This window comes from Lycorma delicatula, chromosome 2, assembly GCF_047948215.1.
Source record: "Lycorma delicatula isolate Av1 chromosome 2, ASM4794821v1, whole genome shotgun sequence".
NCBI lineage: Eukaryota > Metazoa > Arthropoda > Insecta > Hemiptera > Fulgoridae > Lycorma > Lycorma delicatula.
In genome coordinates, this window is record NC_134456.1 from 34313781 (window position 1) to 34385869 (window position 72089).

Here is a 72089-nt window from a genome sequence, read left to right on the forward strand (position 1 = left end):
TTGTAAGAGAGAATGCAAATTATAATTTTCTTATTTAGTTTTTTATTTGTTATAGAAAATATAAGTAGTCCTCCGTTATCTTTTATCAAAATCTGTCAAACATTGTCCCATAATCTATACTACATATATTGCTGCATGTATAAAAGACTGCATTAACGAACATTATAATCAAAACTAATGTTCATTCATGCCTAAGTTTAAGATAATCCCACCAAGCATTTGGTCCAATTATGACTATTACGTTACACATAAAATTTCGTTTTCCTGTTTAGCCCCTGGGAATTACCGTCAGGTACTACTTCAGAAGATGATTGAGGATGATTTGTAAGAATGTAAGTAAAGTGTAATCTTCTACAGTCTCAGGTCTCAGGTTACACTCGTACTGGGCGGCAATTGTATACGTAATTTTATGCACAATACTTTTTTCTTTTTTCTGTTTAGCCTCCGGAACCACCGTAAGGTATTACTTCAGGGAATGAATGATATGTATGAATATAAATGAAATGTAATCCTCTACAATCTCAGGTAGACCATTCCTTAAATATATGGATAACTGAAATCCAACCACCAAAGAACACCGGTATCTACGATCTAGTATTCAAATCCGTATAAAAGTAACTGCCTTCATAAGGACTCGAACCTTAGAACCTTCAACTTCAAAAATAAGCTTATTTTGCGATGAGGAGTTTAACCATTAGACTAACCCGGAAGGTTATGTGCACAATACTTTCTTTTTCTGTTTAGCCTCCGGAACAACCGTAAGGTATTACTTTAGAGGATATGTATGAGTGTAAATGAAGTGCAGTCTTGTATAGTGTCAGATCGACCATTTCTGAGATGTATGGTTAATTGAAACCCAACCAATAAAGAACACCAGTATCCACGATCTAGTATTCAAATCCGTATAAAAGTAACTAATTGCTTTTACTAAGATTTGAACATTAGAGCTCTCGACTTCGAAATAAGCTGATTTTTCGATGGCAAGTTCACTACTAGACCAATCCGATGGGTTATGTGCACAATACTGTAAACCGCAGAATTTCATTGAACCATTTACAGGGCTCCATATTCAAAACAAAAATAGAACGATTATGGAACAGCCAAAAATAAAATGCGCCGTAGATCAACCTTAGCGGAGAATTTCTGAATTGCTATAATGCGAATTCTCAAGGCGGAAAAAAGTGAAAACGAATGATTGTCAATGTTTCAAGCAATTCTGGAAGATATTGCCGTTTTTTTTATCTACGCAATAAATATTTGTGTTCATATTATTCACTATTTAAAATATGAATAATATGAAATTGTATCATAATAGTAATATCAATATGAGTAATATCGGTTTCAGTTTTCATTAATTTGTAATTAATCATTTTAATTTGCAAATATTTTTGCACATTTATTTATTTGCATATTTTTAATTATTATTCTTAATGTAAAGTAACAATCTAAGGGTTTTTTAATATTTTCGCTGAAATTCCGATCTCTGTGGTGGAGTGGTAGCGTCTCGGAGATCCCGGGTTTGAATCCCGGTCAAGCATGACACTTTTCATACGCTACAAAATTCCATTTCCATATCCCACGCACAAGCTTCAAACTTATCTGGCGATATTATCAAGCAAAAAAAAACTAGTGATATTTTCTGTCAGAAATACAAAAAAAATAAATGGAGGGGAGGTTAACGAAGGACAATGATAAAATAAGTGCACCATATTTTTATTTATTTATTTTTAAAAAACAATTTTCAAATGAAATAGTTGTTTTTTTTTTAAAATGGTGGATGTAATATCATTAATCTGAAATTTCCGAGGAATATTGAAGCAAAAATGAATATATTTTTGAAATTGTTTTTGGGCCTTTTTCACGATTGTAAAATTGAATTAGAGTAGCATTTAATCAAAAGAGAACTATTTTTCTTTAGTCTTTTTTAATAGGTTAACAAATTTTAATAGTAACATAATATTAAATACGTTAATCGAAATCAGAATGGAGATAAAAAAAAGAATACTGTAGATAGTTTAGGACTAGGTTCATCATGAACCGATGTTCAACCTCATTGGCAAGAAAGCAGTTAATAAAATATGTACATTTTTAAATACACTATATGAAACATACTGATTTATTTTTTTATCATAATATATACAATAAATAAATAGTAAACAAATACTGCACTATAAAGCAACACAATGATGAGAATATCATGTCAAAAACAAACAAAAATAAGAAATTATGATTATTTTAAGAGTAAGTAGACTTAAAATTACGATTATTTAAAATATATAATGCTAATAAACTAATAAAAATATATAAATGGTAACACTGTAAAAAAAAAAGAAAAAAATTCAGTTATTTTTTAAATAATTACGAAAAACTATATATTTATTTATGAGATTACATTTCAAAACTATATTATCCCGCTAAAAGTTGAGTCCGTTAGAATAATACATTAAGTATGTGATGCTGCCTGGTGGCAAGCCAATTAACTAAACCGAGGAGAACATGTCGTTGACGTGTAAAACCAGTTTAGTGGAATGGGACCTGCTACCAACCTAGCCATATTATAATATCATCCGATCTTGCACTGGCCAGTAAAACCAGTCGTGTTTTATAGAGCTTGGTACTCCCCGGATTATAAATGGAGCTAAAGTAAACCACAAACCTGCTCGAGCAGAAATCTGTCACAATATTTATTTATTCCCCAAACAAAATCGCTTTTCTTTCTTATTATTTTTTTTTTATAAAATTTTTATTATTCATAGAGGTTTTAAACGAAAACTGTGTTAAAGAACTAACAATCTATATTTTATCTTATATATTTAAAAAAAAAAAAGAAGATAAATTACGGCATTTCGCAGATATTCATGATTCAGATTAATGTTTTAAATTCCTGAAATAGAATTACTTTTCTCTTTTTTAAAGAAGTTCTTTATTTCATACTGTCCTTCATTCGCAGATAACTTCAATTATTTGTATAATGGAGGATTAAGAAGCTGAATTTATCAGCAAAATATCCAAGATATGAAATTTTAAAGAATTTAAAATAAACTGCAACTGTAAAAATTCTCATGGTTATTTAAATTCCCGTTTGTTTTATTGTTATTTTTAATAAAATTACATTTTACTTGAATGAATATTTTTAGTTTTTTTTTTGTACGTGCACTTGTAGTGTTCTACCATTTTCGACATAATTATTAATTATCAAAAATTTCAAAATTTTATTATTTTGTAGAGCAAGCACAACAAATCTGTCGCGTCATCAAATAATAAGAAACATTTTTAAGGAAATTTTATATTATAATATCTTAGCGCTATGGTAAATTTTATGATACAGTCCTATCTTATGAAACCAATAACAGCGTAATTTTTCTGTAGCTTTCTCTGAAAGTGATTATGCTCACTATAATAAAACTAATTACCTTCACTCTTATCAGTATGTTGGCATGCAACAGCACATTTAGCTCGGTGAAGAAGATAAACCATTTCACAGTTCATTTTTCAAATAAGTCTGAAGTGGATACTCAGTTATTCTTGGGTATTGTTTAGCCATATTTCTTCACGGCAGGTTGCCTAAAACTATCGGTTATGGCAGCTAACAGATTACATAGAAGGTAAATATTTCAAAAATGCAACTAGAAGACTCTACACAAATTTTTCAATCCGTTAAAACGGTTTAATGTTATATTAGTAAACTAAAAAAGTTTATTTATAATTATTAAATAAGCTGACATGTATTAATAATAAATTTACATTTGCATAAAGAGTAACCTTTTTAGTTCTGAAGATATCATCTTCAGATTAACCGGCAATTAAATTTTATGTAAGTTACGCTAAGGATGAATAACAGCCCTTAATTATTATTCATAATCGATATGGTTAACGCCTGTTTAACACGACAGTAAAACCCTTGACGCCATTGCCAGCTACTGACCACAACATGGAAAATATATATATATACAATAAAACTGTACTGTTTTATACGAACGCCCCTTACGGCGATGGTGAGTGGTTTCGTCGTTTACGTACGTAATAAATTATACGGCTCTATACACCACCGACTAACAGTGCTTTATCGTTTATTTTCTGTGATTTACAACGTACATAAAATTGTGAACTCCTGATTAAACAGATTATTGACCTGAGGAATTCTTAATCACAATTAAATGTGATGAATCAAAATGATTAATACATCGTATAAAAAAATCAGCTACGGTTAATTCTATTCATTTAAATTGCAATCTATAAAAACAACAACCACATATGATTAAATAAAATAACCAATTAGTATTATCGTTGTCGTACTCACATATAACAAAAAAATTAATATTACAATAAACCAGTTTTTTTATATTTCAAATCAACTAAATTAAAACTTATTATCTATTACTGAAAAATATAGTTATCATTTAAATATCTCGCCTCCAAGGAAGTGATAATGTCTGTTTTCTTTCCAAAGATTGTGTGTTCGAATCCCGGCAAGACTAACCTTTTCAAGAGTTATGAAATTTATTTCTTATCATCATCATTTAAAAAAAAAAAAACCAGTAATGTAACTGGGTGCCACCTATAGATATGAAAAATATATATATATTACGAAAAAAAGTTTCAAAAATATTTTTTCACATTTCAGTTTATTCTTCCTTATATACTCTTACTCTAAGAAGCAATCGTGATTCAGTGGTTTATTAGAGAAAACACTTCAATTATTGTAACGAAATTTACAATGTAGATACGTAATTATATATGGGATAACGGATGTTGCGTGTAATACCGGATGAGAGAGAGAGAGACGCGTAGAATAAAACTTTAATAACTAACTACAAAAATTATTGAAGAAAAAAATCAATTGCACTGTTTTAGAATAAAATATACATTAAGTTGAAGTAAAAACAACAGTTGAATAATAATAATACCTTTTGCATGAGTACTCTTTAAATTAAAAATGAACAAACAAATATCTGTTGGAATGGATATTTTAAATATTTTACTGCTTAAGTTACACACACGCGCGCGCGTGTATGTATATATATATATATATATATATATATATATATATATATATATATTTATAGAAAAAAACAAAAATCATGTACAAAGAATAATTGTAAAATAATTAATAATTGAGAAATGTTCAAAAGATGCAGAAAGCTATAAAATTATTCTTAAACAAAACTATTATATTATTATTTAGTTATGACAATAAATTTATTGACTATCAATGACTTTATAAACGAAGTATTACACCGTTACGGAAACGTGATTGCGTACTCACGTGTCGGTTGAAGACTCTATCCATGTATTGTGCGTATTCATAAATACTTAATAAATAATTCATAAATAATTTTATAAAATGCAATTAATCTCCAAAAATAATAATTCCCAAATAAATACAAATTAAGCACTGCAATAAATAGACACAAGCTACTGAATTAATGTAAGTTACATCAGTTAACAACAACAGAATAACAGTAAAATAATAGTAATCAATTTATAAAAATCTCTTTTTTTTTCTTATATGAAATTTGATAATTGAACCTTTCATTGTCAAAGATAGATCTAAACATATTACATCACAATTAGTTCCCTTGGAATTTTTAAGTCAGTGATCAATCATACGGCACATACTACCAGAAACTGGTTCAGTGCCTGAACCAGTTTCTGGTAGAAAACTTGGCAGAATATTATATCGGTATCCTGACATTATATTATATAGTATTCCCATATAAGTATGTGGGGAGTAATGTCGTATCCCTCACTCAACTCGTAGTATCCATACATAGGATATAATAATCTGGGAAAAGTGTCCGTTAGGGAGCCTGAACCGGTTCTCGAATAACATGCCATTATCACGGCATTATAATTATGCCATTTATCATGGCATTTTATCACAACATTCTGTATATAATACATGGACGAGATATGCACCCACTTTTAAAGGCTCTTCTTCAGATGGATTTACATGTCTAGTTTCAGGGACTTTTTCTGGATAGGGCTGTCCCTTTTTTATCTGTTACCCTTACTTTTCATCCCTTCTTCCTAAGGATATATCGTTTTTTTTTTTCAATAAACACCCAGTGGATCCATGCTATTTTCATCTAAACCTGTGGATAACGAGCTGCTTATAGCCGAAGCTGTCTCCACTAGCCACAGCCAAGTAAGAGGTATCTTTACTTCTTATCCAGTGGCTGGCCCAATGTGGGATTGAAGTGCATATGTTAAAACTGATCATCTAATCTTTCCTAATGCATACATACATTAAAAAACATTAAGGATGTTTCCCATTAAAGTTAATCTATTTCTTTTTTTTATAGTTTTACTGACGATAGGTTCTTTGAATCTAAATATTATATTAATATCTAGAAATAATCGAAATATTAATAAGTAAAATAATCGAAATAAAATAATATATATAATTCTGTTTAATACTAATAAAAAAAAAACTAAATTTCATTTCGTATTCGACAAACGGGAAGATATCATCAAAAATAAGACAGATATTTTTTTGAACGTTATTATTTTATTATAATGTTTAATAAAAGATTTAACTGTAGAAACAAGCAAAGCAAACAAGTAAAGCTTTAGCTGCTAGCTACGAAGCGCACGCGCCATCCGACCCTGAGAATCAGCCTTGAAGCTAAGAGACCACGTGATACAAGTTACTTCTCCCCCCTTCAATCATCACAGTCGCACAACCTCCACAGCAAGGCTGAACGCGCGCGGGCGAGCGCGCCTGACGGTGAGTCGGCTCGTCTATTTGAAACTCACCGTAGTACTACAACTAACGAAGTCATTCATAGTATAGTAAAATTACAGTACAGTCGATTTCCACAGGGTAGCACTGGGCGTTAACATCATAAAATTCATATGAAAGACCCGTTAGAGCCCGAATACGAACATTAAATTGTGAGATTATTTAAAAATTCATGAAACTTTAGTAAAAATTTTAATAAATTTATACCTCCTTTATATCATTGTCAAGTCGGAATTTACTATTTTTAACAAAACGTAAATAAAAGGTACAGGGAATAACAAAAATAAAATTACTTAAATGCATTCTACAATAGATAAAAGAAAGATAACAACTTTATCCGGAATCACGTGTTAATATTTAAATTATTATACTATGAATGTAAATAGTATTACTTAGACCGTAGTAAATGGTTCTGAATGAAATATATACCATCGAGCGCTCAATGAAAGTCGCGAGACTACAATGGAATAAAGGTCGAAGAATGTACGTCGTGGCACTCAACATCGTGTACAATAATTAGGAAGTCCGACCAAATTCGTTACTTCTTTCTGACATTATCATTAATTATTTTAACATCACTCCCCGATTTTTCTTCGTTTATAATTTATTTTTAAGGGATAGAATCCCTCAAGTATAACTGATAGCATATTTTTTTATATTATTTATTTATGTAATAAACCAAAGTGGAAAAACTATTTAAAAAAAAGATTTTTTTATTTTACGCTAAAATAAAAAAAAGAATAATGAAAATATTTTATATTTTCATTATTTGCCTATTTAAAAAGTAGTGCACGTTATTTCTTTATCAATATTTACACCTTTTCCAAACTACACTAAACTTACACAACATAATTTGCTTATTACATTGCAAATATATTTTATTAAATAAATTTTCTTATTTAAAAATGTAATAATCATATTTTTCCAATTAAAGATTTATGAAAACAACGGGTTTTGCCAACTAAAATAGTAAATATGAGACATCTATCCAATAAAGACCACTAAATTCGTTTTATGTAATAGAATCTGTTTTAGATCTAACAAAATACTGATTTGATATACCTAGGAAACAATTCTCTGCAATAATGAGAGAATTAGATTTTCTTAACTCTATTTACATCTAAATAAACTGAGGTCATGGAGATATATCCTGCTGATATTGAAACTACTAATTTCCATTAACACATAATAGGTGATTGTACGCTCGTTGTTTATTTTATGGCCGTTTATATAATGAATTTGACGAGAGTAATTTTAGTTCCGAAACGTGAGAGTACCGTATGGATTCCGCATGGTTGTAATCAATTCATAATGTTTGACGAAAAATATTTCATGACATCACTCTTTTTACATGAAGATAGAACTAAGAATAAATGAAATTTAGATTGGTGGGTCATATATTAATATATCCAAATTTAATTAATTTTAATAACAGAGAAGTGTCTAGATAGTAAAACCTATGAAGGAAGTCAAAGATTGGAATTTAACAAATAGATAGCTGAGGACATAGGATGCAGTCATTGATTGTTGACGTAAAAAGAACAGCGTAGAAAAGGAAGGAATGGAGAATAATATTTAACCAGTAAAAATGATTGATAACTTAAAAATTACAGCTAATAAGTTTCTCTAAATTAAGATTTTTTTTACTTCCTTATTGAAATATATAAAAATGTGATAGATTAATAATTAAATTAGCAGTTCCTCAAATCTGAAAAGTAAAAAAACTTTATGAAACTAAGTTACATGATAATATTGTAATTTGTCAGTGAAAATTAAATTATATAAATTTATATAACCTTCACGATATTTTTACCTTAAAAGTAAAAAAGTATGAAAAATATAATCTTCCCCTCCCAAAAAAATAAAACAACTATTTTTGTTCTCACGAGGAAACTAGAATTAAATTATGATAATTTTATGTAAGTGTGATTTTCTTACATATAGACATATAACTTACGTAAAAAAAATTCGCACACTACCTTAATATCTTACGTAACATAGTTATTATATTTTAATTACGATACATTTTCCTTACTTTACAAAAGAAAACTTATATAACGAATATTCTGTTGTACAAGACTTTTTAAAAATATAATTACTTACCCTAGTATATTAAAACGTTTCTCTATATTTTAATGAAATTTCTACGTATAGATCTTTTTTGTAAGCAGCTATTCATTTCATTAGTAAAATTACAAATCTAAAATTATTTGTAAAAGAAGAGTAAGAGTAAGAAGAGTTGTAAAATTATTTGTAAGAAGAGTTGTTGAATAAAGAAAAAAATTCGACTTGAAGGTTAAATAATAAACATCGTCATTTATTATCTGCACCATGATAGCTGCAGTAACTCAACTTTGAATTCAACTAAACGCACAGTTACGGTTTAATTATAATCTGAATGACCATATTAATAATGTTATTATACCGTTAAGGTTCAGTTAGCGGTATAGCTTCAGGTCTATTCGCTTTAGAACAGTAATTAAGTTACAGCTTATTCTGACATAGAATAATGTCATAAAATGTTAAAATGTAACTTTTTTTGTAAATTGTTAGACTCACCTTCAAGTAGAACAAACGAAATAAACCGAAGTAGAAGGTTAGAAGAGAAGATTCTTGCAATATTTAGTTCTGAAATTTTCTCTCTGCACTTTGGCGTAAAGTTTTGAGTAAGAAAATTATTACTTCAGGAACAAAAAACTAGATAATGAATAATATTTCAATAATTATATTAGAAATAAATGAACATGGTTTGCTTATTAGTAACATAACATAACTTGATATAACATAACTTGAGTCATGAGTCACTCTTGAAAACGAAATATCCATTCTCAAGAATAACAAGCATCACATGATGGCTTGTAAGAAAAATTAGGAGTCACTCTTTCTTCATAAAATCGAATATATTATAGTACATCAACAAACGAAGCCTACCGAAATGCAGGTGTTATTCAGCTCTATAAGAAACACTTTCACTCTACACGGTTTAACTATGTGGAGACATCATTAATGTTAGAAAAAGCGATGCTGATTTGTATTTATTGTACTTCAGGTGTTTTACATACACCACAGCTCTAATAAAGATATATAACTTAGGATAATATAACTTTCTTATTTTAAAGAAAATGTAAAATAAGAAAATGTTCCCGTACCCTATACAAATATAGTTGTGGATGTAGTAGATATTTTGGACATTTATACTTAAGAAACACAGGATCATCGAAAAACGTTGCAGCAATTTTAAAAAAAATCATGTCTCAGAAATTAGAGATAATCAAACGAGTATTTTTTTTTTTTTTTAATTCAGTAACTCAAAGTTTTTTTACATATCATATTTTTTTATGTAGAATGCTTCAATGTGAGCTCCTTGGTCGCTCTGCAAATATCCAGCTGATAATTGACTTCTGCTCAGGTCCACTGGATCATCGCAGGCGTAATTGTGGCAATACTAGTGGACCGTAGTCTTAAATGTTGTTCATCCCTGATTTTTTCACTGTAGACAATGTTTTTAACGTATCCCCATAGAAAGAAGTCTAGGGGTGTCAAATCTGGGCATCTCGGAGGCCAAAGCACAGGATCAGCCCTACCAATCTAACGGTTAGGGAATCTTTCGTTGAGAGCGCGTCGAACAACTAGGCTAAAGGCTAAGGTCGTGGGGGCCCACCACCTTATTGAAGCATTACAGCAACGTTAGTTTCTTGATCAATTGCGCCAACTTGCTGGAAAACGCATAGTTGTAGCATATTTAAATTAAAATTCCCTGTGTTAGCAGGCTCATGAAAAAAATAATGGGCCAATCACACGATCGGACATCACAAACCGCATCACACGTTTATTTTTGGGGAATCTCTGACATACCCAGTAATTAATTTCATTGGGTTGCTGAGATTCCCATATCCTACAATTGTGCCAAAACATTGAAGACAACAGATCACCGCTGTTATTGCCACAGTTATGCCTGAGATAAACCAGTGGACCTGAGCAGAAGTTTATTATCGGCTAGATGTTTTCAGAGTGACCTACGGAGCTCATACTGAAACATTCTAAGATAAAAAAATTTGATGTGAACATCATATGACTTCCTTGCACGCCTATTAAATTACATATGCACATTTTTTTAAAATGAAAAGTATATAAAATTTTATTTCATTAATAACTTCTGATAATTTTTCTTTTTTTATTGTTATTATTGAATTATTATTTATTGTAAACATTTTTTTAGAATCACAGGTAAATAATTATTAATAAATCAATATATTTAAATTAAAAAAAAAAGTTAAAAAAGGAGATGAAGTGTGATTCGAACCGATGTGCCTTCTCCTTGTAAGATCCAAACATTTCATTAATTAAAATTTTATTTGGCGATAAATCTGGAACCAATGAAAAAAGTATCACTTATGATGTATCATTGAAAAGCTTACAATGAGCGCTTATTACGGGAGGTGCATAATTAGATGTTACAACAGTCCTAAATCCAAAATTTCAACATCCTACGGCTAATCGTTTTAGATTTATGCGAGATACATACATACATACGTACGTATAGACCTCACGCCGAAACTAGTAAAAATGGATTCAGGGATGGTAAAAATGGATATTTCCGTTGAATCTGAAAACCGCAATTTTTCGCGATCACAATACTTCTTTTATTTCGTACAAGGAAGTAAAAAAAGACTTTTTGAGTCGGTGAAGTTTTAAAATACTCGTTTGATTATCTCTAATAGTTTTTGAGATACGATTTTTTAAATTGCTGCAATTTTTTTGGATGACCTATTCAGATCTACCCAGTGGATCTGTGAGTGCACTATCGTGCTGAACGCACAGAGCTGTGTCTCCACGTCCTCCTTGACAAAGATCTCCGGAGTTGTGGTCCAAAAGGCTTCCCTACACCGATAGCAATTTTTAATTTGTTGCGTGTTGACGTTGAGGTGCACGGCCTTCATTATTCCCGTAATGAGTTGTCGGGATGTAGTAAGGTCGGGGCTTCATGGAGGCCATTGCAATGGAGGCGGTGATCACTGTGAGTCATGACTGATCCAGCGACCTGGAAATCGTTCATTTAGAAAATCGCTCACTCGAAAAGCAAAATGAGTCCTGTCTTGTTGCAACCAGACACGTTCCGTGATATGATACTCTTCTCTTAAAGTTGCGAGTATTAACCATCTTTACAACATTTGCAATAGGAATCGCTATTCAAATACTCTTTAAAATATATGGCCCGATCAAGTATAGCGATGTCATTTTGGTCCACATGCGGTGGATTCCTTTCCGATTCACGCACTTAATGAAGATTCTTTTTAGCTCAGAAAACCGCATTCCTGGCTCGTGAATTACGATAAACCAATGATGCTAATAAAGAAGGACAGGCTGCAACACGGTGTTTCATATTTCACTCGATAATACGTTCACAAAAATTAATCGAAATGCACCTTAAGAACAAGAATACCAACTGTGATAAAGAAATTACTTCTTAGGAAGAATACCGCGCGAAATTCAAAACAGTAGCAAACATTTTAATAGCAATGATGGGGTACGAGCACTTCTCAGACGTAGCTAGGCCTTTTGTAATGAAACCATACACATAATGTATAGAATGTTTTTTTTTTTTTTTTTTTTTTCATTTTATACAGAGTGATTTAGGAGGAAAGGGAAATAATTTGGGAATTGATTCTAGAGCTTAAAATAAGGAAACACGTTCACACAAATATACGTCCGAAAATGCTTTCTTATTGAGTTAGCGAAAAATTCCGTCCAGATTTCAGTTCCCTCGGTGAAACGAGGTCATACTGAAATTTTTAAGGTCACACAAAAAATAAATTTATAAGGATTAAAATTAATAGTTTCATTTTTTTGCTGACTTTTCAGTATGGAAGACATTACAAGCTCACGATCTGCGTCCTTATCGTGTTGCAGATAGTTCAACACCTCCATCTTGGTGACCCAGCTTATGAAGGTGGATGGAATAGGAGATTACAAGTAGAAATAGATACACGTGATGAACTGATCGCTCGCATTCTCAATACTGCTACCTTCATCAAGGAACGCGAAGATATCATATGGTTAGCGACAGAGAATATAAGGAACGAGTTGAAAAGTGCATCGATGTCAATGTTTGGAATTTTCGAACATTTATTGTAAATTAATGTAGTAAAACCACCGTGAATATATTTTTTTTAAGTAAATTAAAAGAATTTAATTTTTCAAAGATCTAGATTTATTGAATTTTTTTTTTTACAAATTCGTAATGTTATTTTGTTAAGTTTTGTTTTCAATAATAAAAGTTAATTTTTTTTTTTGTTTTTCATAGACTTTATTATATCAGTTTTCTCAGAATTAATTTCTCTGTAAGTTTTATTAATAAAATTTACGCATTTATTAGTCCTTTAACATAATTACTGTATTTCAAACCTAAAAACACATGTTTTCGTCACCGAATTTTTCTGTTCTACGTTGGATATCATTAAAACTACGGAAGATATATTCTGAGATCTGTTTTATTCGATTTTTCAGTTCAAAAAACATAAGAAATCAGTTTACTCCATACATAAACCCTTAAAAATTTCAGTATAACGTCATTTCATCGTAGGGAACTAGAATATACTCACGTGACTGATTAGTTTAAGAGTTCGATTGGATACATTCATGCGCTACAGAGTTTATTTTATTAAATACAGAGCGTGATCCTTTTAGTATCTGGAGCAAAAATAATCTATACGAACATATATTTGAGCCGATTAATGCAGAATTATTAATTAATATTCTGTTCCCATCCTGAGTAAAGAAGAAATTATTTTTCCCAAGGAATTGTGTGTGGAATGGTCATTAACTACCCCCAGGATGGACCACACACCTCAGGAATGGTCGACCTGAGACTGTACAAGACTACACTTTATTTACTTTCATACATACCATCCTCATTCATTTCTTTAAAGTTACGGTGGTTCCGGAGGCTAAACATAAAAAGAGAGAAAGAGAGGATGGACCTCGAGGCACTGCACTTGTATTTGCTTATCTTAATTTCGCGAAACCTACATGGCCTCCTTCTTAACCGTCCATCCTTTTTCCTTATTCTTAATGTCTTCTTTCCCGGTAATTTCTGTGAATTTCGGTTTAACTCCTACTGGATCCGTACTTTGGATTTGGAGAGCAGCGTAGTTTTGCGTTCGTGCTTTTTTTTTGGTTTGATAGAGAGTGTCTGCCTTTGTGTGGGATTATGTTTCCGAACGATGGTTCTACAAAAAGCCAGCACAATCTGGAGGTAAGGTGCTTACAAGATAAAGGTAGAACTAATCGCTCCAAATGAACTAAATACGAAAACATTATAAAATTATAATACTTAATATTATAATAAACTACATTATTTAGTTAAAAAACTACATACAGTTATGCATTTTATTCTGAAATAATTGTGGAATAATTATTATAACCATTAAAAACTCTTCTTTTTTTTGTCTAATTACTGGTTTTTAAGAAATTTTATATTAGATTTTAAAAAATCGCCATTCGAAATTTTTTTTTGTTTTTAAATATCACGTACAAAATTTTTATAGCAGATTTGGATTCAGTATCTTAATTAGATAAGAAGTTATTTTTTTTTTTTTTTTAAAAAGAAGACAAACAGAAAATAAATTATTATTAAACACACTTCATTGGACATTTTTCAAAAATTTGATACGTAGAATTCCTTTCTGAAGTTTAACATAACATATATAATATGAATTAAAAAACAAAATTCTAACGAATGGTGTAAATTTTATTTTTTCGTAGTAGTTAACAAAATGTTATGAAACTCAAATTCAGTGAAATGTTTGTGACTTTATTAATCAATAGCAATAGCTTACTTTAATATTGTTTATTTTAAAATTAAAAAAAAATCATCAAATTACTTCAGGTGATTTTAAATGCTCGAAAACATCTTCCAATAAAAACCATCTGAATAATATGAAGGTTGAAATATGTTACAATAGATTAATTCACCTGCTTTGTCGCTTCATACGATCAAAAGAATACTGACTTTTGTAAACAAAATAAAATAAAAATAAGTAAATAAATAAGAAAGAAAGGAGTTTAGCCGCCATATTTTTCAGGTGTTTAGTTAACAATTAATAAAAATGATTTATTGTTATTACTTGTCATTTCATAACTGTCAGCAATGACTGAACATTGACTCATTCACACTTTGTGTACTGTCGTCGAAAGAATTTTTCAATGTGTTTGACAGCCACTTCCTCTTCTATAAAATGGATGAATGAATTGTTAGAGAAATGTATTGCGTTTGCTTTAAGAAAGACGTTGACCGCAAACTTAGAATTGCTTACAAGAAATCAACTTTTGAAATGCATTTTAAATTTAAAAAAAAATAAAAATATTGAGTTTAACGTAACACAGATCTTTCTGTAATTTACTTCAGCCCACCTCACTTCTGTAAAATATCCAGCATCATAAAAAAAGCTTTTAAATCAGACGAAATTGTTTTTTAAAAAAAGGTATACGGTTTTAACAGATGGCTCTACAATGCAAATAAAGTAAATGACAAAATATTCGATCATAATTTAATATGAAATTATTAATTACCGCAAAAAATATTCCTTCTAAATTAACCGTATCGTATATAACCATTGTATAATAAAACCATTAATTTATCATAATCCAATGGACGATTTTCTATTTAAACGAGAGTGTACAGTCCTAGAAGAATTTCTCTGAAATAAATTTTCGCTTTAAATATCGATTTAAAAGTAACGAGCGGAGTATCTAACGTAAAACCGCTGAGAGACAGACTGGAAACGATGGATGATGTCAAGAGTGGGAGGCACGTGCTCGGTGACGGAAACTTCCTCTCTACCACATTTCACAGATATCTTTATCGAAGAAAAATAGGTACCGCCAGTTTAGAAAGAAATTTTTTTGAAAAATCGTTCGTTAAACATAGATCGTTCCCCCTTTCTTTCTTTCTTTCTTTCCTGTTTAGCCTCCGGTAACTACCGTTTAGATAATTCTTCAGAGGATGAATGAGGATGATATGTATGAGTGTAAATGAAGTGTAGTCTTGTACATTCTCAGTTCGACCATTCCTGAGATGTGTGGTTAATTGAAACCCAACCACCAAAGAACACCGGTATCCACGATCTAGTATTCAAATCCATGTAAAAATAACTGACTTTACTAGGACTCGAACGCAATAACTCTCGACTTCCAAATCAGCTGATTTGGGAAGACGCGTTAACCACTAGACCAACCCGGTGGGTCAGATCGTTCCCCCTAATATCAAGGAACATTACTGTAATATTTTATAAATATCATTCATATTATCATATCTTTTTATATATTATTATTATATATTATCACATATATATATAATTATATTATTATTATTTTCATAATATCATATTTTTTATAAATATAAATAATATATCAAATCTGGCCATAAAATTGTATCACAAACAAGCAAACAGATGAAGTGTTAAAAGGTCGAGTTGAAACAGGACCCCGCTTCGTTCGGTCTATTTGAACCAAATACTTCCTTTCAAAAGTAATTTTGATTATCGTTAATAATTATTTATTTAAATTTAATTTATATTCTATTAATATAATGCAATTTATTTACTCTAAAATTCAGTAGCTACGTACGTATTCGAGTGAACCAATTGTGGAATGAGACAAACTAACATTACTATTTTTAAACCGATACTTTTGTCATTTTGATTTATATACATTTACGTACAAATAACAAATAGAAAAGTTAATTTATTTCAGTAAACTACTCGTTATAAAAAATATTAATCCTTTACTACATTTAATATTATTTCAATGAGTTTTACAAGACCGTAAAAAAGAAAACAAACTTTCTTCTGCAAGTCGACGTAACACTTAAAGTAATACGAAACGTTTCAATATTATGTAAACCTTTCCGATCAGTTATATGACAGTCAATTTGATTTATATTCTTATACTAAGAAAAATAGAAAAAAAAAATATTGTTATTATAATGTAACCATTTTATTTTTAAATTATTTAAATAAAAGAACGTGTTTTTTTTTAAATTTATGATAAAAATAGTTTCCTTTTATTTATTGAATACAAGAGGAGTTGAATAAAATTAAGAATAAATAAAGAAGCTTTTAAATGAGACTCCCTTTAAAAAAAATAAAACAAAGATTTGTAGGAAAGCACATAGGGAAACTACTGATTAATGTACTCATTAACAAATGAGAAAATTGAAATACAATACGCGTTTAAGAGCCGAAAGAGCATTTTCGAAGTATACTGATTATGATGTTCTGTAACATTATTTATTCTCTGTCTCAACAACAAAAATGCTAATAAATTTTTTAATTGTATTTTTTTAGTTTAACGTACGAGAAAAATGTTTTCTTAAAAATTTAAATACGGTATAACATTTGTTTTATGGATTGCTTTTACTTTCTTACTCTAGCTTTGCAAGACTGTATTATAAAGTTCAGTTTTCCCCATTAAAATTGTAATTGTATTTTTCAGTCAATCTGTATTCTCATATAAAATAAATATATATATATTAAATAAATTCAAACAATAAATGAAATTTTATACATTTTATCAAAAATTTATTAAAATAAGAATCTATCGCTTAGTAATACCATCTTTCGAACTTTAAATTATTATTAATTGACCCTCTTTAAATCCATGATCTTGCCCAAAAACCGTAACGCTATAACCTATATCACGTAGATCGTTTCCTACAAACATATGAAATTTGAACTTGCACTATTATTGGAATTTTCGTACAATAAAATTGTATCTAAACTTAGTATAAAGGCTGTATCTAGATTGTCTGAAAAATGTAAATACTTTATCTAGACTGATTCCAAAAAAATCTGATGTGCACATGACTTGACGTCCTTGTACCTATTAAATTACATACACACATTTTTTTAAATTTTATTTCATTAATAACTTATTTTATAAAACTGATTTTATAATAAATTTATTATAGAAATGTTTTTACAATCAGAGATTAATAATTATTAATAAATCAATATATTCAAATTAAAAAAAAGTTAAAAAAAGAGATTAAGTCTGATTCGAACCGATGTACCTTCCCCATATAAGATTCAAATATTTCATTAATTGAAATTTGATTTGGCTATAACTCTGGAACCAATGAAAATAAGTATCACTTATGAAATATCGTTGAAAAACACTCAATGAGGGCTTATTGCTGCAGTTAAGAAAAAGTCCAAAATCCAAATGTTTTTTTGATTTTGGGGTTTTTTGGACACTTTTGGTTCAGTCGATTGCAATCAAAAGGAGAGGGGCACAACTAGCTCTTACAACAGTCCTAAATCCAAAATTTCAACATTCTACGGCTAATCGTTTTTAAATTATGCGAGATACATACGTACGTACCATAAAAATAACATACGTACAGACGTCACGCCGAAACTAGACAAAATGGATATCTCCGTTCACATCTGATAACCGAAATATTTTGCGATCACAATACTGCCTTTGCTTTGTATAAGGAAGTAAAAATCACTACGTAGTGTATAGTAGCATTCAGTTAACTTACTTCAGGACATGATGTCAATGAAATTATATATATTGTATGTGCACGTAGTTTAATAATTTTGGCTACAAAAATCTGTAAAACAGAAAAAATCTTCGGTAAAAAAGAAAAGTATTTTCAAATCATGAAAATAAATTAAATATTGAATAATTTACGATCACAGAATAAATTAAAATTTAAAAAGCACTTTTAACATTTAAGCACCTGAGTACTTGATACTTGGTCCTATTTTGATAGAACTTCGACGGCGCCATTTTTTTAATTACAGTTTTTAAAATCATTTGACGTCTCATAGACTCTCTTAAGTACTGCATATAAACTTAATTAATAAACTAAGGTTTTAATATCATCGACCAAAATGGTAAATTTTAAAATGATATAGTAAAAATATAAAATAAATTTTAAAAAATCAATATATTTTCAAAAATATAGAACAGAATAAATTATAAAGTAATACTTTAAATTAGGATAGATGATATAAAAAAAAATCAATGTCTATAGAATACGCGTAGCGAGAATAAGAATGCAATGAACTGTTCCACACTTTTCCTTTGTGAGCGATTGGATGCACGTATTCAGTTGCGTATGCATTACAAGAAATCTAAATTTAATGTATAAAGCCTCCTACTTAAACGGGAGACCAAAATATAAGTATTTCTATCTAAACCTTGTAAATAAATCGTCTGAATGCAGACTAGACTTGTATGTGAAATGTCAGTGTCTAAAAAACTTTTACTTTTTTGAATTTATACCTATCTAAAAAAGTCTAGAAACAATATCTCTTAGAAAAACCAGGCATTTAGAGGAATTCTTCTAACAGCGCAGAATAAATTAAAAAATAGTTTTCACACACATACATGTCCATCATTTTATAATCGCACATTAATAAAAGATTAGTTATTTCCTATTAAAAAAAAACTATTGACAATTTATTTATTAAAAATTTGTGATTCTTTATTCATTACCCATTACGGCATGTGGTCATCTCAGTCTAACATACTGTAGGGTTTCTCGTCTCCATCGTTTTATTGCGTAACGTGAAGTAAAATTTTGAATTGTGAAGTGTATGTTAAACATAAGTCAGTGTTTTATATGCAGTATAATTGTATAACTAGAATAAAAGTTGTATCAATTTTTATTTTAAAAATTAAATTTTCAAGAAAAATATTTTATAAAAAACGCTGTTATTTAAATAACTTTGTAAACAAATAATGAGACACACGCAAATTGTACAAAATGTTAATTAACATCATGCAAGTTATTAAGTAAAAATATTTATGTATGTCTGGACACAGTAGAAATCTATTTAAAGTTTGTTAAACTTACGATTTGATGAAAATAGAATATTGTAATTAAGGGAAAAGCCGTCGTCAGATTCATAATATTTAAATTTCAAAACACTAATAAATATTTTAATTTTTTTTACTATTTTATTAAAACATTGTTCTTAAAAAGAATAAAAGCTTTTTTTTCAGCATCCTTCGGCCAATCATTTTTGAGTTATGCGAGATACGTACGTATGTACAGACATCATGCCGAAACTAGTCAAAATGGATTCAGGGATCGTCAAAATGGATATTTCCGTTGAAATCTAAGATTTTTAACGGAAATCTTATTTGACTATCCCTGATACCATTTTGACTAGTTTCGGCGTGACGTCTACGTATGTGTGTATCTCGCTTAACTCAAAAACGATTAGCCTCAGGATGTTGAAATTTTGGATTTAGTACTGTTGCTCAAACTCCAAAACAAAAATGGATTTTGAACTTTTTCTTAACTGCAGTAATAAGGCCTCATTAAGAGATTTTTAACGAAATATCATAAGTGGTACTTATTTTCATTAGTTACAGAGTTATAGTCAAATTAAATTTTAATTAATGAAATATGTGGGTCTTAGAAGGGGAAGGTACGTTAGTACAAATCAGACTTCATCTCATTATTTTTTAATTTTTTCTTTTTTATTTAAATATACTGATTTATTAATAATTATTAACCTCTCATTGTAAAAAAGGTTTTTCGATAAATAATTCAATAATAACCATAAAAAAAATATGAAAAACTATCAGAAGTTATTAATGAAATAGAATTTTATGTACATTAAATTTAAAAAAAAATGTATATACGTAATTTAATAGACGTACAAGGAAGTCATGTAGTGTCCACATAAGAATTTTTACTTAATGTAGGAGTTTTTTTTAAGTCAGTCTTATTAAAAAGAAGGTTTATTTTAATCCTTCCTGAAGACTAAAAAATTAATATTAATTATTCATATTATATATATATAAATCAACATGTTGTAAGTGATTCATAATTCAATGTTTTTTGATTCATAAGTGAATCAAAAAACCATAAAGGAAAATAATTGGTGAAGATTTATATACACGTTCTTCTTACTGTATAAGTACACACTAGAAGGATATTTTGAAATAAGGAGTTTAAAGGGTTAAAATGAAGTAACAATGAAATTTACTTCTTTTTTTTAATTACTCGATAAAAAATGAAGACATCAGCTTGATTTTTTTTGATGCGTGTAATCTTCATATGAATATTTAAAAACCAATTTCTAGATTTTTCGAAATTCGACCTTGACAGGGATGAAGAATGGTAAAAAGATTTCGAAGAATTATTGCAAATTTTCCCCACTTCCTACTAAACAAAATGAGATACTCAATAGAATAAGAAATGCAAATACCTTTCAAAAAATATCTAAAAATAACTTTTGGGTATTTTGAATTTCGTTTTTTTAAGGGATGCGTCGGTGTACTCAATGGAAGCGTGGCGGCTGAACCAAAACAGCCACTGCCAATGCTATTGTATGTGCTACGCGACTGGCTGCACCTGCCTTCACTTACTTGACTAAAAACATTTTAAAAAACTGACTGCGACGGGAAACGCAAGTAACCATACATCGTGGGCGAAGCCGCGACGGGGATGCTAATATATACATAACGCATTCCTTACCATCTGATCCTACTTTAGAAATATAGACTAATGACATTGTTACAGTGTATCTAATTTTTACTAAAATCCATAAAAAAAAGGCAGTATCAGAATGATCAAAAAGAATTTCTATAAGATCAGATTAATATCACTGATACAAATACTCCCTAGGAAGTATCCTATAGAAAAGCGGACTCTGAATAGCAGTGCTTTATTTGGAATTGAATGTTAATATTCCACTTTTATTGACCCTAGCTTTCTAAGAAATTATTTTCATCCACAGATAAGAATTGTACGTTAAGTAACAATTAATTCTATTCCATAAAGTACCTAACTAACTTTTTTCTTTTATTTAATAAGAAGTGCGGGCTCAACTACTATGATCATTTAGCCCGAACAGAAATTTGTAGCGAATGAAAAATGTCATGCCTGACCGGGAATCGAACCAAGGACCTCCGGGTGAAAGGCTGGGACGCTACCAATCGCACCACAGGGTAAAATTTTATTAACAATAGATATAAGTTTACTTGCTGAATAAAAAAGATAAAAATAAATCATTAACTTTAATTCTAATCGATCTCTAGAAACATATTTTTGTAAAAAAAAGGAAAAAAATTATTTAGAAAAAAAATTACATAGTTGGGATTGAGATTCAATTAAGTGGTATTTAACAAAATGGATTTTCGAGTTTTTTTCCAAGTAGAAGGCGGTGTATGAAGAGAGACGGAAAGAGAGAGTGAAATACCTGGGGACAACGACCCGACCAAGTGGATCACCGACAACTTTGAACTCTTGCGCAAACTGAACCGATCCGCCATACACTTTCTCGATCTCAATACACTTTAATACATCTACTGCCACTCTATAATATTATCAACTCCCTCCCTAACTCACCTCCTTCTCGCACAACTACCTCATAACTGATCTCTACACCTTACAGTCGAGAAATCTTTTCATTATTATGTACACAAATGAAAATCTTAAAAATTTCATCATATGATTTTCATTTAAATATTACAAAAGAAAAAGAAATTATTTCTTCCTTTGAGAATTTTTCTTGTACAAGCCATAGTTTTACAAACATTTCTTCTTTTCTGTTGAGACTTTTTGCGTTTTTTTTATACACAACTCCAATATTTAATTAATTTTCATTAAAAATCTGATGTGGACACCAGACGATTTTCTTGTACGCCTATTAAATTACATATATTTTTTAGTACATTTTTTTTCATATTTTTTATTATTGTATTTTTTTACAATCAGAGGTTAATAATTATTGCGAAATCAATATATTTAAATTTAAAAAAAATTTTAAAAAGGAACTGAAATCGGATTCGAACCGATGTGCCTTCCCCTTACAAGATACAAATATTTCATTAATAAAGTTTTATAAGTACCACTTATGATATATCGTTGAAAATTTCTCGCTGAGAGCTTATTACTGCAGTTAAGAAAAATCCAAATATTTTAGATTTTGGGCTTTTTTGGACACTATTGGTCCAGACCATTGCAATCAAAAGGAGCGGTGCACAACTAGATGTTACAACAGTTCTAAATCCAAAATTTCAACATCTACGGCTAATCTTTATGGAGTTATGTGGAAGATACATACGCGCATTTGTACGTACGTACAGACGTCACCCCGAAACTAGTCAAAATGGATTCAGGAATGGTCAAAATGGATATTTCCGTTGAAATCTGGAAATCGAAATTTTTCGCGATTACAATACTTCCTTGTACGTAGGTATTTGATTTTCATAAATATCACTCGCTGAATTTTCTCAAAACGAGATATAAACCCTGTGTTCAATGGTTTTTGTAGGTGTTTTTTTTAAACTCAAAATAGTAACGGTTGGAAACCATTTTACAATTTCATAATTCCTTTGTAAGAAATATAAGGTGTCAATAAGTCATCACAAACTTCTTTCTTTTCTGATTAGCCTCTGGTACCACCGTATTTACTTCAGTGGATGAATGAGGATGATATGTATGAATGTAAATGAAGTATAATCTTGTACAGTCTCAGTTCGAATATTCCTGAAATGTATGGTTAATTGAAACCGAACCACCAAAGAACACCGATATCCACAAACTAGAATTTTAAAACTTTCATGCTGACATACTGTTTGACCTTTTGCACTCAAATCATATCAGACGTTTGGTAATAAATACATATAATACCGACAGTATAAAAAGTACTGGTAAAACCAATAAATTTAAAACAAAGATAAGGAAAATTGTACAAGAAAACATGATACCAACGACAAACAAACCCTGAGTTGTAGAGAAAGAAGTACTTTTTAAAAATTAACGATTCAAAAAATAAATGAAGAATTAAATATGCTATTTCAGTGGATATCCATTCTTTTTGATAATTTGCTTCTTTATAACCACATTCTAGTATGCAAAAAGTACCACTGAATTCATGAACTGTGTCTCCAAAGATTAAATTGCCTTTAAGTACATTCAACACAATCGTGAATTTTACTCGTATACAGTAAGTTTTAAATTATGTTTAAAAAACAAAATACACCCAAGAGATTATAATCTATCTTAAAGGTCAACTGTCTCAAGAATCAAAGATTCGTCGTCTTCTCTGACAGGGATTTTCTTGGGGTCAGAAGATTTCCATGAATACTTACAATGCGAAAGGAACTCCCTAAAATTAAATGTTTTCTGTGCGATATCCTTACGGCAACTTTACAGGTAATTCTTTTTCGCTGAAACAAGCTAACAGGAGTTGCTTATTTGGAAATGCTGGGGTACATGGTTAATTTCTCAATTGCAAGATGGACGAGAGAATTTTATTTGGCCAAAAGATGGTGCGCCTCCTCGCTGGCATAACTCGTACGGGAAAGGTTGAATAAAGTTTTCCCCTAGCGTCAGTTAAGTCGGAATGGACCCGAAGACAGAGCTTCTTTACGGTAGCCTCCAAAATCACCCGATCTCAATCCTGATTTTTTGCTCTTGAGTTTTATATAGGATCTTGTGTAAACGCTTCCACAAATTATGATGTACCTAAGGCAAAGGACGCATAGGATTGAAACAGCTGTCGCTTCCATTATTCCAGACAAGTAGGTTAAAGTATTTGACGAACCCTCCTATCAGTTGAATGTTCCGCGTGATGAAAGGTATTGACATTAAACATTTGAAGGAAAAAACTAAGTTAGTATTTCATTTTATTTGTGATTCATTATTGTCAATCAAGTTACGATATTCAATAGCTTTAAAACCTCGATGTTCTTTTACGTACACTTCTAAACTAAAATAGCATTTAAGTCCCTGCTGAGAAAAATGAATTATCAGAGGTTTTTGTTTCAATGAAAAGTCTTTCCAATAAAAAAAGGAGAATTCGAATAAAATTCATCCAAAGAAATTCTCGAATTCTTAATGAAAAAATCCAGCAAAGAATACCTCGTTAATACTTGTACTTACGTACAAGTATTTATTTAAAAAATATCCTATATGACTACAATTAAGATTAAACTAAGTTCTTAATAAACTGTAAAAGATTAAATTCGTCAAATTCCCTTTCATTCGGAACGGAACTGACTGTTCTCTTTATTTCAAGCGATTTTAGAGATCTAAATTTAAAAATAATTTAAGAAAAATGTTGAATGTCATTTGAATTTCAGTGGATTCAGATGCATAAACTTTAATGAAACATTGGTTTATGTTGCACCTGTATTTAGGTATGTACAGGTGTAACATAACTGCACCTGCATCGCATGCTGAAGAAGAAGTATAGACAAAAGAATACAAAATCCCTCAAATTTAGACTCCATCGATTTATCATTTTCACATCATACTGTCATTTCTTACATCGTAGGACTTTCTATAACTAATTAGAGAAAATACTAATACGTATATTTTTAAAGATATAATAATTTAATTTTCACTTGACAAACTGTTCTAAAAAAAAAATTGTAATAGATGTCAGTTCAGCAATGTAACATTTTTAGTTATACATTAATTTAACTTGACATTTGAATTCGATTATAAGCGAGTTCATTTTTTGAAATGAAAGTAACAGGAAGAACGTTCTTTACTTCCTTGTACGAAGTAAAAGACGAATTATGATCGCGAAAAATTTCGGTTTCCAGATTTCAACGGAAATATCCATTTTTACCATCCCTCAATCCATTTTGATTTGTTTCGGCGTAACGTCTGTACGTACGTATGTATCTCGCATAACTCAAAAACGATTATCCGTAGGATGTTGAAACTTTGGATTTAGGACTGTTGTAACATCTAGTTGTGCTCCGCCCTTTTCGATTGCAACCGACTGAACCAAAAGTGTTAAAAAAAACCCAAAATTCAAAACAATTGGATTTTAGACTTTTTCTTAACTGCAATAATAAGCCCTCATTGAAAGCTTTTCAACGATATATCGTGTTACTTATTTTCATTGGTTCCAGAGTTATAGTCGAATAAAATTTTAATTAATAAAGTATTTGGACCTTACAAGGGAGTGCAGATCGATTCTAATTGGACTTCATCTCCTTTTTTTTTTTAATTTAAATGTATTGATTTATTAATAATTGTTAACCTGTCATTTTAAATAAAAATTATGAGGAATAATAATTCAATAATAACAAACAAAAAAGAATATGAAAAAGTTTAAAGAAGTTATTAATGAAATAAAATTTTATGTACTTTTTATTTTAAAAAATGTGCAAATGTAATTTAATAGGCGTAAAGGAAGTCATGTGTTTTCCACATTACATTTTTCTTAAATGTCATCCACAGTGGTTATCGAATCTAGGAATTTAGTACGGTTGTCAGGTAGACTAAACATTACTTCAGCAGGCCGGCCCCGCAAAGTAAGTAAATAATTTTGCTGTAAGTTGTTTTATATTTAATTTTGCATAAATAGTTTTTATTTTTAATTCCATTAAAAAATGGAAAAACAATTCCAATTAAAAATGTTACTAAATAATATTATAAATACTTGCGATAGTAGCTACAAAATTTATGTTATGTATGTTGAAGGCGCTTTTATATTAACTGAAGCAAGTGCGTTTCTCAACAACAGCGATGAGGCCGGTAACTGAGGGGGGAGTGAGCTGCTTGTCGGGTTGCGTCATTCGGAGAAAGTCTGGCCGTTGACACCCGCCGCTTACCCGTAGCCGTAGCGGGCAGCTGCGGTGCTCAACGCTATCGTTGCCCTGACTGTGTATATGTACACCATAATTGAACTGAAGTGCATACCAGACACAAGAAGTTTTATTTAGTATTGTATAAAATATATCCTTTAATTTCTATTAGATTCAAAAACTTATCTTTACAATCGCTATTTTTAAACTCAGATTTTACTATAATAAAATAAATATTATTTTTATTAAAAAAAAAAAAAAAAACATACAAAACTGACAATTAACAAAAGTAACATTTTTATATTGAAATAATATTTATTGAAAAGAGTTTCCATTGCTTTAGTTAAGTAATTTAACCGGTGAACACCATCATAACAGACGATTTATCATTCATTTTTTTTTTTAATCTATTCGAACATCGTTACCAACCTAAATCCAAAACCAATTAAATATAATCTGTGAATGCTTCACTCAAATTAAGTCTGCTAATGAAGTAATCTGTTTAAAAAAGTATTACCTTAACATAAAACTACACCACTATATGATTGCACGCACCGTTAAACTGAATATTAATTTCTCCTTCTATACGTATTAAATTCGTCTAATTTAATGGTCTAAACAAAACCCTTAAAAAAAATCTGATGTGGACACCATATGACTGACTTCCTTGTACGCCTATTAAATTACATATACACATTTTCAAAGGTACATAAAATTTTATTTCACTAATAACTTCTGACTTTTATATATATATATTTTTTTTATTGTTATTGTTGAATTATTATTTATTGTATTTTTTTTTACAATTACAGATTAATAATTATTAATAAATCAGTATATTTAAATTAAAAAAAAAAAAGTTTAAAAAGGGGAAATGAAGTCGAATTCGAACCGATGTGCCTTCTCCTTGTAAAATTCAAATAGTTCATTAATTAAAATTTTATTCGACTATAACTCTGGAACCAATGAAAATAAGTACCACTTATGATATATCGTTGAAATGCTCTTAATGAGGGCTTATTACTGCAGTTAAGTAAATGTCCTAAATCCAAAATTTCAACATCCTACGGCAAATCGTTTTTGAGTTACAAACGTACGTACAGATGTTACGCCGAAACAAGTCAAAATGGATTCAGGGATGGTAAAAATGGATATTTCCGTTGAAATCTGGAAACCCAAATTCTTCGCGATCACAATACTTCCTTTATTTCGTACAAGGAAGTAAAAAGTAACGCCTCATAATTATTCAAAATAAAAAAATTATTTCAATAAACCAATGATTTATTATTTTTAGGGATTTTTAGATGTAATAAATGCAATAATGATAAATAAAATTAGCACTAATATGTTATAAGTAAAATTATTTTTATCGAAGAGATAGTGTATTTCAGTTTACATATCTTGTTTCTTTTCAAAAAAATACTGTAGGAAATTTTAATAATTATTCACTAAAACAGGAATTACGTAGTATCACCAATTTTTGTTAAGCGACAACTTGATGGACATTTTTTCTTAATTTCTCAAAAAAATCTTTTGGTTAGACAAATATTTTATTACTTTCTCAGTGATTTAGAAGTAATTCATTCAAAGATAAAGGTAGTCAAAGCCAAAATTTCGAGTATGACAACCGAAAAAATCCTTCGTCAGTTTTCTCTGATTTTTGTTACAATTACCTCTAAGAGAAGTGAGTGATACGTATAAACAGTTTAATCATTTTGTGTTAGTGACATGCATATAACGTACCAAGATTCTAAGAACAATCCTCTACATTATAATTCCATGAAATGATAGAGAATTGTTGCTAACAATTTTACGAAATCTGCTCTTTTATACAGTACTTATCGTGAAAAAAAAAAAATATTAATACAATTACCATACTGCAGCGTACTTCTGGGAACAAAAAATCTTTATTTATTTATCAGTACTTTTTATAAAGCTATATAAATGCAATTTAAATGACTGCAAAAGAGACTATCAAAATATGGATATTAACGTTTTTTGGTTATTTTATTATGATTTAAAATGTGATTTTCGGATAAGATCTCAGGCGATACAGAATTATCAATTTCAACAGGATATTTTCTTACAGCTTTTTTAAAACAAAGATGAAAAAAGATTTTACATATAGGTAAACTACGTACTAATCAAGGTACACTAATTTTTATCTAAATTTCAGGAAGTAAAAAAGTAATTTGCTGATCATTACGGACCGGATTCCAAAAAGAATCAGAGAAATGTAATTTCATTAAACCAGCCAAAACTAGGCGAAAATTGTCTGATTTTTTTTTTTAAAGAATCTCCTCAACAAATTTCGGTCAACCGTCCTCGATTTGTGAAACCAAACATCACCCAGAAAAAAAAATGTCCTTATTAATTACTCATATATCCACTCAGTCCATAGTTTTTGTAATCTTTTAAAACAGTATTTAAATTGTTAAATTGTAAATTGCAGTAGAGTTATAATGAGACTGCAATCCTCATCATTTTAAATAGTCTACTGAAAATCAGGACGAAATTGTTGTGAATTTAAATGTGACTTTTAGATATGTACATGAATAATAACGTGAAAATATTATTCAAGAAAAATAAGAACTTATGTTATTCTTATTTTCCTTTAATAATTATAATCAGAATTTAATGCTTAATGCTGTTAGTGGAGCAGGACTGACCATTTGGTGAATCAATATTGGACGCGAGGGATATCCTTAAAAACATTTAAATTAAAAGATGAATATTTTCCTGCTCGTTAGATAAATATATGAATAATACATACATTGCTTCAGAAAATCAGATTAAAAATAAAATATTGATTTGAACAGAAGCCTTTTAAAAATGTAGAAATTTAATATTGTATATTATAATCGTATAAAGGTGTAGGTGCTTGTTTAGTAACGACATAGTCACTTTCGAGAATAACAAATACACCACTATTAAGAAAGAGAAGCGTAAAGGGGGAATTAATGTTTGGTCTACCGTTACCTTCTTCACCGAGGCAATTTAAATAAATCAAATAAATTATATTTCATATTTACAATATAAATACATCAAATAAAATGCAGATATTCAGCCCTATAAGAATCACACCATAAAGGACAGGCTCTACATTTAACATCAGTACTCTCAAAGAAAACATTTTAGATTGATAGTTCATGTGCCTCTTGTGTTTTACATTCATCACAAAAGCGGAAATTCGCTGTGAAGTTGAAACCGTACTTCACGAAAACCAGGATCCGGAGGAGTTTTTATTTTCAAACCGGCATTGAATCATTGTATTTTTATATTTTAATCAAATAGAATTAAAGAAGAGGAAAAGGTTTCAAGATGTTAAATTTTTCCTTACAGGAATCAATTTATCTACCTAGAAATTAATGAAATATATGTTTGTTCTATCCAGGAAAAAGTTTATAGTAAATAAGGAATTAAAAATGTTTTTTTCACTTACATTTTACATAATCACTAAGTATACTGTAATCAGAGCAAAGTTTAAACATGTGTCGTTTGTAATAAAAGAATTTACTTACATGAAGTAGGTAAGAAATATAAAATAATTTACTATAATAAATATTTTTTTTGAAATTAATATTCATCGGAAAAATCGCTTAACAAAATAATGCACGCAACATAGGCTACTTACGCTAATTTAAGAACATAATACAGGCTACAAATAAAACACATCTATTATTTTTTATTTTATCATTATATAATCTGACTGGAAGATATAAAATTTCCTACGATCAAAATCAGTTTATATAACAAAAAAAGGCGCTTTAATTAGGCGTTATTCAATCGCACGTATTATGACAGTTTGAAAATTTGTTGATATATTTTACTAAAAAATCAACTTTTAACTTTTTCCAATGAAATTAACTTTTTCTTTCGCCTATAATCGTTAATTAAGGAATTCATTCTTATTACATATTATATTTAGTGTTGTAACTTTTTTATAATACTATATTAACTATTTTTATATGTCCTCTAAAGCTTTGTGTAACCTCCGGTTTGTTACAGTTGAGAGCGCTTATTTGCATTTTACCCAGGAAATAAGCGAACGTCTGTGGTACACGAGCAAACTGCTAACCCTACACGGTAAAACCAAATAAAAAATAATTTTAATATTTTTATTATACTATACGTTAAATTTTATAACCAAATAAAATCAAAAAAGATATTATAAATACGAAAATAATTAGTTCAAGGTAAAATATTTATATTCATAAATAGCGATTTCTATTTTTTAATTAAAAAAATATTCACCAAAACACAACCTTGGATCAGATTAAAAAAATATTACGTTGATAATTTTTTTATCCCTCCGGGACCACAGTCAGGTATTTACTTGGATGAGATGAATGATTTGTATGATGAATGATGATTAGATGAATGAATCCCGATCAGGCATGGAATTTTCACAAATGTGTGAAAATTCCACGCCTGATCGGGATTCGAACCCGGGACCTCCGAATGAAAGGCCGAGACGCTACCATTCGCACCACGGAGGCCGGCGATTAGATAATTTACTAATCAATAAGTATTAAAAGAATTTTTCTAACAGAAAAGTTAATGTAATTTTTACTAATTCTATCAAAGGTTACTAATTTGTGAAATCAGTTATTTAATTTCACTGGAGATAAAGATACCAAATTATTGGGGTTGGCAAGAAAGCCATTTCGGTTTACACAAATATATAGCTTTATCTTTGTTTTGAAGGATTTCTGTCAATTTTATGATTTTTCTTTTGGCAATTGATACCCGATTGTTTTACCTTTAGGATACGTTAGCAGTAATTTTTTTTTTTCATCAACTAGTATATCTACAATCGGCTCTTAAGTGGAACCATAAGTAAACCGCTTGATAAGTGGGGTTCTTAAGGAACTCCCATAATAAGTAAATCATAATAATAGTTATCAGTAATCTTAAAGTCTATTAGATAAAATATTTCTACCACCACTTCATAGTCCACAAAAACAAAACATTAATAAATGAAAATTACAAAGAAAAAATAAAGATAAATAAAAATAATATCACTAGATTTGGCGTTGTCATTTATTAAACTGTCATGCAGTAGCCCCAAAGTCAAGCACATGGTGACGTTTCAACCTTCGGACGTCCCTGCTGTTATCAAGCAGATTGATTGCTAAGTGGTTGACGAAATTTTCAGTCGTTACCTGTACTTAACACTGCGCTGTCTCACAACCTCACGAACCGTCGGAAGCTTTACATATTCGTGAATTTTATCATTCCGTGTAAACCATGTTGCCTCTGAAATTGCTCTCGTTACTTTGTTTTGGAAGCGTTTTATGATATCTACGTTACTGTTATTTGCTGTTTCCCCTGTTTAGCAGTAAATTGCGTGGAGTTTTGTTTCCACCTGTTAGTTTACAGTTAATATAAAAAACGAACTTTATCGACATACTTTACTCTTTAATTTCCATAAAGACAAGAAAGCTACTGAGGCTTACAAAAAGATATGTGAAAATTATGGTGCGTAACAGAACGCAATGCCAGAATCGGTTTAAAAAATACCTAATCTATAGATTTTTCACTCAAAGATGACCAGCGTTCTGGTCGACCTATGTTTTGAAGTTAATGAAGATCAAATCAAAGCCACAATTGAATAGGATCGTCATATAGCTGTTCGAGAGATTACAGTGAGGTTAAATGTATCAATCACAACAATTAAAAATAATATCAAATGTCTTGGACTAGTTAAGAAGTTCGATATTTGGGTTCCTCATGAATCGAAAGAGATTCACTTAACACAATGAATATTTGCGATATTCATGTCGAACACAATGAAGTCGACCCTTTTTTGAAACGAATCATTACTGCTGACAAAAAGGTAATAGTTTTGAAAAATTAAACTCTTTCTTCGTCAATAATATCATCCATTAGCAATTGGTAGCAGACATTATGACAATTTGAATATTAACGGTATCAATTCTAAAACACGAAGAAATATGGGATCGTCAAATAAGGGAATATACTCATAGCAAATTAAGTATAACAAATATACTCATTAGTCAGTGTAGTTTTAGTAAACAACAGAACTACTATTGACTTATATATCGATGGCAATGAAAAATGTCACTTTCTTATATAACGATTTCGTTTCGATAATTTTCTGTATAAACGCCTAATCACAAAATGAAATGGTACCAATCGCATGGGGTTGATATGATTTGGGAAGGGTATGTCATAAACGAGACACTTCTCAAATGACAACTTGTGAACGGAACGCAAGGATAGCAGGAGATACATATCCTCCCTCTATTAATCGCAAAACAGTCCCTTGCTGGTAGGTCTTTCTTATTTTCGGGCTGGTATTTGTTTAATATATTTTTTTTATATATATTATATATATATATATATATATATATATAAATTTGTTTTGTTATGGACGGAATTGTGGATTGCATTCTGATCTTTACATATCAATTTGAAATCATTACTTGGGCTAACCTTGAGAGACTAGCACGGTATTTGCGTGTTTCTTCCAGCACGATTCCCTCTCAGTCTGTCCACTGAAGACCTGTCGGTCCTAGTGACTTTCGGTCTAGCAGGAATACTCCTGATGGGACCTAGCTATTGGAGGATGCAATCACTCTCTTTGCCGCAGAAGCTTACGATAAGCCAAGATTGTAAGGTGGAGAAATGAAGGATGTTAGTGAATTTAGGTTTAGTATACTCTTCTTCACTCTCGCCATCTTCTTCGTCTTACATCGGCCGGGTCAGACTGGACCGATTTCAATATCGTGGGCTTCTTCTTTATTCTTTAGCCTGCCTTCCATATTTTCGGTTGAAAAGAATTACAAACTCCAACCTTAGAATGACCGGTGAGCCCTGAAAAGGAAACACAGGAGAAAGTGCAGGCCTCTTCGCTCTTCGTTGGGCGTCTGCTGAGAAGCCCAGAAGACGCTGGGCTGGAAGAAGAAGCTTCTTCTATCATAATTGCTATCTTCTGGGGTCTTCATCATCATTCTCTAAGTAGGATAAGGATGTTAACTACAAACCCGATTTCTACATCCTTCAATAGCTCCATCACTATGTTTACGGTGCAAAGTAATCACGAAGAATGAACTCCTTCAGTCTACATCGATTTTATCTCCCCCCTCGTTCACTTCATCCTCAGCTATGCTTTTCGTATGCCCCTCAACATTTATACCAAAAATTTGATATATACATGCACGCAAATCTCGATAAAGGCCTTGGGACCTGTTTATCCAATTACGTGTGCGCTGTTGTTTGAAAAAGATAATTCTTTAACAAACTGTAATTATACGTTACTGTATGAAGTTTTAGGAAAGTCCTGAAAAGTGCCTTTTATTGATTAGCTGCCATTTGGTTCCTGAAAAAGACAGTTTACTTACTCCTCTACACAGACCACGTCAAATATCTTTCCGACTCGACCCTTGAAAACCAACTTCAACTTCAATTCCATCATCTTGATGAGATCCTCTTCGCTCATCTTTTTGAAAGATAAATATTTAACGGCTGGTCGTTGTCACCCTGAATGGAACAGACGACGCTCCTCCCGTATTTGGTGTCTGCCATCTTCCATGACTTTATCTTGATGTCTTTATTAACTTCAAGACTGAGATTGCCAACGTTTTTGGCTTCGGCGCGTTTTCTGGTTCAGAAGCTGAGTAAAGAGACTTCTCCATGAATCAGACGTGATGTGTTCTCTTCAAGAGTCGGCGTTAGAACGATAACAGGAAAAAGAAGAGAGATCATCGTTTATCGCTTAACGAAGGTTAGAAAGATTGCAAAAAGAAAGACATCTCAAACTCAGTTAAATAGTAATTAGAATCAGAGACAGTAATGAGGCTCCATATAACTTACCGTAAATAAAGCACGACCCGAATTACTATAGAATTAAGATATCACGAGTAACACCATTCTATTACGTTTGTTCTTTAGCGACAGGTTATGACTACTGAATCAATTGATAATTTTATTTCGGTTTGTTTAAACAACTTTTTAAGTAGTTTATAAGCGTATTATCTAACTACAAAGACTAAAGCCAGAAAAATAGATTCATTTTTATCCGTGTCGGTTTCAAACTCACCTAATCGTAATATTAATCTACTTTAAAAATTAAATAATTGATCTAAATATCCTACCCCTGTATTCAAATAGAACTTACTATTTAAAAAAAGCAATAAAAGCGCAATTATCTTTTTGTACGGTGAAGGTGATTCATTTCTCTACACCCAAGAATGATTCATAAAGAAACTAAGTTCATTTCTCTACACCCAAGAATGATTCATAAAGAAACTAAGTTCAATATTTTATAGGCAACAAAGTAGCTTCCAAACAAGGAACGATAAATTATATTCTTTTACAGTACTTAAAAATTACTAACTTATTTAGCAGATTGTCTGATGAAAGAAGATAATGTGTACAAAAATGGTTTTCTGATAATAACAATTCTGGTCATTTTTTTTGGATTCGAATCTTATCAGACAGAATTTAAGTCTAAACCTAGCAGCTTAATTAAATAGATATTAAACTGAAAATTTACCTTCTTAAAAATTAATACAATTATGTTCTCAAGGTATGCAAACCCTTAAATCACGTACTTTACCAGGAAATATTTTGGCTAGTTATTACTGTGTAAAAAATTACTACATATAATAACTAATAAAAACATTCATTATTGGTGATTAAAATACGAGTCACATAGTCCTAAAGGTTCAATGGAGCAAATAGCTGTGATACTTTGAATAAAATGTAGAAAAGTTATTGAATAAAGACGCAAAGTTATTGATAAAACAAAATTGCATTGTATCTTTGTCGATGATTTGAAGATTAATAATTCATTTAATAACAACGGTTAGAAATCGATGGAGATCTTATTTTATTCCCTAATCTATGTCTTTTTTGTCAAAATATGCCATTGTACTTCAAAACAATAAATGAATTACTAAATATTATTTTAACTGTTTTTCAGACTATTTTAAAGCAACCAAAATAATTCGAAAAATACATAGTTACTATGAACTGCATAATAATTAATCTTTTCTCATTGTACTCATGAAATATGGGCGATATTTCGATAACCTGGAATCAATTTTTCAAGTAATATACAACCAATCAGAAATGGTAATTTAAAAAAAAATTGTTTATTCGTTTCAAAAGAGTTAACAAGGAATGTTTGCAATTATTAAAATTAACCACTATTACCAAGAGTGTGTATAGTATGTACAACAGGACTTATTAGGAGATAATACTATATCAGCTTTTCACTGTTTTCCTTTCCCTTTTCACCGAGCCAAAAAAACGGTTGGGCACCAATTTAATTCCATCCTAATACAAATGATGCTCAGACCTACTACCGAAACCTTTACTCTGCTCATCATAGGATTTGATTGTACTAGTATAGAGTGCATCATTACTCTTGGAGAGAGCAATTTCCCTGGTACCTCTTTTATTTCAGGTGCTTTACATCGGTCATAGCATAAGAAAGAATAGGACAGATAATGTAAAATAAGAGATTAATATACTCATTTTTGTAATAAACAATTCATTAAAATATTACTTCAACTCATCAAAGGAATACGGAGATGTTTAAAAAAATCTATTTTCACAACTTTTAAACAAAGGAAATGTAAGGACATTATTAGATTTAGTATAAAGTAAATATGATCCACTGTTCATAAAAAGTGAGTTAGGCTAATAAGTTCCTTGGGAGGAGTACATCTCCCGCAAGGCCGCGAAATATTTAATACATTTATATTTTTACATTTTTATTTGTCATGGATGAAATATCATTTTATCCGTGACATAATTATGTGTTTTTTATAAATTTTCTACTTATCTAAACTAAAACATAATAATGTTTTTAAAACGTACGATTAATAATTAATTTTCTACAAAAATTACGTATGGAAAGTTCATAAGTAAATCCCAAGTCATTAATGACTGATGAATGATAAATAAAAAAAAATATGTCCAGTTTTTGTTCTCAGTTTTGAATGAAATATCTAGTTTTAATTTTTAATCCATCACTAATTACCAAATAGTTATTATCATTATATAACAGAATACAACACTGAAAATCAGTAAAGCAACACATTAAGAATTTATTTGAAAATACTCATTTATTAGGTGAAATAGTGGAAATAAATGCAAACAATGACTTTTCTTAAAATCAAGAAGGTGTAATTATGAAGGTACATAATACAAACCATTCCTATCGTTTATGTTCGGTTGTGAGTAATGGTGGATTTAATGCAGAAACCTTTTCTATTTGTCAAAGAAATAATCATAACGTATTATTAATAAACTAATAATATCGATAAACTTAAGAAAATGTTGACGTAAATACTACATAATTATATTTTTAAAATGGTGATGACAGGAAAAATGTGTTCTACAGACAGTTTGTATTATATAACAACGTCCAGCTTTTCGAATGTACGAAGCAATAGCGTAAGTAATAGAATGATACAAAAGCAGGAGCCAGAACAAGGGTGTGACTCTACATTCTTGAATACTGACGAGTCCAAGGTCACTCTCGGCCTGCCTGTTCAAACTTGTCTTGTCGTGCTCTGTCCTCCGTTTATAATATGAAGAGTGCGTTATTGTCTTTCATTGGAAGACAAAGAATTTATATTTTAAAAAACTTGTTTATTTATTTGACAGCCTTTTAAAAATTGTTTTGACAAAAAAATCTCTTTATAAAATCAAAATAATGTGCAAAAAAATATAAAATAAAATCTGTTTGTGATTAGAAGAAGTAAGTAAATTTCTGTATCTGTTAATCACTTATTTGCCTATAAGTTTGAAGCTTAATAACTTTCTTCATGATATAAATCAAAATTTGAAGATAGTTATATTTTATTTCATCGCCACGTTTCTGTTAGTTTACATAGTTTCATTTCATTACTAAAAAAAAGCTGTTGTAAAAACCTTTTTTCACTATTTTTACCCGATTGTATGTTCATGTGAAACGTAAAAATATGTATAATTCTAAAAACTAGCCTCTTCTCATTATTTTCCCCAAATTTGCTCGCTCTGGATGTACTTCTATCCTTCAGATACGTATTCAATTAATATTAATTTCCGTCAAACATAAAAAAAATTAAAAATATCTTATATTTTAACTATCACAACTCAAGTAAAACATTTATGTGATAATGAAAAACACGCATTTCTTTTAATGAAAAACAATTTCTTCGTCAATGAAGGAATATATTTGGCACCAGAAAGGACGATGCAGAATAATATTTCAAGAAAACAATTGATGAACTATCTTATGAACAATTTATCATGTAGTAACTAAATACAGTGAATTCCGGTTAATAGGACCACCGGTTATTGGAGACAGCCGTTTAATCGGGTAAGTTTTGTAAAAATAAAAACATATTGCTATAATTCATGTAAAATTACACCGGTTTAATGACCCAAAATGCCGCTTCTAAGGCCCGCTAATTCGTGTATGATTTTTTATTTTACTCTTAAAATAACAAAATTTTCTTAATAATGTAAGTCGTCTAACAGCAGTTTAAACTCTAAAAGGAGTTTAAACTGCTGTAAGTTTGTAAGTTCCATTAACCGCTAGCAAAGATACTTTGTACGTAGTAGTCTGCACAGTACCTAATTCTTTCAAGTTATTTGGGAGTGATGAAGTAATCAACGATTACTCAAAAAGTGGGCGAAATTGAAGATGATGAAATCGAACCCAAAGTGAAACTATTATCTACAATCGATGCAAAAAATTCATTGACAGACTTCAGCAGTATTTCATGTAAGCAAGAAGATAGAAAGGAAACCCGATAGCAGAAATGCGAATTCATGCTAAATTTGTTGATCGCCAGGTTATGAAAGAGTAAAACATAAGAAGTTTTCAAGAAGTTTAACGAAGTAGAAGATACTAAAGTACATATTTTTCTATTTCACTGACAACAAAAAGTAATCATTATTTTGACTTGTACCTTTTCTTTTTTTCTTTTCGATGAGTCGGAGAAATACCATTTATGTAACCCCCATAAATGGGGGAGTGTCGGACTCGCACGGGTTCGGCTAGATGTTATTAAGAGCCTACGTGTTCCCGTACCTCCCACCGTACCACCACCCACAGCCGGATCAGCATTTAAACACTTACTCAAGTCCGGGAGTGTCTGCCTCTAACCACCAAGGAGGAGCCAACACCAGGCCCGGCTATGCCGTTCCCAGCCACCCAACCACTGGCCGGTTCTCGGTCTTTTCCGCTCAAGGGGTCAGGAGTCCCACCGCTTCATCGCCGTTACCCATCCAGGTAAGCCCAGACGAACGACAACTCCATAAGGAGCTGTCCCAACCTCCCTCGCTCCTTTCTCTTTTATCTGTATTTAGTGTTAATCTTCACCCCAGTATTTAGCTTCATCTTCCTTGGTCTTTAGTATGTCACCGGTTAACTTTGACATCTTCACCCACTGAGCTCGTTCTCTTAGCATATATTCAACGGTATTATCTGGTGTCAGACACTCCAGCCCATAAAGATGCCTATTCTGATCCCACCTATGACAGTTGCAAAAGGTATGTTCAGCTGTATCTTCTAATCCGTAGTATTGACAATCAGGTGTCTTCCTTCTTTTGAACCTAAACAAGTAAGAGGAAAACCCCCTGTGTCCCGACAGCAGTTGTGTAAACCAATAAGTGGGTTCACCATGTTTCCTCCTAATCCATGGCAAGAGTTGCGGTATTAGACGTTTTGTCCATCTGCCTGCCCTTATTCGTCTCATCCCATCGCATCTACCATTCCCTCAGCAGTTGTTCCTCGGTCATTGTTTTGGGGATTCCCTTTCGTCTTCGCACCAGTTGTCTAGCCCTTAATGCCAGTGGGGGTATCGCAGCCATAACTTCAACTGCAGGTCCTGATATAGTTCGATATGCGGCAGTTATTCCTATCGCTACTCTTCGTTGGAGCGAGGTTAGGCGATTTGCGTTCCTCTTTTTCTTTAATGCCGAGGATCACACAGGAATCATGTACAACATTATTGATGTACAATAGATACCGTCAATCGCCTCCGGCTAGCACGTGGGCCTCTTCTAGATGAAAATCTAGAATCTAAATAACTGAACTTATTAAGTTCAATTATCATTTTCTCTGCGCGCTCCGACACTTCTTTCACGTGGATAGTGAAGAGTCCAGATCTTTCTACCCAAAACAGAAGAAACAGTCCAAAACAGTACAGAAGTGTAATTTTGTTTGCACTTCTGGATTCTGCTTTGGATTTTTTGCTTTCTGGATTCTTTAATAATTGCATGTACTGTATTTGTACATAGATCTCATTTTCCGCTAATATCGCTTAATAGAGCCAGCCGTTTAATAGTGCATTATTTGGTTCCGGTCCCGACGTTGTCCGATTATCCGGAATCCATTGTAGTCTGTTTAATACGTGCTGGTAACAGTTCAATCCTTTTAGAAAGAGTTATATAAAAAAATGTATGATTTCAAGCACTTTTTACTGTAAAAAAGGGTTACTTTTAATTATTATACGAATTTCTTACTCGGCTTATCAATACGAACATAAGAATATTTTAATTTTTAAAAGTAAATATTACTAGGGAAATAGCCGATAACCGAAAAAGTTTTGGTCTAAAGTCGAACAAATTTGCCGAAGATATTGTTAATATTTTTGGATTTTTTTCGTATCTCATATTCCAAATTATAATTATTTTTTTAATTTATTTACAACAAAAAAGTGATGCTAATGCTTTTTATCAAGTAATTAACTGATTACTAAACCGTTCAGTTTTCAAAATCAATTTTTTATTAGCGAGTCGAATAGGAATCACTGTCAACTGGTAATGCATGTAGGCGAAATATTATAGAAAAAAATATATATATCCCTTCTTGCAATATCAAATATCCCCTGAATTATTCAACAGTTTTGATTAATACTCGATTGCTTACGTTCAATGTCGATCTCGGGATGCAGAATACCAATGATCAAAGATTACAATCGCCAATGTAAACGATCATTTAGGAAGCTACATAAATAGCAGCAAATCATCGGTGTAGGAAGTACCTTATACCGGTTTTGTGTAATCAGCCGGTTTGTAAGTGGAACCGGCTGATTATATAAAGCAAAACAAAACCGAGTGGGGAATGTGTCATACCCCCATTTACTGAGACCGCGTTAAATATACTATAATACTATACTGCTGCCTTTTTTCTTTACATTATAATCATTTATTTGCAAACATAAAGCGTTATTATCCAGCGTATATATTGCCGGTTCTCATAAGATATCTTAGTAATCAATTTGTAATTACATATGCCAAACGTTACAATAGAACCAAAACTACTGTAGTAACTCATAGTAATGTTTTACTAAAAATTACGAGTAAATTTTTCGTAAATACACTATATAAATTATGCTTTAGAATATCATTACGTTTTAAACTCTTCTTTTTTTTATACAGTAGTTTTATACAGTGTTCTTTAATCGGTTAAAAGGATGTGTTGTTACCTAATTTATCATCTCAGCAATGAAAATAATATAAACTTGTATTAGTGATATACTCAAACACACTCCCAACTCACGAAAATAATACGGAACACAACAAAAGTTTGCTTTTGTAATAACTAGGTGTATTTTAGATTCGTATAAATGAATATACTTCATTTTATGTTTCCTTATTCAATATATATTCTGTTACTTTATTTTATTTCTACCCTATCTAAATAAAAAAGAAAAAAGAGAAACAACAAGATATAGATTATTATTTAACAACAAACTACTAAATATTATATTTTTCGTACTTTAAATATGGAGGTTAAAAACTGTAAAATAAATAAAACATTTATAAAACTACGAGATCAGCTTTAATTCAAATCGGGAATCTTTTAAATAATATTTTTAAAAAACAGAGAATATTGTAAAAATCTTCATCCGAATTATAATAAGTTTTTGATTTTATACATTCTCCAAAGAGCTTGTTACGCAAGTTTAGTTATCAAGCAAATTTGGAGTATCATCAATAGAATTGTTCAACTTTAGTAACCACGCAGCGAGTATGCAAACCATGGAAGATCTGGTGAAGTATTCTTTAAGTGGGGTCTAAGGTCAAGCATATAACGATTGAGGAGCTGAACGACTTTCGATTTAAGCGGTTTGTGTTCAAGAGCGGACGGAGAGCTTTTGTTGGCAATCCTGAAGATTTTGATGAATCCTCAACCGAACCAACGAGTTGACTGACCGAGATTGATATTTAAACTTTTTTTATATCTAACATTAATAAATTTTCATGTACATATAAAGGTGAATCAATAATTATTCGCAATAGTTTTGCACTTACGTTTCTGTTAGGAACATTGCCATTTTTCACACAGATGCTATGCACTATTTCCAACCTAATACTTCTGAGCAGATCTGTAGTTAAGTCAGTTCTATTATCGTGGCCGTAAAATTAACTATGGCCGCTTCGCTTTCCTTTCGCACCAAAGAGGAGCAGTATTCAATAATCCGTTTATTTTATTTGCTTTTTGCAATCTGAAGGTGTGTATTATAGACCAAAATCTATCAAAGGCTTTTATCACAATTCGGGGACAGAATTTTACCACAGCGAAATGTTTATGAATAGGATGAAAAATTAAAACAATAGTCATAAATTTTATTCATGAAGGAACTGGATGCCCGAATATGATTACAACTGACAGCATTGACGTTTCATGGTCTTCTGAAAGACAGATTAGTTATTATTGATGAAACGGTCTATAAATTAATAATTTTTCTGGCTACAAAATCACCACAATAGACTTACCGAACATAAAGTTAGAAGTTTGTAAAAGGTGGTTCTGAAAACATCTCACAATGCTACATAAATAAATGCGTTTGGTTATCTCTCAATAAAATTTGATTCGTTATTATAATTAAGGTGACGATTTCTTGGATACTGGTATCAAAACATGGGTTTATCATTTCGAGCCAGAAAAAACAGGCAGAATATGAAATGGGAAATATTCACAATCGCCTACAAAGAAAGAGTTTAGTAGTTAAAAACAATAGCAAGAAAATTGATATTAAAAGTTGTTTCGAACTTATAATGTCCAGTACTCGAGCGTGATCAAGGAAAGGTACTCAGTAATAAACAGTGGTCGTTATAGTAAAATTCTTATTGAGAAGCTGAAACCTGCATTTCGAAGAACACATCTCTCTTTTTCTGTTTAGCCTCCGGAACTACAGTATGGTATTACTTCATAAAATGAATGATGATGGTATGTACTGAATATAAATCAAGTGTAGTCTTGTATAGTCGACCATTCCTGAGATGTGTGTGGTTAATTGAAACACAACCACCAAAGAATACCGGTATCCACAATCTAAACCGTCTTTACTAGGATTTGAACCTTTGAACTTTCGACTTCGAAATCAGTTGATTTGCGGTGTCGAGTTCACCGCTAGATGAACCCGGTGAGTTAGAAGAACACACTTAGGAAAATTTTCGAAAAGCATTGTTTTATTGCATGACAGTTGTACCCTCCAGAAAAACGTACTGGCTGATCCGTACTCCAGAACGTACAAGTATAGTGCTAACCTCATTCCTTCAAAGTATTGCCTACATGGTCCACTGAAAGAGACATTAAAAGGCCGTCGTATCAACTCCGAATAAAAACTGTAAGAATTGGTGAATGCTTAGCTTGTTGCATAACCAAAAACATTTTTTCCGTGGCAAGTATGTTGAACGAAAAGAAAAAAATCCGTTGAAAAGCAACAGACAACGCTGAAAAATGATGTTATTGTATTTTTTAAAAATAAAGTTTATATCTGAATTGCGGATAATTATTGTTATATTAGCATGATTACTGAATGATTTCTGAGTTGGTACTAATAAAAATAACGATTAATTGAAATTTAGTTTTAAAAGAATGGTACTCTGATATCAAACTGGATTTTGGCTTTTCTATAGGCAAAATTTGTATAGAGTTAAGCCTATTTTGCATTGGTCACACGAATACAATTTATGTGGTTCACTTTTTTCTTGCATCTTTACATTCATGATATATAATCATTCATTTATATATTTCATTCATTAAACACACTACATGTTATCTGATACGAGTATGTTATCAGCCCATTAATTACCTCATTCATGTTTTAGTGGTAAGATAGCGAAAGATAAAAAGAAGGAAAACAGAATGGTGACGAAAAACTTATTTCTGGTGTTTCCAATAATAATAATTATATAAAATAGGAGAGAGTTTCATCAAATCTTTAAAAAAAATCAGGATGTGCTATGTATAAAAATTTCATTCTAATACAAACCCGCTTTTAATTTTTTCTTTTTGTAGATTTTTCAAGTACCTTTTGGATTTATTATTACTGTAAGGATATTCCAGTAACTCTTTATCACAGTTACCTCAATATGATATCCTTCACCCATATTTTGTTCATTAAGTAACTAAAAATATAGCAATAAAGCAAAGCAAAATTGTAAAAAATAAATGTTTAAATTTAAATGTACTTCTTTTTCACTAGTAAAAACTGAAGAAATCATTTAAAAACTGCACCTTTAAGGAAATAAAATTTAATGTACAATAGTAATATATATACAAAATAGTTTCATAGTAATATTAATTTTTATTATTTTTAAATTATTAGAAACTTAAAAATATTGTAAAAATAGACTGTAAAAATGGAGCGTGTCACCGAAGTCTTTCCATTATTAAGAAAATCATTACGTAAAATCATTATAGATAAAAATAATCAATTTGTGGTACAATATAGGGAAATTTAATAGTAAGTAAGATTATTTTACTACAGGTTAATACAGAATGAAAGCACAGGTAGCACTGCAATAAAAGAAAATCCAGAATTGGCATCTTGTAGAAAAACGGTTAACGAATTGGTGCGATTCCTTGGGACCAAATCGGTAGGTAATAACAACTGATGCAATTTCAGAAAACAGGGTAAACAACTACCACCACAAGATCAGAACAGCTTTGTACATCAGCCTTGAGCAGATCAACAACTTTAAATGAAAAGACTGACCATTTGGCAATGAATAAACTGTTGAAGTTGTCCAGGAATAGGTTTAAATTAGCATGTCTAAATCTATATAGCCTGCACCACATGAATTTGAGATTTTGTCTCCCACAGTGATCAAAATTTTACACATCTGACTTCAATCGATTGATCGTTCAAGCCTTGATACCGGTCGACCTCCTCCGTCGAACAGCTACAGATTAAAATTATTTATGGAACTGAAAACAACAATGAGTTTTTACTCGCTCTCTCTTTCTCTCTCTCTCTTTGTGTGTGTGCGCGCGCGCACGCGTTTTTTACATACGGTTGCTTTTTATACCTCTGGTAGTGCTACAAACATGCAAATACGAGTGTGTGGCTGAAGAAAATCTCCATAGCATTATCGAAGAAAGGAATGCTTGGTGCAGCCTACTGTACAACAATCATCAAGCTTTATTTTTAACCATACTCACAGCAACAGCTCCCCGACGGCGAGTGTTACTCTTTAAGATTTTGGGTGTTGGAGTCCTCACGGTCCTAGCCATTACAGCATTTCTTTCCACTACATACCGAGCTGCTGAACCTCTTACAGTGTACACATATATTACACCACAAACTCTAAACAAATTACAACATATACCCTTACACAGTAACACAACAACATTTTACACTGTTTCTTCTTACGATTACACTCGGTGTGTTGCGACTCCTTGCGAAATGAAACCGTAACCGAAAGTGGATACTATCGTGCCGATAGGTGGATTACTCCACGTAGTGTCTCAAATGATGTCCTCTGGGAATCAGAGTGAACACGCTTGTGTGCAGCCCTGGCTCCCGTACGAGCACGCTCTGCTGGAATGGTCTGTTAAATCCGGTACTCGAGGGAACCGAATATCAGTTCAATTTAATAATTCTTCGGTGGTTGTTGGTACTTGAAAAAAACTAAAACACCAGGGAGATTAAGAGATTTCGATCGACTTTGTCAACCGAAGATTTACCAGTGATAATGAAACTAAAAACATTACGGTGACTATTAAATTTTTTTATATACGGCTTCTTGTTTTGAGATACAATGAGGAAGGTAAACCTTTGCAAAGATTTCTCCCTGCCTAATAAATAAAAGCGTCGTAACAAATTGCGGGTCCCCGAGATCTGTTAAAAAGCGCAGGAGTGGTGCCCTGCTTGTTGAAGTATATAATGAAGAGCAATGCCGAAAACTGCTACCCTTTAAATATAAACCGGAAAGACGGAGTAGCAATGAAATAGGGAGATTCCCATAAGACGATGAATTTCAGCAAGTGAATCTTTTGCCGTGACTCGCTGACGTTTAGTTGTCTGAAATTACAGAAGAGTTGACACCGTAGTCAGTCACGTCTGTGCAGAGGATTATGAGAAAGGAAAATGGTAGTGATGTACCAACAGGCTCGCTAGAGTTCTAACCTTTTCTAGTACGATCTTTCTTAACCGTATAAAAGTTGGTTACATTTCTGTCTGTGTGCGACCATATATACAAAACCCCAGTCGATGCTTCCAATGTCAGGGGTGTAACACTGGTCACACCAAAATTGGTTGCACAAAGGAAAAGGTTTGTGCATGTTGTAGCCGTACACGACATAATAACAAGTGCGCTGAAGAAGAAAAATATATTAAACTGTAAAGGTCCACACTCAGCAAGGTCTAGGGAATGCCCTCTTTATAAGGAAGAAAAACCTATACTGAAGATCTTCCTTTCTTTTCCTGTTTAGCCTCCGGAACCACCGTAAAGTATTACTGCAGAGAATGAATGAGAATGATATATATGAATGTAGGCTCAAGCCAACCATTCCTGAGATGTATGGTTAATTGAAACCCAACCACCAAAGAACACCGGTATCCACGATTTAGTATACAAATCCGTATAAAAGTAACTTAAACTCTTGACTTGAAATCAGCTGATTTTCGATAACGAACTCACCACTTGACCAACCCGGTGAGCTATATACTAAAGATCTGTACTGAACAAAAATTGACCTTTCGTTGGCACATCGGGGAATACAGAAAATCCCTCAGCAAGGCGAAACCTGTACAACCTGGTATTAATTTTTACAGGTTCTCTCAAACAATGTAGAAAAAAGAAAGAATGCGTACCGTGTAAAGAACTGATCAAATTTGTAGAAGCTTTGTCAGGTCAAGTAAAGTCCCTCACATCTGCTATTGCAGCCTTGAGTTCTGGCAAGAAGATAACTTCTGCAAGAAAGATCGATAATGGTTTACCAAAAACTAGTTCAGTTGGTACACCACCACATAAGGTTCTTACTGCATCGTTTACGCAGCAAACTACTAAAACTCCTGTAAAGGGATCTACAAAAACATCTTCACCTGACACGGCATCTCCGTCCTCACAGGCTTCCAAGACCTTTCCATTACCCCGAGGTCTTTTCGAGGATATGGTAGCGGATGAAATGTCCGAAGAAGCAAAGCACTTTCTAAAGGATATAAAATCAAAAAAAATAAATAAATACGGATTGTATTTGATGATAAGTAAACTGTACGAAGAGGTTATAGCAAGAAAAATTATTTTTCATGGGTACAAATTTTACTAATTGGAATGTTTGCGGTTTCCGTACTCGGCATGAGGTATAAAAAGCAGATTAGCGCATGCTAGAATAGCTTTCATGCAAAAACGAAAAGTTTTATTGACATCAAATATTAATCTAAACATTAAGAAGAAATTCCAGATAACAGTGTGGAATGTAGCGCTTTATGTTAATGAAACAGGGAAATATGAAAATCAAAAAGAAAAACTAAAGGCCTTTAAAATTTGGTTTTATAGAAAGATGTTGAAAATTAGGTGGGAGTGACAAAATGTAAAAATAAGGAGAAATTTATGGAGGAATCTTATAAAAAAAATGTTATGTTGATGTTCCCTGAACAAATATTAAGACATCCAAGTTTAGCTAATTTAGTAGTAGAAGGACATGTAAGATAAAATCTAAGAAGGAAAAAAAAGATTGGAATATAAATTATAAAACAAATAACTGAGGATGTTGAACGTTGTAAATACGTTGAGGTTAAAGATTATTCTAGAATCGAAAGGAATAGAGCATAGCATAAAGCCAGTCGACTGACTAATGACGTCGAAGAAAACATTTAGGTAGTCATCGATTATTTCTTCATATAACTCGGATTATTTTTTTAATATTGACTTCCTTTATCAGTGTAACACCTTACGGACACTCTGTAATCAAAATTATTGTAATCCTAGCATTACATAATTGCTTCATATATATGCAAAATTACAGGTATGCAAAAGATAATTGTCAAAAATAATACAATTTATATATCATAATTGAAAACTAAAACGTATTGATTTATTTTTCTTAAAATTAAATTAAAAATAAATATTTAAAAGACCAATTTAATGAATTTCAACACTCATAAACGATCACTGAAAACACATTCAAACAGAAAAATTACAAAATCAATTACGATGACAATTTGCATCTGATAAAATATATCTTATGCACGTATCTAAGAGAAAAATCACACTTCCTTATTGCGCAATCACACTAACTATAAATTCTAATGAGAGAATATTACATAATCATTAGCAGAAAAATGATTTTAAATTAAATCTTAAAAAACGGGCAAAACTCTTTATGTGTTAAAATATACTACCTCGCTAAAGAACTATACTGGCTGAAATTTTTTTTTTTTTTTTAATATTTAGTTTTGGTCTAGTTTTAGTTTTTTTTTTGAATCTGTTCCGGGCGATGACAACACGAAAGCGTTTTTGAAAAAAAAAAATAGCTTTAACAACAATAACAATTCAAATTATACACGTTTTTGAATTATATGATAAAATAATAATCAAAAAAATTCATTCGTTCAACTAACATCCACCTAATAAGCAGTTTCAAAATGAATTCCATCGATTTGTAAAGAAAAAGGTGTAATGTTTGTAAAAGTGTATAAGTTTTATACAGTTTTACTTTTTCATTAAAAGAAATATATATATATATACCAATAATAGAAAATTTGAAAATATTTCCATAATTATATTGATAGTTATTATGACGATATATGATTTTGTCAATTTACCAAAACAAAATTCCTTTTAGATCTTAATGCATACTCACCGGGCTGGTCTAGTGGTTAACTCGTCATCACAAATCAACTGATTTCGAAGTCGAGAATTCTTAGGTTCAAATCCTAGTAAAGGTAGTTACTTTTTTTACGGATTTGAATACTAGATCGTGGATACCGGTGTTCTTTGGGGGTTGGGTTTCAATTAACCACACTTCTCAGGAGTGGTCGACCTGAGACTGTTCAAGACTACACTTCATTTACATTCAAACATACTATCCTCCGAAGTAATTCCTTACGGTGGTTCCAGAGGCTAAACAGAATATAAGAGAAGATCTTAAAACATGCTTTACATTACAAACTTAGCTGGAAACAATTATAAAACAGTTTTTTGATTTTGTGTCCGCCAATAAAAATATATTAACAGAGTTGAGGCAAAGAGATGAATTTTCTCAATCCTATTCAACTAAGTTTTAGAATAAAATCATGAAAACCTTCTGGAAAAAGATTAAAAACGTGTTAAAACAAAATATATATATATATACCGGGTGATATTTAAGTATGGAAACAGCTTTATACTGCATACCTGAGAGGTATTTGGAGGCAGAAAGATATGGGTATCTACATAGTAAAAAAAAATCTGCATTATGGTAGCGTTTTAATTTTTGTCCGCCATCCGTCGTATTGAATCAAACTTAATTTTTTAAAAATAGGTAGTGGACATATGATTTCGATTTAAAATTTTACAAAAAAAAAAACAATGGTGAAATCCGTTTTTCTGTTAACGCCTTCGTTATCGAGTTATAAGCTTTCAAAGTTGCAATGACGGACAAATCGTGTAAACAATAAATCGAAGTAAAACGCGTTGCAAGAACAATTTTATTGCATTTTACATTCATAATGCATACAATAACAAACTTTAAACACTGCTATAATATTGATAATAATAAACAATAACTAAATGTTAACAACACAACAACAAATTAAACAGCTATATTAACTGATATTATTTTCTAAATAAGAGTTAACTTCCAGTGTTAACATCAGCTGACATTTATTACTTACCGTAAATGAAACAGATCAGCTGTAAATACTTGCTTAAAAAATGTATTACAAATTTAGTTGTGTAAATGAGCTGTTAATTTACAACAATGTAGTTTGCATTACATTGAAACAATGCAACTTCTTAATTCCTTAATACACTTGTAATGTTAATTTGATATTGGTAGTAAAAATTAAGTTATAGGCCCAGCAGTTCAAATTTATTTTTCGGTGAAAGTTTTATTATTAGTTTCCTCGTTCATTTATATAGTTTTATTAAAGATTAAATCTTCAAATAACAATTCCTTCTTTAAGCAAAACCGAAAGAATAACTTTGTTGATGATGTACCGGTATGGTGACATAGTTGGGCCTTTACAAGAAGTATGAGGTATGTGATTTATTTAATAATAGATTTTCAAACACAGAACCAATAAGTAAATCGACTGTGATCAAGACAGTACAGCGATTTGAAGAAACTAGTACTATAAAAAATCGACCTCGCACCGTACCGAGAACTGTCCCAACTGACGCAAAGTCATTAGATGTATTGCAGACCTTTGTTGAAAGACCCTCATTTATCAATGTCCAACATGACATCAGTTATTTTTCACTACAAAAAATTCTTAAAACAAATAAATTTCACCCTTGTAAGATACACCTGCTCCAACAACTTTCGGAAGATGATTTTGACCCCGAGTTGAGTATTGTGATATTATAATACAAAAATTAGACATAGACGCAATTTTTCTAATTCAGTAATACGTACTGATGAAGCGACTTTTACGTTAAATAGCCATGTGAATAAGCAAAACTGTCGATACTGGAGCGATAATAATCTCAGACGGATCTTGAAAGCTCATAAACAACACCCTCAGAAAGTGAACGTTTGGACGGGAATCGTTGCTCATTGTATTGTAGGACATTTTATTTTAGATATCAATTACAGGAGATGCTTACTGTAACTTGTTAACCGATAGGTAAAATTTGATATTGCTAGTAAAAATTATGTTGTAGGCCTAGCGGTTCAATTTTTATTGTGAAACTTTTATTAATAATTTCCTCGTTCATTTAGTTTTATTAAACATCCGGGAAAATGTTGGAAAAGAATTAAATAATAAGGTATGGTTTAAGCAAGAAGAGGTACCATCTCATTATTACCTAAGAACACTGCAAATTTTAAATTAACAATTTCCAAATCGCTGGATAGATTGTAGAATGACCTGCCAGATCTGTCTACTCTGGGTGATCTGTAAATAAAATTTGAAATAAAATATTATTAGATGTCATGCTTTCAAATTAGGCAAACTAATGAAAAAGAAAAGAATGAAATAATTATAATGGCAATATTATGTGAGAAAGAGTTTAATACATAAATATTTCATAATTAGATTCAGGTGCACCAAAATGCCAACATTCTTCTTGTCGTTGTCAAAGTGACATTTAGAAAACAAGTGTTCAATTTTGTGTATCGTAAATCTATGTCACAGATGGTCAATATAATTTCTACATCAATAAATCTATTGTAATGAAATATATTTTTAATAGAATTTGGAAAAATAGTATTTTAATTCCTCCTTTCTATACAAAAAAAATCCAGATTGCATCCCTGTAAAAAAAAATTATTCAGCACATTTTGGGAGTTAATAAGAAAATAACAAAGTAATGCACTAGCATGCATGTTTTATTTTTTAACAGGGCATTTCAAACAGCTTTGTTTACAACACTTATTTCCTTAAAACAAGTTCCACATGAGCGCCTTTTGGACGCGTAAAATGTCTACCCGATATTCAATTTCACGCCACACATTACGAAAAATATTTGGAGTTGTTCCATTAAATACACCTTCGATTTTTTTTTTTAGTTCATTGATGTTGACTCCGTTGCGTAAACAATTTCTTTGACAAACCTCCAAAGGAAGAAATCAAGTGGTATAACGTCAGGGAATCGACGTGGCCAGAGAATTGGTTCATCACGGCCAATCCAACGTTGAGGAATTGTTCGTGTAGATAATCTCTAACATGTAAACTCCAATGTGGTGGTGCGCCATCTTTTTGGGTTGTCGATGTTCAATTTGTGGTACTACATACTCCTGTAACATGTCTAGATAACTAGCGCTAGTAACTGTTGGCCCGGCGAAGAAGAATGGTTGATCACTTCATAAGCAGTCAACGCATATCAAATTTTAATTTTCGGGTTATCACATTGTGTTTGTTAAACGGCATGAGGGTTCTCGCTTCCCCAAATCCGACAAATATGATGTTATCGTGACCAGAAACATGGAAGACAGCTGCGTCAGAGACGATTACTTTTTATATAAATACATCATCTTTGTTATTCACTTTATCAAGAATGTCTACGACGAAATTGTAACGGCATGGTTTATCGTCACCTTCAACTGCATGCATCAACCGAATTTTGTATGCATGAAGTTTTCGGCTTATGTAGAGCTTCACAATTGTCGATTGCGGAATTCCTAGATTTAAACTCGTACGACGAGTCGATTTACCTGAGCTTCTCTGAAAAGTTTCTCTTACTCGATCCAGAACTTCCTTGAAGACGGATCTTCCAGCACATTTTTTGTGAACTACACCACTTCCTGAACCCTTAAACTGCTGATACCAACGTTCAATAGTCTTTATTAGAAGGATCACGGCCGTACTCTAAATGAAAATGTTTACGAAAAGTAATAAGATATCCGTTTTCATGAAGCCATAAATAGTACGCACATTGCTTTCTTCTGCACGGTAGCAATTGTCCAAATGACGATCCCCCTGTCGTTACGTCTCGCCGACGAGTTCATTAAAAAAAAATCAACGCGCGTTGCATTGCTTGTTAAATTTTTATTAATCTCTAAAAGTCACTAAATAATTTATGTTCGCCTGTGAATCAAAATTTGCAGGATGCCAATAAAATTACAAAAATTCGCAAGTCTTTTGAAAGCTAACATTAAACATAAAATAGTAAACATTAAGGTAAATAAAGCTATAAAATTAAAATTTTTTTCTGCATTAAAATTAGCATAAAATCGAAATCTAATCTTGTGTGAAAAGTACTGAATTTATAGAATTAAATTTTTTTAAATTTATTTTAATACGCCGCACTCTGTACTATTATCGTCCACGTAGATAATATTTTCTGGATGCTTTTATTATTACTTTACTTTTTTTCAAGCAACAATTAAAAAAAAAAAATTGATGTGGACACCACATGACTTCTTCTTACACCTATTAAATTACATATACACATTTTTTAAAAGTACAAAAAATTTTATTTCAGTAATAACTTACAATAACTCACAATAACTAATTATTGAATTATTTATTGTAAAACCTTTTTTATAATCAGAGGTTATTAATTAATTAATAAATCAAAATATGTAAATTTTAAAAAAAATGTAAAAAAAGAAGAAATTAAGTCGGATTTGAACCTTCCCCTTGTAAGATCCAAATATTTCATTAATTAAATTTTTATTTGGTTATAACTCTGGAACCAATGAAAATATGTACCACTTATGATAGATACATCGTTGAAAAGCTCTCAATGAGGGCTTATTACTGTAGTTAAGAAAATCCAAAATCCTCATTTTTTTTTATTTTGGGCTTTTTTGAAAACGTTTGGTCCGTCGATTGCAATCAAAAGAGGAGGTGCACAACTAGATGTTACAACAGTCCTAAATGCAAAATTTCAACATTTTACGGCTAATCGTTTATCGAGTTATGCGACATAAATACGTACAGACGTCACGCCGAAACTAGTCAAAGTGGATTCAGGGATGGTAAAAATGGATATTTCCGCTAAAATCTGAAAACCGACATTTTTCGCGATTAGTACAAGGAAGTAAAAAAACAAAATCAATCAAAATCAAATCGCTGAAGAGTGGATTGTCGTCCTGAATGTAGTACTCAGAAACGTTCTGCTGAGAAGTAAAAGATAAAAGAATCTTTTGAAAATATTGTAAAAGGTTTAATTAAGTAAAAGATAAAAGAATCTTCTGAAAATATTGTAAAAGGTTTAATTTTAGGTATACTAAAGATTACAGGCACGACAGATATGATTTGTATAAATAAACTTATGGTTATATACTAATAAATAAGATATATAAGTTTATTGGGAGATACGGCAAACTAAACTTCGATTTCAACAGAAAATGATTCTCAAATAAAACTTGTGAATTCTCAAGATTCAAAATTCTAATATTTCAACAGTTTATATATCCTCGGGTGACCGCTGACCTTGTCAGTAAAATAAACATTATTTAAAATATTAATATAATTTTTAACCAGGGTAAACTATTTAGTAATTCTGCTTATAACAGAGGCTATTTCGTTCATGCCGACCGGTATATATAATTAGTATTTTAATCATATTTATAACTGGTAAATTATATGATTTATTTTTGATAAAAACAGAACTGAATCCAATAATAATACTTTTATCTACATTTAGTCTAATAAAAGCATAAAAAAAGCGAATTCTAATAAATCCTTTATTTTATTAAACAACCAAAACCAGTGTTACATAAAAAAAAACTCGTTAAGATTATACTAATCATTGAACCTCCTTTTCTGAAGTAACTAGTGTGACTCACATTTTAAGAAAATATTTATGCAAACATATTTTCATTTAAAGAGTAATGCAATCAATAAACGTTACATTGTAATATTTGCATATTTAACTAGTTTTATGTAATTTATGAAAAAAATAAATTCAATATCTAATAACGTCATTATGTTTACATAAATGTTGTACGTAATAAAAATAATGACGCAGAGATGCACTTTATTTGAGTGTAATGAACTCATTGCAGATTATGTAGTTATTATACGCAGGTACTACTGCACTGTAGGTTAGATTATGTACAGTTAACTATCATAAACCCAATTCTCTTTGTTCCGTTACCGAGCAATTAATGAACCAGTTAGTTTAACTTACAGGTAATTCTCCTGTTAAAAATAATCTTGTGTGTATACACACGAGAGATTTATTAAAATACCTTTTAAAAGATTTTAAAAAGCGAATAAATAACAAAATTAAAAAAAAAAATTGTATAATTCTGCCAAGGACTTTTTCAATTTCATTTTTAAATCTTCTTTGGGAATCTAATTTTTAAATTAAATATTTGTAAGAAAGGTTAACAATACACTTGTATTTTATGTAATATAAAAATTTTTCAAGACGTTTTTTGAAATGATTCTGAAAAACGAATTTACATTTAAATTAATGTTACAAAAAACTCTTCGTCTAAATACTGGTAGTTGTGGTCTAGATCATGAGAAATAATCAATTGAGTAGTTTAAAACTATTTTACAAGGAATTTAGTATATTTTAGAATTTAGATATATCTCTGAATATGAAGATGAAATTAAATATGAATAAAGATGAAAGGATTAAAATTTATAAGGCTTTTTGGTATTACTTTTCAAAGAATTTTGCTTGATAACACCAATGATTAAATCAAGCTATTGATTATTATTGATATAATAATGGTTATAATACCAAATTTTTTTTAAGGATAAGATGAAAAGATCTCTTTAAATACATAATTAAGCCATTCTGATATTTCACATTTAATGTATAGAACAATAATTTAAATCGGAAAAATGGATTTCAACCAAATAACTGTTAATACTACTCAATTTATTACAAGGTGATTACGTTAATGAAAATTGTAAGTAACTTGATTAGGGAAAAAATTGATGAGGAGGAGGTAACAATCACAATGGAAAATAATGAGTGACCTGTTCACTGATTGTGGTTTGACCAATATACTCTTTTTTCCCATTCATCTTTTCCAAAGAAGAAAAACGTAATATAAGAAATGCTTTTCAACAAAATTAACACTTACCATTTCACATGAATTGAATGAAATTGAAGAAACAGATGAGAAACCAGAATTACATTTACCTACTTGTAAATCATCTAAAACATTTTCTGTGAAATTACACATGATTTTATTTAATAAAATTACCTGTAATTCAGGTATCAATCGGCTGGACAGCTACAGTATGTCAAACAGTACAATTGATTGTCAAATAGAGATGGACTCTACCTCGTGAATCTTCTTTAGCTAAATATATCCTTTCTTCCCATCACCTTTTATAATATATTAGTCCTTTTTCTTAATCTTTTTTCTTCTAACTTCCTTTCTGTGATTTTTTCTAATAGCATCCCTTGAAAATCCTGAAATTCCCTTCTCAATATTTGTCAATCCATGAAATTTTCCTTGCTGCACAAGCTTTTATTCCCCGACTTTCATACGCATCTTAATTTCTTATTCTGTCATTATATATTTTTATATTTTCTCTATTTTTCACCATAACCACATTCAAAACTTTTAAGAAATTACTCTTCCTTCTTCCTGATTTTGTTTCCTGAAGTACTCAAATTTCTATCTTCTTTGTCCAAGATCATAACTTTTGTTTTGCCAAAAAAAAATTTATTTTTCAAATTTATATTTTGCAGTTACAATTCTTTCAATCATTGTTTATAATTCACTTATCACATTGTTTACAATTATTTGAATAATCCATTATCTTTATTCCTTCTCCTCAAACTATCAAACCCTCTGTATCTTCCAATGACTTTTCTGTCAGCTTTTTTGCATGTATGTGAAAAAGTGCTGATAATATACAACCTTATAGTACTCTACCGATGTTCATCTCTCCTATTTCCTTATTTTCTGACCTCTATGTAACTATCCTATTAATTTTCAATCTTTCTAGTCAATTCCCAAACCTTCTAATATTAAAATATATTGAGTTAAACTGGTGTAACTTATAATAATTATACTAAATTAATACATATTTTCATAATTATAGCAAATCCTTCCTAGGTATGGTCTAAAACCTCATTATTCTAATAAAGTAATAATAATACTTTGTTATTAGATAACAAATAAATATGGAAATGGAATAATTATAATGTTACTTTATTCAAGTCTTATCGGAAAGGTGTGCTTCAGAATAGAAAGGGAATTTGTCTACACCTAATAATAAACTCATCCAGTGAGGGTCTACATGAATGATTTATAATTCAGATATTTTCATTCACCACACAATACCAAGGATGGAGTAAATTGTTTCTTGATGAAATTTGAACGTGTTCTTGGATTTTAATTCTAGATGTAAAACAACTGTTATCCCAATACATTTTACTGAGATATTGTTGATATATAATTAGCACTTTTGCCTTTGGTAAAAAAAAAATCTTCCTAGAGAGTGTGGGAATGGTTACCCACTCACTGCATATATCTTCATCTACTGAGTGGATTTCTAGTCTTGTGTTACAGTTTCCCTCCAAAAATATATTGACATTTCTAACCACATATTCCTTTTTCTTACTCTTGATTCCCCATTTTGGGTTCTTTAGGATATAGGTAGTATCCATGCTGGTCTACCAGGATGTGTACAATCAATCTTAGTTTAATTAGAAGTACACAGCTTCTCTGTAAAGTTTCAATCTGGACAAATTAAAGTGAATATTGGGTAAAGCCAGGCTTCCAAGTTGTCCTAAAACATAATACAAAAGTACAACAGAACTTCCAAGGTAGATAAGTTTCAGTAACACATCACATCTTTTGTTAACAGAAAAGGTAGTAGCTGAAAGAATAAAATAAGCCTTTTGGCTACTTACTGCACACAACCGATTTAATATTTAAGTCATAGTGCAAATCAATAGTCTTTTTTCTGAAAACTATCTCAGCTACCATATAAATATTAAATTGAACAAATTTCTTTTCACATGATCTTGATACTTATTTTCAATGTATTTTTCTCAGTTGGCTCAGACTAAAGGAAAAAATATTTAAATTTGTTTAAAGTTAGCTAAAATTGAATAATATTTTTACGGATTTAAGAAAATACAAGATAATTTTTTGATGGACAGATTAGATTAGGAAGGTTGATGATTAGTGATATACTTCACATGACTCGTGTTATTATAGCATACCTGAAAGAGGTAGATAGGTTCATAAATCGACAGAATTTTACTTTAATAAGTGATGTCTTCTTGATGCAAACAGCAATAATCTAGACTCATAATAATATAGAAATACTGTAACATCTGAAATCAGAATCCTTTTTATAAATACTTTTCCAGATAATCTTTAAATTTGGACTTTTCGCATATCTCTAATAAAACCTAACTGAAATGATTTATTTTGATATATCTTTAAATGCTTGAATACATAAGTTCAAATTTATTCAGAGACTTTTACAATTTGTTATCATAACCACTTCCAGTAACCTTTATGTAATTGACATATGTATTATCTCCATTACCTTTTTTAGTTTTCCGCAATCTCCTTTATGTTTCAATATTGATATTCTCTTTTATCTTTCACATCAACTATGTGTAATTTTTATGTGTCTCATTTTCTTTTTTTTCCTCCTTCCCCTGGTGGCAAAAAACCTTTAAAAAATTTGACAACCTAATCTCAGTACTTGCCTACAAGTACTGTACTTAAACACAGTACTGATTACAAGTACTTGTACAGTTAATATTGCCAGAAATATATACCGGTGTTCACTTTATAAATATCAACACTGTGTTCCAAACTATTTTCATAATTGTTTCTCATTCTTGTTATTTGTAAATTAATATACTATCAAACTTTTAACTTATGTAATAATTCATAATTTATGATAAATATGTATCTTTTCTTTAATTAGCAGTTTTACAAATTTTGTTAAGCTATTAAATAATTATTTATGACAGAACTATCATAAATATTAATATGTACAAGGATATAATATAAAGTTAATATGTGAACTGATAATTCAGTAAACCTACGACTTTTATCAATATTGCATGTGACACTTATGTAACTTGGTTAGTGTAAATCCCAGATATATTATTATCATTTATAAGCAGATAATATGAGGAAAATAATTTTTTTTCTCATCAAGATGTAGACCAGAATAAATGCAAACTAACATGTCACCTTGTAGGAAACAAAAAAACCACTATAATTCATCACATAAATCAAAGATTTGAAGGAAGGAAATAATGGAATGGAATGGAATGCAAAGTTGGTGGGAGTTTATAGATTCTCCCTACGGATATCGCAGAACCTGGACAGAGTCCCTTGCTGCTGGATGATTCAATTGGGCGTGTTTTTAAAAGGTTTATTTTAAGTGACGGGTCTAATTTTTCAAGTTTTGTCTTATTTAATATTTAGTATTTTTAAGGACGGATTTAATTGCATTCCAATCCGTTGTTAAACCAGCGTTATCAAACCCATTTTATGGGCCGACCGCGGAAGGCTAGGCTTATGAAACCTGTCCTCCCGACGTAATTCCCATTCAGACCGTCCTGACTGAAGTCCTTTCGGTGCTAGCGCTTCATAGGCTAGCAGGAATACGCCACAACGGGGCACTAACTATATGTAGGAAGCAATGCGCCCCCTTCTCCGGAGGAGTCGCAATTGCTGATTTAAGTTAATTTATATGTAAGTTTTAAAGGAAGGGTTGTGTAGAAGCTCTTCATCCACTTCTGTTATGGCTGCCTTTCAGGATGCAACTCTGCTGGACTCTGTTACGAACTCCTATCCGTGATGTTGGGACGAGTAGAGGGTCTTCCTTCTTCTTCATCTTCTTCTTCCTCTTCTTCTTCCGATGGCCTAGAAATAATGACTGAGATAATATGAGAATCATTCAAATCCTAGAAAGCGAAAAAATACTAATATTTCTGGATTTTCAATTAAAACTGTAAAAATGACAGTCAAAAAAAATACAGTATTCCATTTTTTCATATCTTTTAACTAATCTAAAAGAAAAGTTTTCTGTACAATTTGAATGTATGTATGTATGTATACCCAAGAGTATTTAAAAAAACTGAACAGAGTTACAATATTTTTCTGGCCTTTGATTATTATTAATTCATATATAGTGAAAAAATAACGATGATGAAAAAAGTTACCTAAGATTTCTTTTTTGAGGTAAGAGTAATTTGTGAAGTTTTACTGTAAAATATACGTTTAAATAAACCAAATAAGTTTAAAAAATCCAAAATAATTATATTTTTTATGTTTTTCCGCTCCCCCACCTTGAAAGAATTTTTTTTTCTATGTTTGCTATGTTAAATGAAAAAACAAAAAAAAAAAATTCACTGAAAAATATTCAACCAACAAAAAGTTGCCTAAGATCTATTTTTTTGGCTAGGGGTAAATTATGACGAAATTAGATTATTGAAAGTTTAAATAAAATTAAAAAAGTTTAAAAAAATTCAAAAATCGATATTTTTAAACTTTTATCGGTCCCTCCACCAGCAATATTGCGACCAAAAAAATAGTGCACTTGCGCTACTACTATGCCTAGGAATACGTAAAAATATTTCGGTTAAAAAATATGTAGTAAATAAAAAAATAACTTTTCTCGAGTTTTGGGAAAGAGGGAATTTTAAAGCAATTTAAAAAAAATGATAAAATAACCATGCATGCTTGTACTGAGTTAAAAAAGTAGGGTAACTTTGAGAAAATTCACCCCAAAAAACTATCAACCCCCCTGGAGACATTGATCCCAAAAACAACTGCCCCATACGCACAAGTATCTGTACAAAATCAGTTTATCCATTCAGAAATTATTAAGCTTCAAACACGCCAACAAACATACACGTGTTCGTACGTACGAACATTACTCCTACTTTTTTTGTTTTTTTGGGGCCTTGGGTCATGAAACGTCGAGAAATGCAAAAAAACTCATACCCCATATTTTGATTGTTTACTATACTTTCCTTCTTCTAGGATAGCTCTAGAATAGTGATTCTCAATATTTTTAGCTCCACAACTCCTAAAACGTGAAAAAAATATACAATGAATATTTCGCGACCCCCAACCATAACTCGATAAAACCTAGTTAAAACTATTTAGCTGCGTTGATAGCAAAGGGTATAAACATGCGTGTATGAAGTGGTGTACAAACATGAGCAATTTGTAGGATCCAACTTGATGTGTCCGTGCTCTTTATAATTTGGTCTGCTTGCATATTATTCGCTGAATAGCATCATGTTCGAACAAGCATATGACACGTTTGAACAACTCGTGCTCCCAGCAGTATAAAATACGCGTAAGGGATTGCAGAACGTCAATTTAGTTTCGAATGCGAAGCATGCATATGGTGCCTTTATTTTCTTTTTAAAAGCGTAGTTTCATTGAAAATAATAATAATAACGTTTCCCCTCTTTCTTTATCTTTTGTAAAAGATACTTTAACTCTTACCCGTTATTTGTCAACTACTCCTCAACTTCGTAACTATTTGTTTATATGTTCTATTTGCTTACCTAGTTGTAAGTTTACCTAGTTTAACTCAATATAACGAGTTAAATAAGTCGTCCACAAGAAAGCACCTACGCGTTTTTAACGCTGGCGCCTTACGAATTCATGAAAGCACCAATCAAACATTCATCTGTATGTAAATATCATATTTATTATTGCGATGTTCTTCTGCAACAGATACTTTGGATAATTTATGTTTGGACGTCAGTACTTTAGAACAGAACAGAAGAATAGTTACGTTACTCAATTTACATTTTATGCTCATCAATTAATTAATGGTCAAATTAGGTAGTATACTTGCCTCTTTTCCTTACAATGCAACGCATTATTTCTACTAATGAATTAATTCTTAAATAAGGCATGATTTTTCGCTGGTACATAGACGACATCTGCTATTTTTAATAGGGAATTATTACAGAAAAACCGCGTTAATTTTTATTATTCTTTTTAAATACAATTAAATATCTATAATATGTTCCATCGGAACAATTAATAAATGAGAAGAATTGTGGTAAATGTCTCGAAAGAGGAAGTTGAGGGCTCCAAGGCGGCGCCGTTGCTGTTAATGCGCCCAGAACTCTATAATCGTCAATTGGAGTCCCGCAAGTACTACGAAATGCTCTAAAGTTATGCCGAAAGGCGGGCAATGTCGTATTATGGCGGGGAGTTTAGTCGATGAGAGCCCGACACTGCCGTCTGTGCGAGCGGGCGGCGGCTGGAAGAGCTTTCCCCTCCTTTGACAGAAAAAAAATTTTTCTACTTTTTTCTCTCTTTCGAAAAGTTGTATTTTAATATAATAGCACTCAGTGTAAACAATTCAATTATTTAATAATTCCAATTTTCACATTTCTTAAGTTATAAAGATGGTAACTACCGTATAGGATTTTCTCGGGAGTACCTAGTTGTCATTTTTTTACGACAAAAAATTGTACTATATCATGAGTATGTTAGGTAATTTTCTTTCATTGTTATTTTAACAGTAATATATATATTATCATAAATATATATTCCCATAGAGCTGTGAACATTTTATTTATGTCTACATAAGTGGTTTATTTTATTTTAAGTTTGTAAGAATTGTTATTATTATATTTCAGCGTAATTTTATAAGATATATACTTTGTAAAAGAATAAAATTATTATTATTGTAAGTAAAAGTGGAACTCTGATTAAAATTTTTTATCGCATCAATGCCACACGTCCCATCTAAAAAAGTGAAACTTTTTGGTTCGGCCAACCTCGAGTTATCGGCCTAAAAAGATTCCTAAACATAGTCGCACGCGACAGTGATAAGAATTCATCACTATTTTTTTCGAATTTCTAAACATTTCATGATTCCCTAAATTAAAAAACGAAAAAAGAGGAAAGGCTATTTTTTTACACGATTTCATATTTTTCCTTTGATTTAACAAATATTACATTATACTACTTTGGCGGAAAAATAATAAACGTACGTTTCTACTAGCATTGCTCTATTCAATATAAAGTTTTTCTGGTGTCGGGTTTCAATGAATGAATCGTTTTTTCAATACTGTACTCAAGTTTTTACTTAATGAATATTGAAATGTATATACATCTCATCACCATATTTGTCGTTATTATTATTACTAAGCTAAATAGATAAATAGTGAAAGCCACCTAAACTAATTCCGGAAGAGGAAAAACCTTGACTAAGTTAAGTATCAGTTGAATGAGTTCATTCACCTAAAATAAAAAAAACAAACACTACAATTTTTAGTACTGTATATTTTGCTTCATATTTCCAAATTAATAGAATTTCTGGTTTAAATTATGTAATAATAATAATAACAAAAAAAGAAGAAAATGAGCTACACAAGTTATTTTGAAATTTTTGGTTAATGGCACGATTCTTGTTTAATTTCTTTTTTATATAACAAATATACCATGTTACAGCAATAAACTCACGAAAATTAAATAAAAAATATGTAATGAAAATTACGTTAATAATGAATAAAAATTAACTAATAAATTTATAGCAGTGGATTAATATAAACAAAACAACACTAGTTTTTCATTATTACATTTGTAGCATCATGAAGAACAATCACACAATTAAACACATTATTAATGTTAAAGATTTTTTCCGTAAATATTTCATATAAGTTATTTTTATTTATGTAAATACATTCAGCACAAAACACTATTTTTATAAGACTAATTTACGGAACTTGTCTTAAATCCGATCTTTAAAATTGTTACAACACTCAATTATCGTAAATCCTAAGTAAGCCCCACCACAAATTAGTTGTATGATTTTACACTAATTTTCTTGACTATTTAATTAAAACGTTATGTTTGATATTTATATAAATAATATTTTTTCTTCTAGATTACCTTCAGGTTCTAAATGCTAAAAGATGAATATGCTGCATTAAAATATGTTTTAAATAATGATAATAATAAAAATAGAGTTTTTATTGACAAGTTATATGATATTTATTTACAATTTAAATCTTGATCATATAGAGAAAAAAATTAGCAACTTATATCCATGAAATAAATATACTCATTCCTTCCAAGTATTTTCAAGATGAAAAGAAACAGAACTTAGAAAAAAAAGCTGTCAACACACTTGTAGAACTTTCCCATCACGTGGCTAAAGTCGCGTTCCCGGAAAGTCATACAACTGTGGATTGTTTGTGATGCACGGCTTACACACACACACACAACTTAATTAAAAATATTTATCATTTTATTTAAATATAATATTCATTAATTTATTTAATTCAATGATTCTAACTAAAGCGCGCGCACATACCGTAATTAATTCGCGCGGGGTGTGGCAGTACTAGCGGCAACGGCCGGCACTAATTACACTAATGTAATTTTATAACTTATATAAAACAAATTTCGCTTGTACGGTCGGCGACTGGTGTAGCTGCGTGATTTAACGCACCAGGTACCAAATCAACTGGACGATCGAGTTGGAGATCCGGCCCGATCGAGTTACTTTTTTACACTTTAAGCATTATTCCTGTGACATATCGCATCCCCACCTCCATTTTATTGTTATTTTTTAACTTAACAAATGTGCGTAAGAAAAATATGACATTAATTAAGCGAAATCTCGATATACTGTGGGTGACCTTGGTCTACAGCCTCACCCCCTTGACCTTTTAAGTGAAATTTTAATGGCATCAATGCCCCATATATGGAATTAATGTGACCAAGTTTGATGAAAATCGACCCAGTAGTTCTGGAGATAAAAAGTGAATTAAAGGCCAACACTGAACACACGTACATATGAACATTAAAATCCGGAAAATTTCCATCCGGTTTTGTGGGTTTAGTTGTTAAAACGTCAAGATCCGGTGAAAACCGCATATGCCCAATTTGGACTGAGTGCAATATTTTCCCTTCTAGAACTATAGTTCTGCTATAGCGGTAGACGGGAAAGTAAAAATTAATGAAATCTATATTCCGTATTATTTTGTAACTAACTAATTATTTAAAATTCAATTCATCTAATAAAATACTTCGATACTCCTACTCTCACGCATAATTTCAACAAGTGCATTTAAGTTTTCGCCATTTAAAATTATTTCTAATTCGGGCCGATCGAAGCCATATCTTAAACCGACCCGTACGGTTCTGAATAGTTTCTTCCTCAAGTTGTCTGGGTAAACAAGTAACGGGTAAATCCAATACGTGAAGGATATACTTAAAATGATCCTTTAATGAAAGAAATCTCGTACAACAATACGGTACTTTCTCTTTCCTGTTTAGCCTCCGGGAATTACCGTTCAGGTATTACTTCAGAGGATGATATGTATGAGTGTAAATGAAATGTAGTCTTGTACAGCCTCAGGTTGATCATTCCTGAGATGTGTGGTTAATTGAAACCCAACCACTAAAGAACATCGGTATCTACGATCTAGTATTCAAATTCGTATAAAAGGAACTACCTTTATTAGGACTTAAACGCTGGAACTCTCGATTTCCAAATCAGCTGATTTGGGAATACGCGTTCATCACTATACCAACCCGGTAGGTTAAACAATAAGGTACTGAATTCGCACTAGTAATAATGAATTCCATGAACCATTATAAACAGAATTCCATACATTATCTAATGTAAACTTTTCTCGACTTACTTTTTATTTAATGTGAATGTAAAAGATACATCGGGAATCAGAGTCAATCCTAAATATTTAGCTACTAATCAACCATTTATACCTATTACCAACGTGACATTTTGGTAGTTGGTATATTCATTTTCACACTCAGAAATTCCTTTATATCAAACTACTGAGAAATTATGAAACACCTTTTATTTAAACTAAAAAATAAGTTTTATGAAATAAAAATTACTTAAATTGATAATTAATTACTCTTTATTCAACATAAAAATTCTCGGAAATTTATGGACTGTTTAATTATAATTAGTAGTACTCAATAATTTTATGCTCTATTCAAACGGAATAAATTATTTTAGACATCAACTAAATGGATGTCTGTTTATTTTATTATTTCAAATATACTACAAACATGTAATACTAGAAAATACATACGTAAATCCAAAAATCAAAAATTTTAAATATAAAAATATTTTAATTAATTTTTAATTAGTATCAACAGCACGATTTAATTTAAATTTAAAAATGTTAATTTTTATGGAGTCAATAAAACATATTAAGTCGTCCAAAATAAACTAACTTCGTCGACTCCATACTTACCACCTGTCAAAATATTATATAAGATTAACACAGCTCTACACGTGATACACAGTATCTATGAAAAATAAAATAAAATTACGTGAAAATCTGAGTTATTGTATCAGATTTTAGTTATTCTGATTACTCATAGTTGATTCAGTTTTTAGAAGTAACGTCTTAATTAAACAAAAACAGTGCAGCTTTTTATATGGAAAAAAGTTGAAATTTTTTTGCAAATTGAATTATGGAAAACTGCATTTTTAATATTGTTAATAATTTTTTTCATTAACAGAGCATCCATGAAAATATGTGTTAAGAGTGAATTAATTCTGCTTGACCGAACATAATCTTTTAATCAAATCAAAGTTTCAATAATCTTACTCCTCAATTCGGTTCTTTCAATGAATAAAAAAAAGGAATATTCAAAAAATATATTTATGGGTCTTGAGTCTCGTAAATAAAACTGATATTTTACACAAAACAAACAATAAGGAAAACTAACTTAATGAATTTTTACACAAAACAAACTATCAGAAAAACAAACTAACCAAATGAATTCTATCTAACGTGAGGGATTAAAACAACGATCCTAAAATATTCAGTTACTATATTTTCAGCAACAAACATCAAATATATTACAAATACTGAAGTTACACGAGAAAAAATTACTAATAAAAAAGTTAATCGTTATACATAAAAAAGTTGAATCTTAACAAAAATATGGGGTTAAAATGGTAAAATCGATGCAGCGTGTTGGTTGATTTGAGTATTATTTTACCATGTTATAATGTTAGGAAGAGCAGAAAACAACATTCAAATCAATTATAATATTCTTAGCGGAAATATAAAATATTGTGAAAATTTTAAAGGTTAGACTTTATGATAATGAATATAAAATTTGAATGAAATAACTCCAATGATTTAACCTCTAAAAATTACCAAAAAATTGTTCAGACACGTAAAATAATATTATTTTAAAATCACTTTTTCATTCAAGGATTCCATATTGAATATTAAACTCAGATCACTAAAATCAAATTTTTCTATGATTACCAGCTTTTTTTTTATTTGCTAAAGTTTATACATAAAACATGGCGGTTTTAAATCTTTCTTTCAGTATTACGATAAATAAATGTAAATAAAATTTTCATTTTTGTCATGACGTAACTCGAATTATAAAAAGCACAATTTTTTATACATTATATTGCCTCAAAACAGGTAAACAAACTGTAAAATAAATTACAGTTCGCCAAAAATATTTTACTAGATATCTTCTAGAAAAAATATTCGGTGACAGTGTAACTACAATAATTTACGTAGTATATATATATATATATATATATATATATATATATATAGATATCCTTTTTTCTTAATTCAAGCTGTATAATGTACACAATTGATACTTCCGTTAAACATAAACAGATGTTAGCTTACAGTGGGGCGTTGAAATTCATAAACAATAGCCTGTTCTCCAGCATTGAAATCACCGGCCATTCTGTTTCTTCTTCCTTTCTCCTTAAAAAACACCGGTCTATTCAGTTCAGCTGCTTCCGCAAACCGTAGTGGCTCTTACATACAATCTATTAGTTTCTACTTCATTTCAAGATGTAAAAGTAGTTATAAAAAAATATATTCTTACAGCTTGTGTAAAATTAATTCTTTAATATAAGAAATTTCGTTTAAAAATCCTTCCCCGTACACATAATATTAAAGTTTTATATTTTCTCAGGGTACTTTTTTCACAACAAATTTTCGCGTTTGTTACGAATTCCACCAAATTAATTCGATTTGTTGTGATATAACACAACTATGTTAAGTTTTAAAACGTCAAATTTTATTTTAATAAGATTTGAAATGACCTAAACAATAATTAAAATTTTAGCCGTATCATAAAAAATTTATGTATGAAGGTCGGCCCACATCCTCTCATTAATTTTTTTTTTCATTTATTAGTTCAGCATATGCGCAATAAAATAATAAAAGGAGAAATTTCCAACAACTTTTGTAGGATTTTTAAAAAAAATTTAATCCAACACCGAACCTCTCTAACAAGAAAACATTTAATCAAAATTTCCAACCGGGAAATTGTTTGCCTCATTGTGAGTATTTTTGTGATTTACCGGCTAAGGATACATTTATCAAAGCATTTAAATCTACAAAAAATAAAATACAATTTCAGTAAATACTCCTAAGAAAAATAAATCCTGAACTAGGCCTTCCCCATCACCAGCTAGCGGAAAACTGTTCTTTACGGTTTATTCACTAAGAATTTCAAGAATAAAGATTGGATAAAATATACTGGTAATTTCAAACAGTTTTCATAGAAACAGTTTTGAAATTACAATTGGGGTTACGTTCCGTTCTGCCGGAAACCATGTTTAATTATTATTTATCTTTATAATGACTTACTCACTGTGGTGGGGGGGGGGGAATAATTTAGGCCAAGATTTCAAAGGACAATTAAAAGAAATAAAAACTGAAACGTCTTTTAAAGATCACATTTCAGGATTTTTATAGGGGGATATTTTTTAGTTAATAAACAAAAAAATTATACTCGGAAGAAGCCGAATAATCCAATTACAATGTTAGTAAATAGAATGGGAACATCAAAATTATTAACTGGAATTGTACCGACCTCGTGGCTGAATAGGTAGCGTCTCAGCATTTCGTGCGGAGGTTCCAGGTTCAAATCCCGGTCTGGCATGGCATCTTTTCATACGCTACCATTTTCCACTGTGTTAATGACCATAGCTATTGATGTCCGCTCTTAAAAAAAAAAGAAAAAAAACTGGAAAAATTACATTTGTTAATTATATCTATCTCCCGTAAACATACCGACCAGCGATAGTAAGGAAGTAGAGCGATATATTTTGCTGCATTTTCTATTCAGTTAAAGCTGTAGATGATCCAGTTATAAACTACAATTCTGAGGGAAGTTAAGAAACTGGCCATTACTCCGTTACTAACAGCTTAGTATTACTCTTTAATTCTAAATAGGTTTTCTACAAAAGTTTATACTGGTACTGAATCAAATGAAGTTCAAATCAAATAAGTGTACCCATACGAAAAGTACTTCAGTCTAATAAAAGCGCATACCCATGGGTGACAATGTTATTCACAAATATTTGTTATCTTATTTATAAGGCCTACGAAAGTTTGTTTGTTTGTCTGTCCGTTTGTTAGTATGTTCTGACATCACGCAAGAACCAGCCGACCGATTGCTTTCAAATGTGCAGGATACATTCGTGTTATCCGAGGGAATGTTTAAAGCCATAGACCGAGGTCCCTTTGGAGTGAAGTTATCAATTAAGATATTCATTAAAAAAAATAATAAATTAATTTCTGTAACCATGGCAACAGAAATAAGTTTTCCTCGTCAAAGGTCCTGTGTACTTTAATTACCACTATCCGGCCTTCGTAATTTAGTTTCTTTTTCAGATTTCTATAAAGCCTGATACTTTAATAGTTATTTATGAGTATTATTCTCACAATCATGAAGGTAACGAACACGGCGACGGTCCTGACTAGACGTGAATGGCGAGCGAAGCGAGCTCTGCAGGGTTCAGGGGGTGGGGCCCCCTGAACCCTGCCGAGTTCAATATAAATTGGTAAAACATCTAAATTCATTATTTTTTTGTGTTTTTTAAGTTAAGAAAAAGAAATACTTGTTCTTGGCAGCATATCATCACTTAGCTTTACATCGTTAATCAAAGAGAACAACAATAACCGGGTAGCGACAGGAACTGTCAGAATTGACAAGAAGACTAACCCTAGAATTTAGTACATAACCCAGGACACTTCCGTAAATGAGGTGGAAACAACCGCTTTTCTACTACGTCAACTGGAACTAAGTAGAATCAGGCCTTGACAGCAAACTTACTTCATTCTTATCGCTTCAATTCGCAAAGAGTAACAATTTTGGTAAACCACAAAAAAACACACATCGGGCAAATTGAAAGACATCAAATACCCGATAAAAAATATTAAATTCTTATTAGAAAGAAAAAAAGAACTAAATCAAAATTGTTTGAAGATCCTATTCCAATCGGTCACAGGAGTGTAACATTTAATGCGCAAGAAAATAATATACCGCGGTATAATGTTTATAACGTAAGCTGAACAAATTAAATATGTCTTCCTTGAAAAATACGAGTAATTTTTTTTTTAATAAGTAACTAATTAGATACTAAAAAAGAAAAATTAACAGATAAGAAATTTTAGTAATAATTTTTATATTTTTACTCATAATTATAAGCAAAAAAAAAAAGAATATAAATCATGTTTTAAAAGCTGCAAAAAAGTTTTATTAAAACGTTCATTTCGAGAACCAGAAAATATAATTTAAAAAAAAAACACATGGATGTAATAATTAAATTAATTAGTAAATACAATATTTTTAGAAACTACTGTGTCATAAAATATGATTCATTTAGTTTGAATGTTATCTTCCTTGTACGTCATACTAACAATCAGTCCTGATAATAAAGTAGAAAATAATTTTTCCCTTTCTGATAGGCAAAATTATTGCTTTTCTATAAACCAAAATGATATATTAATTTATCTTTCATTGTAGTAGAATAATTATTCGTATTGTTATAATTTTTAACGAAACTCAGAATATATATATTTATCAATTACGATTTAAGAAACTTTGTCTATGCCTCATTAATTCACAAACGAGAGGACATCTTTAATTAATTAAATAACATTAAGCTACATTGTACAAGTATAATCTATTAATGAATATAAACTTACAATTTAAATATTAGAAATTAATGATCTGGTCTAACAATGGTGGATTTGGTACCAGCACCTCAAGTACCAATGCAATTTTAAAAAAGTACTAAAGTGATAAGAATCACATTTAAATAATTCATTCATTTTATGAATTATTTAAATGTAATGATGAATACTAAGTTTATTTTAATTCTGTATTCTCATTGTATTTCACAAGCGTATTGATTCATCGTCAGACGATTAGATTCAATAAATTGTGCAATTTTATGGAAACAAATACGTTTACTGTATTTTATATGCTAATATGCGGTAAGTACATTTAATTTTCTTTCAATATCTATGTCCCACACAACATTTTAAAGAGCAATTCCACCTACAATACCGTACCACCTTCTGATTGCTTCAATTTTCACCGAGGATGCCACACCGATTAAATGCTACTCTTTTTTTCTAACCCAGAAATGAATTTCTGGAGATAATTATAATTTTACGTTTTTTTTCTTAACATTCCCTCCTAAAAATATAACTGAACAAAACTATATTCGCCTGAAATATATTTTTCTTTTATGTTTAATACACAATTAATCAAACATTACTACCATCGTAAAGGGTGCGCTGAAAAGTGTACTGGGGTCATGTTAATTAATTAATCAATTTAATTGTTCCACTCCATTTTAAAAGATTAAAAAAAAACAGTTTAAATTGGCTTTCATTTGACTGTTATTTTCTGTCCTTCCTAGCATTGTCACTCCAGCTGAATGTATGTGCTAAGAATAGTTTGTGAATAGAGGTACGCATCAACTACGAATGTTAAGTAACAATGCTAGGAATACAAAAAATATTACTCAAATCAATTATGACAATCCTAGCGGAAATATAAAATATTGAGAAAATTTTAAATTAGCAGATTATAAAATAAGCAGAATTAAAAAAAAAAATATGATGGGGACAATACTTCATTGACTGTGGACTTCATTGTATGCCTATTAAATTACGTATATTTTTTATTACATTTTTTTCATATTTTTTTTTTTTGTTATTGAATTATTATTTATTGTAAAACCTTTTTTACAATCGGAGGTTGATAATTATTATTAATAAATCAATATATTTAATTAAAAAAAAAATTAAAAACATTTTTTTAAAATGAAACGTAAATAAAATTTTATTTCACTAATAACTTCTGGTTTTTTCTTTTTTTTTGTTGTTATTATTGATTTATTATTTATTGTAAAGATTTTTTTACAATCAGAGGTTAATAATTATTAACAAATCAATATATTTAAATTTAAAAAAAAAGTTAAAAAGAAAAACGGAAATGAAGTCGGATACGAACCGATGTGGCTTCCCCTTGTAAGAGCAAAATATTTAATTAATTAAAGTTTTATTTGGCTATAACTCTGGAACCAATGAGAATAAGTACTACTTATGATATATCGTTGAAAAGCCATCAATGAGGGCTTATTACTACAGTTAAAAAAAAATTCAAAATCCAAATTCTTTGCATTTTGGGAAACTTTTGGTCCAGTCGATTGCAATCAAAAGGAGAGATGCACATCTAGATGTTACAACAGTCTTAAATCAAAATTTTCAACATCCTACGGTTAATCGTTTTTGAGTTATGCGAGATACATACGTACGTACGAACAGACGTCACGCCGTAACTAGTCAAAATGGATATTTCCATTGAAATCTGAAAACCGAAATCTTTCGAGATTACAATCCTTGCTTGTACGAACTCCAAGGAAGTAAAAAGTAAAAGTAAGAAAGACCAGTTTCTGGTCTTCGCGATTGCATAGTTAGTGGCAGTATCTATGCAATCGCGATGAAGATTTTCATTTAAATAGAACATAATTCGTTGTCACCATATGTAATTGACAAGTTATGATAAACTGATACGTATAGAGATGACAATTTGGTGTTTCCAAACGAGGTATATATATTAGAAGCGATGTAAATATGACTGACTTCGTTGAGGGAACGCTGTAATTCCACCGATCACATACCCCGTTGTTGC